Genomic DNA, 68928 nt, shown 5'->3' with positions numbered 1-68928 from the left:
CAGCGTGCTCAGTCTGCTGGTCAGTCTCCCAGCCCTGGAAATGTCCCCAGGAGGGCAGGGCCACTGCAGGAGCCCAGCTGTGTCCTAGCCTGGGCCAAGGAGACAGGCTCTCTGGTAAGGCAGCCTGAGACCCTGGCCCTCTGTTCCTCACCATTGACCCCTCCCCCTTGCTCTCTACACGGCCCAAAGGCTTGGGTGGGGGTCCTGGCAGCTGGGGTCTGGGTACTCCAGTGACCAGTTGGGGTCAAAGTCAGTAATGATCCCCTTCCTCTGTGACCCCAGGGCCAGTCGCTGGAGACAGGACAATGGCCCAACCACAAGCCTGTGTACCAGGAGGCCGCCCCGCTGAGCGGGATGGGAGGAGCCAGGAGCAGAAGTCTCCAGAGTAGAGCTGCCGGCCCCTACCCAGCCCTGCTCAGTGGGCAGAACCTCCTGTCCTTCCTCCTTCCCAGACTGCCCTGCCTGCTGGCCACTGTCCCCACAGCCCTCGGCACTCACTCAGGCTCCTAGCCACACGGCCTCCTTTTGGCCCAAGTGTCATACCCAGGGTCTCACATGTCCTATGCCCTTCCCAGGTCCTTGCCCCTCAGAATTTGCTCTGACTCTAACCCTGACCCTAACCCCTCAGACTCCCAGGTGCTGCCTCAGGAAGCCCTCCGGGATCTGCCTGCCATGTTCTCTGGTGTCCGAGGACTTCCCAGCACTGAGAACAGCTTGGTGTTCAGCTCCAATTGGGTCTTGTCGCTCCTGCCAGACTTGGCTCCATTTTTTTCCCAAGGGGAAGATATTAAATTTTTGCTAATTTCTGTATCCACAAAAACTTTTAGCACAAAACCCGTACATAGTAGGGCTCAAAGCAATCTTTGTTTGTTGACATTACGGCTGAGGGAGTGAGCTGTGATGATGGTCAGTCCCTGTACTCAGAGAGTGAGGGTGTGTGTGTGTGCGCGCGTGTGCATGCATGTGGTGCGTGCGGGATGTGTATCTGTCTGTCTGTGTGTGTGGTATGTGTAAGGTGTGTGCTGTGCGTGTGTGTGTCTGTGTGTGTCTACGTGTGGGGGACACCACTGCCTGGGTGGCCCCCAGCCTGGAGCACATTAGACTGCACACCTGCTGTGCTGGTCAGCTCCCCTGGTACTTCATGCCCTCTGGAAGCTTCCTGGAAGTACCGATTTCTCCCCAGTTCGCCCCCCCTGTGGTTGCCCTTGACAGTGGGAGTGTGGGTTGGCTTTAGGGTGTCTCCCCGACCCTGAGCTCCTGAGGGAAGAGCACAGGGTAATGTTCAGCCATAAAAAGTCATGAAGCACCAGAAGATAGCCCTGCACACCACGAGGAGGCTAAAATAAGAGTAATAATAATAAAACAGAGGGGAGAGGAGCCCCGGTGCATGCTGTGGGCGGCGGGGGAGGTGTAAACGGTGCCGTGGGCAACTGCATGGTGGTTCCTCAGAAAACTAAGCATCGTCTGTGGCCCTGCAATCCCAGTGCTGGGTGCGTCCCAGGGAACTGAGCGCAGGGCCTCCCCAGATCCCTGCACACCCACGTCCACAGAAGCTGTCACAACGGCCAGAAGATGCCCACCAATGATGAATGGACGCACCCAACGTGACCCATCTGTGCCACGCTTACCCAGCCGCCCCGGCCACTCTGGCCCCTGCTGCATCCCCTGCGGGGACCTCGGTCCCCAGGAGGGCAGTTCTGAGACCTTACTGTAGCCCCTTAGCCCCACAGCAACCCTACATTCAAATCCTTTCCCCACCACGCCCCGCCCCTGTCCCAGCCTCCACCTCCCCGCAGGGTGGGTGGTGTAGCCAAGTGCTCCCCAGACCCTGAGCACGTCCTCCTCCTCAACGCCCTGCAGAGGTCACGGCCCTCCTCCTGTCTGTCCCGCGGCCATCTCCTTTCCCAGCCACAGAGCGCCCTCTGGTGGGCGCACTGGGAGTTGTCGGGGACTCAGGAGGAACCCAGAACTGGGAGGACCCCCAAGGTCAAGGGCTAGAGGCCAGGGGCTGCCTGGGGACAAAGACCTGTCCACGTGAGTCCTGGAGAATGAGGGCAGGAAAGCAGGGGAGGGGGCCAGAGACCTCTTGTTTCTCAGGAGTGAGTGGTGTTACTGTCCCCACGCTGCAAGTGGGACTCTTAGGCCAGGGAGGTAGGTGTCACCAGGCCTCTCACCCTTGGGACCCACTTTTTCCCACTTGTCTCTGCCCCCAGGCCAGGACCATCCTTCCAGCCAGAGCTAGGTCACCTTGGGTCACACAGGCGCCAGGCCTCCCCACCTCCCCACCTCCCCCCGCCCAGCCCAGCTGCAATCACTCAACCCTGACCCCGACTCCACCCACTGGGGAGAGAAAGACCCTTCCGTGCACCACACGGAGCACCCCTGGGAGCCCAGGACTGACGGGTGGAGCTGGGGAGGTGTGATATGGAGATTTATAATAAGAAATATATGTTTGGTCTTTGTCCCGTCCGCATCTCTGGCACAGAGCTCTCAAAACATTTGGAATTTCCTAAGTGCAGAGAGTGATCAATGTGTCTTTTGTTATGTTAATGATGAGGTGACTTTTGGAAAGTACCTAAGAATAGGGGCTGGTCATCAGAAGAACCAATCAAATTTAAAGGGTTTGAATTTTCAGCCCCACCCCTGACCCCCCGACCTCCAGGAAGTAGAATCAACCGCCAATGGCTAATAATTTAATCAATCCTGCCACAGTAAGAAAGCCTCCGTAAAACCCGCAAATGGACGGGGTTCAGAGAACTTCTAGGTTGATGAACACGTGGCGGTGCTGGGAGAGGGGAGCCTGGAGCGGGCATGGGAGCTCCGCCCCCTTCCCCATACCTTCCCTGGGCTTCTCGCCCAGCTGGGTGTTCCTGAGTTTTATCCTTTTACAGTTACCTGGCAATCCAGTCAATAAAATGTTTCTCTGCGTTCTCGGAGCCGCTCTAGCAAATTAATCCAACCCAAGGAACCTCCTCCAACCTATAGCCAGGAGGTCAGAAGCGCCGGTGACAACCTGGATGTGCAACTGGCCCCTGAAAGGTGGGTCTGCCACCAACTCTGGGAAGAGCGTCAGAACTAAGCTGGATTGTAGGACACCCAGCTGGTGCCTGAGAGCTGCTCGGTGAGAGGAAGAAGCCCTCGCACCAGAACTGGGTGCAGAACGTTGCAGAGAGTAACTGGGTCACCTAGTAGCCCCACGACACCCCCCTGCCCGGTTACTTCCATGGAAAAATGGGGCTGAAGTGGGCAGCTCTTGTCCAAGGGCTGTCCCATGGAAGGGCAAATCCAGGTTCAAAACTGGACCCAGTGGGTGGAGAAGGGATTTTCCTTCTTTTCATTCTCCAAAATACCATCACCTCCACCACCATCACCAGCCTCATCACCACACTTGCCAGAAAAGCCTCCTCAGTGGTCATCACGGGGCAGCCCAGTGTCTCCCTGGTCATGTAGTCATGCTTATGTCTCTCCCACACATACCGCAGGCATCACGCTGGACTTGGGGTGCAGGGGGTTAAGGCGGAATGCAGACAAATCCTCAGTCCCAAATCTGCCCAGAGGCTTCTCCTGGAGGGACAGAGAGAGCACAGAGGGATCCATCTCAACATGGGAGGGCCAAAGGGCCGTGGGGATCAAAGGGAGCGGTTATTTAAGGCTACCTGGGACAACCAGGAGGGCTCCCTGGAGGAGGTGGCAACCCCTTCACTGGGCTGAAGAGGTATTTCAGGAGTCTTCCTGTGAAGAAGGTTTAGAGGAGGGAGATCTAGGCAATATGCTTAAAACAGAGCGTGAGGGGTCACTGAGGATGGTCTGTGTGGCCGGAGAGGGCAATGGGAGCTGGGGCTGGGGGTTCAGTGCAAGTGGGTTTGAAGAGGTAGGGTGCAGGGACTGTGCTCCTAGGAAACTCAGGGAGGTGGCTGCAGGGTCTGTTGGGGGCAGGCAGGCATTGTCACCCCATTTTATAGCTTCTGAAAGAAAGCCCCTCAGCCAGCCCTAGGCTGGAGCCAAGGCCACTGCCTCCATGTTCTGCAAGCAGGCTCGTTCTTGTACACCTCTGTGCCCTCACTCACGCTAGTCCCTTGCCAGGAAGGTTGTGTCTTGGACTGTCTCCCTGGCTCATCCTTCAGAGCTCGGTAATGGCTGCCCTCCTCCAGGAAGCCTTCCCTGAACACCCCTGCCTGTTGCAGGCTTCCTTGGGGTTCCTGAGGCCCTAGGCTCCCACGACCCTAGGTCAGTTTCTGTGGCATCTTCCCTGTAGGGCAGAACCACCTGATTTCTTTCTGGACCCCAGGGCTCTGGACAGCCTGGCCTGCCTACCAAACACAATTGGGGGTCCCCCTTCTCCTGTTGTCACCAGCCCGCGAACGAGCCTCTGTCCCAAATGAGTGAGGATGCTGTGCCCAGAGAGGCTGGAAACTTGCCCATAGTCTCCCTGCGGGGATGGAACAGTGGGCCTTCAGATCTTGCCCCCACCTCTGGTCTTCTCACACGCGTTCATCCTGGGCCACAGGTCCCAGGGACACGGAAGCTTCAGGGCCTCATAAAGTTTGAACTCATTTCTCTGGGCTCTTAAAAGTTCGACCAGAAAAGCTCATTTCCTTGGCCAGAGAAAGCTGCATCTGCTAGGCGGACCCAGTCGACCAAACCATGGCAGGAATACATTTGCTTTAATAACCCAGCAGCCATGGGGCCCCAGCTGTCCTCCGGGGGCAGGATGGAAGATCCAGTATAATTCAGTTACAAGCCCACCCAGCACCCCCTGTGAGCTTTTAGTACTTTATAATCTTTGGTCAAGTTTGATTTCCTCCCCGCCTGTCTCTGAGAGACCACATTCAGACCCCTGGCTAGGAAATCAGTTAAATTTTCCCCATTGTTGTCTCCAGTTTGGGGGAGAATGTAAAAACCCCAGCCCCCAGGAAGAAATCAGGTGATTCTGCCCTCCAGTGGAGATGCTACAAAAAACAAAAAGTGAGTGACTAGGACTCTGGGAGCTCCAAGGAGGTCTGCACCAGACAGGGGTGTTCAGGGAAGGCTTCCTGGAGGAGGGCAGCCATTGCCAAGCCCTGAAGGATGAGCCAGGAAGAAAGTCCAAGAAACAACCTTCAGGGACCAGCACAAGAGAAGGTGCGGAGGTGTGCAGAGAGGAGGAGGAAGGAGGCTGAACATGGTTCCCAGAGCCCAGCCACCTTGGCTCGTTTATGTCCACTGCCCACCAGGCAGGGAGGGTGGGGCACTTGGGGCGCTAAGGGATGGCTCAAGACGCATGGAAATTGCGTGAAGTGAGATGCAGTGGGATTCAGGAGCTGCGTTCCCCGTGGTCTCGTTGGGGAAGGGGTAGGGGTAGGGGTGAGGGTGGGGAGGTGGTTAATTCCAGCAGGACCCCCTTTCCCAGAGGCAGGGCTCTGTCCTGGGCCCTGGCCTGGATCCACCCTGTCCCTCCACTGGGATCCCAGCTGCCCACTTGGGGGAGGAGTGTATGGGCAGGTCTGCCACCCCCTGGGCCACCCAACCCCTCTCTCTGGCACAGTTCCTCGAAAGAGGAGGGGTCATGCAGCAGAATGATTTCCATGTTCCGAGCACCCTGGAAATGCCCTCATGTTTGCCATCACTGCCCTTCAAAGGCAAGACGCCTCTCAGTTGCTGGGGCATTTAGCATGTGCCAGGCTCTGCTAGGGGTGACCACTAAGGAGGCAGCTGGAGAGCGTGTGATGGGTGGGGAACTGAGGCTCAGAGTCAGAGCCTGGCGCGCAGTCTCCATCTCCAGGTCCTGCCCCTGTCCTCCCCCACCTTCCGCGTGTTCACCCTGAACCTAGGAGCCGGCCGGGAGGGGCCCCTCCCGGCACCTGCCCACCCTCACTGTGCTGGGCGCTGCACACCCTGTGTCTCCTAAAGGCTCCCTGCGACCTCCCTCTCCCAGTGCCCCTCTGAGTGAGGCGCCTTGGGGAGGAACGGCCGCCCACGTCCCACAGGAGTGCTGAAGGGGCCGAGTCCAAGCCAGCTCTGTGGCTGGGAGCTTCCAGGGTCCCTAAGGCACCCAGCTCTGAAACGGCCTGTGGTGCGTGCGTTTCCTTGGTTAACCCTGGAGCGGAGGCGAGCGGGGTGCAGGGGGACAGGCGCCGAGGAGGGAAGCAGGGTTTGGCAGACTGAGGTGGGCCCATCATCTCTTTCCTTTGTTCATTCACTCAGTCTTTCATTCATTCACCATTCTGGGGACACCACCAGTGATGAGGGGTCAGAGGGCATCAGTGCTGGCCAACCTCCCATTTCACAGCTGGGCGAACCGAGCCCCAGAGCTGCGGAGATACCAAGGCACTTTCTAGGCCAGGACTGGAGACCGCCCGACACTCTGGGTGCTGCCCTCTGGTGGCCTGTGTGCATCTCAGGCCACGATGAGGGGCCTCTGTTGAGGCTGGGTCACTGTGCCCACCTCCCAGGGGCCCTGCACGGAAGGCCGTATGGCTGGGCAGGGTACCCCAGTCCAAGGGCTGGATGCTAGATCTGCTAGCTGCAGCTGCAGGACCGGGGGCTGTGCAAGCAGCCCTGGGCAGCCCTGGGCACCCGCTGCCATGAGAGCTCAGAGGTCTGGGCCCAGGGGCAGTACACTAGGTTCCGATCCTTGCTTGGCCCCTGAGGGGCCCTAACAGTCCTTTCCCTCCCTGACTCTCAGTCTTCCCTCCTTAAAGTAAGGGGCTCCAACTGAATACTTTGATTACGAGTCAAAGTCTTTGTTGCTCGCCAGTCACATGGGGTGTGGGGGTAAGGATGCAGGTTCCCAGGCATCAGTGGGTCAGTGATTGGCCCTGTTGCCTGAGATGAAGAATAAACACCCCATGGCTTTTAGGAGATCAGCCTGGCAAATAGGATTACGGCTACAGATGCAATTACGTTTCGGACAGTTAATCCAGCTTCTTAAGGATGAGTCCCTGGCTCAGAAATGAGCCTCCCCCTCCCCTAAATGACTGGCCAGTCACTCCCTGAGAGGCTGGGAAAGCGGCGACTCAGCCCTGTTTTCTAAAGAATACACTTGGCTTAAGGGCATGAAAAATGCATGACGTTCAGCGCAGGGCAGAGTGAGATGGGGAGAAATGGAAGCGTTTGCAGGAGACAATGAGGCCTCTCCTCGCCTCCCGGCCCCATGGCAGCGGCTTTGCCCAGATCAGCCCCGAGTGGGTCTGGCTCAACACTCTTCTCATGAGCAGGGCTGGCTGGGCTGGGGCGGTGGGGGCGTCCACCTGCTCCTTTATTCCTCCAGCACAGACTGTCTGGACCAGGCTGCAGGCTGGGGCCCAGTGGAGCCCTGAGGGAGGAGGTCTGGACAATCAGGTGCCCACAAGGCTGAGTGGATCCAGGATGGGGACATGGGAGTAGATTGCGGGGCGGAGGGAAGTCAGTGATGGTGTGCTCCAGTATCCATCTCCCTGTCTGTCTCAGTGACAGGGCTCCAGTTTTACCTGGGCCTAGGGCTGCTCGGCTGAAAAATGACATCTGCTGCCTCCCTTGTAACTAGGCATGACCATGTGACCATGTTCTGGCCAAGGAGCAATAAGTGGGAGTATCCAGGAGTGGGGAGAGGCATGCCCTTCTTTGGCTCTTTTTCCACCTAGTGGCCTGGAAAGCAGATGTGATGGCAGACCTGTAGCAGCCATCTGGGAGCCTGAGGTGAAGGAACACTTGCTCAGGAAGGCAGAGCAGTGAGCTGGCAGGACCCTGAGTCCCTGATGACACACATGGCCTTTATACCAGCCTGAGTTTGCCTACATCTAGACTTCTTTTATGGGAAAAACAAATGCACGTTTGTCTTGTTTAAGCACTGTGGTTTTGAGTTTTGCTATAACAGGCAGTCAGAGCAAATCAGAGCTGGTGGAGCGGGGAGGAACTTTTGAAGAAGAGGGAACAGCATGAAGACCAGAGGAGTGATCCGCCTGAAGGGCTGCATGTGATCTGAGTGGTTCATGCAGTGGTTCATCACCAGCGGATGACTGGCTGTGCACGATCTGACTCTGGGTACAAGGTCTGTCCTAAACTAAGGAGCGAGGGCTGTACCCTCAGACCAGGAGCAGTGAAATCAAAGGCCTAGAGAGGCCCGTAGGAATGTGATGAGCAGCGTGGGAGGATGTCAGGCAGTGGGTACAGAGGGGACCGGGGTGGGGACCAGAGTCTAAAGGGAAGTGAGGGGCTGCCAGTTGTCCTCCAGAATCCACGTTCCCCCCTACCACCCCCGTCTGGGTCTGTGTGCCCACCTGTTCTGTAAAGTGGAAGCTGGTTGCAGTCAGCAGCCCAGCCCACAACCAGGGTCCCCAGCCCCTTGCAGCTGAGCGAGGCCGGAGACTGGCCAGCGTCAGTGGGATGTGGGCAGAGGGAGTGCAGGTGCTGCGTCCCCGGCTTGAAAGGACATTGCTTATTTGGACTTTGTGCTTCTGCCAAGAGGGAGGTCAGATGTGCCTGTGAGCTAGCTTGAGCCAGGCTGACTTGGCCACATCCTGGGCGTGTCCAAGCAGTAGGGTGGGCAGAACCCGCATCCTCCATGCCCAAAAGCCCACACCTTACAGCTTAGACCCCTGCTGCTCATCAGAAAGTCTGGAAACACTGGGTTGTCACAGCTTGGGGGAGCAGAGCTACAAGCTGCTAATGGGTGGGGGCCAAGGATGCTGTTGCGCATCCTATGGTGCACAGCGCAGCATCCCCCAGCCCAGGGAGTGGTCCAGCCCCAAATGTCCAAGGTGCTGCCACTGAGAAGTCCCGGCTTACTCAGGAGCGCATAGTGTTTGGTGTTTGCCTAGGATAAGGTCCAAGGTCTTGGTCCGGCTTTCAGTGCCCTTTGAGTCTTGACCCAGCCTAAGAGCTCAGGAGGTCAGTTTGGAGCCGGGCTGTAAATAGTAGTGGAAAGAAGATGGAAAGGAGTTCCAGATGGAGAGCAGCACTGAACAGCATGGAAGAGGCACAGAGACAGGACCAAATTGTGGACCACAGACAATTGCCTGGACTCCAGGCTGAGTGGCATTAGGGGCACATGTCAAGGGCCCAGAAAGTGAACGGCTGCAGAGGCTGGCCTCGGAAAAGTGAGCCAGGAGACAGAGTCCGAGTTTTCTATTTTTTTAAATTTATTTTTATTTAAAAAATTTTTAAACATTTTTTTATTGAGTTATAGTCAGTTTACAATGTTGTGTCAATTTCCAGTGTAGAGCACAATTTTTCAGTTATACGTGAACATACATATATTCATTGTCACATTCTTTTTCGCTGTGAGCTACCACAAGATCTTGTATATATTTCCCTGTGCTGTACAGTATAATCTTGTTTATCTATTCTGCATATGCCTGTCAGTGTCTACAAATTTCAAACTCCCAATCTGTCCCTTCCCCAAGTTTTCTAAGAGCTTGTTTGTTATATGTTTGTTTTTTCACATTAGGAAGGAGTCTTCAGTTTTTCTCAATGCCGTTTTGGCATCCTTGGAGGTGAGCCTATGGCCTTTCTTCTTTGACCGACAGGAACATACTATAGTAAGTTTCCAGTTGGATCACCCTCAGGTCCCTGAGCAGGGCCCTTAGCCTCTCTGTGCTTCAGTTTCCTCATCTGTACGTGGGGTGATAACAAAACCTCCTTCACAGGCTGCAATGAGGAGTAAACGAATGAATGAACAGTGGCTGTGCTGTATAAGCGTTTGTTAAACACAGAACTTCAAGTGTGCAGTGGACACTGGTTAGTTTTCCCACCCAGCATTCACTCCCTCTTCCATTTTCATGGACCCATTGCTGCCCGTCCTCAGTCTATGCAATCTGGATAGGAATGACCCCAAGCTGAGCTCCAAAATCCCATGTGACCCAGGCCAGTGCTTCCCTGCCCAGCCACAGTGACTGGCTGAAGGACAGGCATGCGGCCCAAGCCAGACCAGTCAAAGGCCATGACCGTCAATCTTGGAACTTCGTTGGAACCTGGGAAAGAGAAGCTTTCTTCTTCTGTGGTTGTCAAATGGCAAGGCAGAAGCCCGGCGCTGTGAGGGGCCGCTGCATGCAGAGGGTCTGCCTGGGAATGAGACTAACTTCCAGGTAAGCAGAATTGACAGAAGGAAAGACAGAAATCACTGGCAATTTTATCTGAGTCCTGGATCCAGCTATACCTGAAGCCATACTGCCCATGGACTCTTCAGTTATGTGAATCAGTAATTTAACTTTTTTATTGCTTACAGTTTGGCTTCTGTCATTTGCAATAGAAAAAGTCCTGACTAATACAGGGGTCAGCAAACTATGGCTAGGGGCCAAATTCCCAGGCTAAGAATGGATTTCATATTTTTAAAGAGTTGTAAAAAAAATTAATACAGCAAAGATGACTATGTGATTGAGACTGCATGTGGCCCAGCAAAGCCTAAAATATTTACTATCTGACCCTTTTCAGAAAAGTTTGCCAAATCTTGGACTAATACATTACTTATAAAAATTCTTAACCTTGGAGGAGGGCATAGCTCAGTGATAGAGTGCATGCTTAGCATGCATAAAGTTCTGGGTTCAATCCCCAGTACCTCCATTAAAAAAATAAACCTAATTACCCACCCCCAAAACAAAACAAATTCTTAATTTCAATACTTGGTTCACTTATTTTCATCTTTTCTTTTAGTGATGAAAGCAATGCATCTGCCTCTGAGTACAGCTTTGATTGCCTTCACGTTGTGGCATGAAATACAACGGAGGCTATTTTCCCCACTGTCTTCTCTCACCCAAGCCCTGATATGAGGGCTTTCCTCTTCATACTCACTGTCCATCACTGGCTCCACCCTCTGTCCTGAGGGGCTTCTGAATGTTCTGGGTCTTTGAAAAGAGGGAGGAGAAGTTTGCACAGGGAAATTTGGATGGGAAGTAAAAAGTCCTGGGTCCAGGCCGACATCCTCTCACTAGAAAATACATGGTTTATGTCCTGGCAGCTGCTGATAGAAAGTTCTTCCTCCACAGTAACAAGAAAAAAGAGCTGCTACAGCTAGGCCCACCAACCTGGCCCAGTTTGCCAGGGACTCTCTGGTTTTAGAACTGAAAGTACTCTCATGCTGGGGACCCCATCCACCTGGGCAAGTGTGTGGCGTCTTCCTGGATGGTGGTTATCCTCAGGCACCAGCTGAACTTCCACGTGATGGGTCATGTCTGTGTAACTCTCCAAGGACTGGCCCAAGGGTCCTCCCAGTGCCAACCTCTTGCCCTTTCCCACTCCCTCTTCCATCCTGGCCCCGACCCTGAAGGTCACACCCCCTTTCCTCTTCACTTCCTTCAGCCCGAGGGGCCTTCCTCCAGTGGGCAGGGCATCTCTATTCTTTCCCCAGTTCTAGGAGTTCTCAGCCCTTAGAGGCCACGTGAATTCCTCACCACGAGTTTCCCTCCATCTTCAAAGTCAGCAATGGTGCCTCCAGTTCTCCTTGTGCTTCAAATCTCTCTGTCTGCCCCTTTGGCCGAAAGCTGGAGAAAATTCTCTGCCTTTAAAGGGCTTGTATGATTAGGACAGACCCCCTGGGACAATCCTCTTTTGCTGAGCTCAAAGTCAATAGGTTAATAAACTCATCACTTCTTTTGCCATGTCATGTAATCACGGGCACCATATCTCACCCTATTCATGGTCTCTGGGATTAGAGCAGGCATCTCGAGGGGCCATCAGGGATTCTGCCTGCCACGCATCCCTTCTTTTCCAGGCCCTCATCATGAATCTCACTTTCCCTGGGATTTTCCCGGTGTCACCAGCCCCTTCCTCATGGCCTCCTTCCTCCAGCCTCTCACCACACTCAGCGTTCCCCTCCGCTGAACTGGAGCTCCCACAGCTGGTCATGGATGGCCAGCCCTGTATCCTTCACTCCATGAGCCACAGGCCCTGCCTCCCGAGATGCTGAGATGTGTAGAGCTCTGGGCCTGATGGGCCTGAGTTCGAATCCCAGCTCCACCAACCGTGTGACTTTGGTCAAGCACTTCCTTCCGTACCTCAGTTTCCTCATCTGTGCTGTGAGTCTAGTGGCATCATTTCACAAGGCTGTGCGAGGTTCAATAGATGAGCACTTGCTGCTTATCTAGACAAGGTGCAAGACACCTTCAGTGTAACCTCAGTAAGAGTTGCTGGGGCTCAGGAAACACTTAGTGAAGCCAGTCACAGGATGCAAGAAAGAGGCAGGAGAAAGGCAGCAGGAGTGGGCTGTGGTCGATGCTGGGGATGGTGGCTGAGCTCAAACTCAGGGTTCAAAGGAGTTGATGTCAGGTCTCTGCCCTCCGTGGCTTGCAACACTGCAGACACTGCAGCACTGTATCTGGCTCCTGGAAAGTCATTCATTCCATACTTGCTTATTGGGCCCCTTCTATATGCCAGGTTCTATCTTGAATCTTGGGGATAGAGTAGAAACAAACACAGATATGGAGATGGCCCCCATGGGGCTTATAGGCTGGTAGTACCCAGGAAAAAAATAATGACATATTGTTCTTAGTGTCACAAAAGGAGCAACAGTGTTATGACAGAGAATACCAGTGAGTATGTTTGGGGAGAGGAATGTGAAGGCCCCTCTGATGTGGGACATTTATGCTGAAGCCACATAGAAGCAGGGGAAGAACAATGTGCCAGAAGGGGACAGTATGTGCAAAGGCCCTGGGGCAGAACTAACTTGCTGTGTTCAAATAACAGAAGGAAAGAGAAGAGAGAGGAGAACAAAGGTGCTTGTGTGAGTGATGAGGTTGAGGGGCAGGCAGGGGCCAGAAGATACCAGGCTGAGCCTGCACTGACTGAGTGCTCCCTCCTCCATGTGCTAGACACTGTCCAAGCAAGCACCTTCACACGGATTAACTCATTCAAGGGTCAGAACCCCACGGAGTGTATGTGCTGTTGTCCCCATGTAGTAATGAGGAAACACAGGCTGCAGAGCTTGAAAGCTTTGTCTGAGGTCACACAGGGAAGAAGTGGTGGAGGCCATTGGGCCCCACTGAGCCCAAAGGTAGCTGAAGACCCCTCTGGCATCCCCAGGGCACCCTGACTCTGGAGACTTCTGCCCCTGGGCATTGGCAAGTCTCCATATTCACTGAGTACCAGAACCCCATTCCCAGCAAAAGTACCCCCTCGACTTCCTCCTACCCAGTCGTTCTCCCACCCCAGACAGATAGAAGAGCCTTAGAAGCCAGACACCGGCCACCAGCCTGCTCAGGATGACTGGAGCTGCAATCCCATTTGGGAGGAGGGGCCTAATGAGGGGGGCGGGTAGCTGTCAGCAGACCTCAGAGCCCTGGAATTAGCCCTGGGAACCCAGGCTGGGTAGGAACCTCAGGCCTGCTGCCCCAGGCAGCTGCCTGTGCACACACACAGGGGAGGGGATTCATAGAGCTCTTCCCACCCAGATTTCCCCCAGCTTGGAGCCATTCAGGGACTCTCTTGGAGATGCCGACAAAAAACCGGACCCCGTCGGGGAGAGACTCGCTGGATGTCACGCGGGTGGTGCTCACACCTGGCCCAGCAGTATCTCCTCCTGCTTGGCCAACCTTTCTCCCCGGCGCCACCTCCCTCCCGCGGCCGGCAGGGGGCAGCACGACGCCGCGCCGTTGTCCCAAAGTGTCCGGAGAGGAGCGGCTCTATATCCCGTTCTCCCGGGGAAACTGAGGCACAGAGGGGAAGCCTGAGTGAGTAAACTAACCTAGGAGTCCCATCCGCTGGTCATAACCCTCTCCACTCTCTCTCCCACCTCGCCTGTCTGGTTCCGGAGCCAATCCAACCTCGGGCCCCGGAGCGGATTGGGGGGTGGGAGGTCGGGGTCTGCGAGATCGGAGGCCTGGGGCCGTCGCCGAGGGCCTGGTGCCGGGAGGAGAGAGCCACATCTGGGATCATTATTAAGTCCCGCCACACTCTACAGCTCCCGAGGATTCGCCCCATTATTGGAGGTGGAGACTGAGGCTGGTGGCGGTGAGGGAGCGAGGTGGCCCTCAGAATCTGTGCCAGGGTGGGGCACCTGTCCGCCTCGCAGTCCCAGGCCCTGCGTGGCCCAGAGGCCCTCGACACCCTCCTACCCTGGTCTCCGCAAGCTCGCAGCCTGGCGTCCGCGGTGTCGCCGCCGGGTGGCAGCATCGGCCCGCGTGCCCCAGCTCCTCCAGCGGTTCCCACCCCTCCAGCCGGCCCCGCTCCAACCACCGGCTGCGAGGGCTTGGCCTGACCCTGCGGTTTCCAGGGCTCAGCTTCCCGTTGGCTGAAATGGGGTGACATCTGGGGCACTGGGACGCAGGGGACACTCAGGGGTGAGGCTGCTCTTGTCATTTAACTTCTTCCTATGCCTCAGTTTCCCTGCCTGTGATTATCTCTAACGTCCTTTTCACCTGGGAACTCGATCCGCCTGCTCTGCACAGCTGCACCGGCCCCGCCTCTGATCAAGGGGCCGAGGAATGGCCCGCGCTGGGGTCGTGGCAAAGGTTCAGGGGATTTGGAAGGATTAAGAGGGGATAAGGAGCAGAGGGTCGAGAGGGACTCGGGGGGTGTTGGGGGCAGGGGGATGTGGGCTCTGAGTTAAAGTCCCGCCCAGGCTGGCTAGGTGGGACCAAGGGCAGCTGGAAGCAACACCCCTCCCCACATCTCGATCACTCATAATCCCACCCCAGCAAGTCTTGGGTCCTGGGGACTAAGCGCTTCACAGTTCTGTCCGCTCGCCCAGAAGTGGCACCCTCGAAGGCGTCCAGGACTGTAAACCGTGGAGCAGGACAGGAGCCTGGCCAGGACCGCGGTTAGGCATAAGGTCACCGTCCTGCCTTCTCAGGACAGGGCTTCAGCACAGCAGTCTGCGGGCCCAGGGGCCCACTCACCTGGGACGGTGCTAAATCAGACCACTCCGGTGTGTGAGGCACTGCGGTGGTTCTGACCTCGCGCTCTGGGCACTCAAGATGAATACTGAGCCGAGTACTGCGGAGGAGAGGGCGCAGACTGAGGGGGACCAGGGTTGGTGGGAGAGAGTCGGCAGGGAACCCCTGGGGTGGAAGCCTTCCACAGAGCCAAGGAATCTCCCTCAACATCCTCCTATCTGTCTCCACCATGGTGCTTAGCCAAATGGCTTCTGTAGGAGGTCATCCAAGCCATCCCCCTGCATCTGGCCAGGACTGTCTGTCTGTCCCTGCCCTGTCCTTACTCTGAGTAAGCGCAGCGGTACTGACAGGTGGGAGTGACCGTAGGAGCTGGAGGAGGGCTCCGATCGAGGTCTGTGGGGTTGGCAGCGATGCCTGGGCTAAGAGTGTGGCCCTGGGGGACCCCATGTGAGGAGGGGAAGCATGCCCAGAACAGCGATGGGGGTGGATGGTCTCTCACTCCCTCACTAGAAACTGGAAGCCGAGTGGCTACCACAGCCTGAATCGGCCATTCCCCGGCTCCCCACCCTCGCCCTCGAGGGCGCAGAGGAGCGGCCGACCACTCCGCAGGTGTCTCTTCCGTGCCACCCCCTCCCCGGCGCCCCCTCCCACAAGAACCCAACTCCCTCCCTCCTCCCAGTCCAAGGGAGGCGAACGGAAGGGAGTTGGCCTGGGGAGGGGGGTCCCGGGGGATAGATGCGTTTGTGTGTCACGGGGGAGGGAGGAGAAAAGGGAGGGGAGAGCCCGGGAGCGAGGGAGAGAGAGCGTGCGGCGAGCGAGGAGGGCGGGCGGGAGGCGGATCCTCCTACCTGGGGCGCGCTCGCTCGCTCGCAGCTCGCTTGCCGGGGCCGCGAGTCACCTGGGGAGTCCGACAAGTGCGGACACATTGGCCGCTGCAGCGCTCGGCGAGGCGCGCACGGCCCCAGGCGGCTGCGCCCAGTGGAGGCAGTGCCCGCGCGCCCGCCGCGCTCGCGCCTCGGCCCCCGCCAGCGCTGGTGGGGCCCCGCGGTTACTCAGCCCGGCTCCGAGGTTGCGGCCCCGGGCCCAGGTCACTCCCCCAGGCGCACGCGGCGGCGGCGGCGGCGGCGGCCAGGGCTCACCATGGTGGCAGCGCGCGCCGAGTGCCCGCGCGTCGCCGGCCGCCGGAGCCGCAACGCTGGCTGAGAGCTGTCCACGGAAGCCCCCCTCTCCTGCCCGTTCCCCGCTAGGCCCACGCGTCCCTTCCGGCCGCTGCTGTCTATGGCGCAGACCCCCTCCCTGGATCATGCACAGAAACTTTCGCAAGTGGATTTTCTACGTGTTTCTCTGCTTTGGCGTTCTTTACGTGAAGCTCGGGTGAGTAGCCTCGTGGGCAGAGGCCGCTGCCCGGGATCAGAGCAGCCGGCAGGAGTCGCCTCCAGGGGACATGGGGACGGGAGGGGGACATAGGTGGATCTCTGGGATCCGGGACTGGCCTGTGTGTTGGACCCTCGTCCCGGTCCGGCAGAGACGCGGCTGAGCTCTTTGAGCCGCGGGTACTCCGCAGGGGCACGCGGCCCACGGCTGGAGGAGGGAGAGCAGGACGCGCGGGCGGTCAGGCTCGCGGGTAGCGGCGAGCGTGCCCGGCGCGTACTTTCACCTGTTTGGGCTCCAGGCCCCGGGGGTGGGACGCGCCTTCCCTCCCCCGGGCTGCGCTGGGCGCTGAGCCCGGGCCGAGCGCTCGCCGCCTGGAGGGCGCGCCGGGGCGGGGGGCGGGGGGCTTGGGGCGGCCGAGGGCCTGGGGCGGGGGCGGGGGGCGCGCACCCGGGCAGCGAACGCGCAGGCCTGGGCACTCGCCATGGCCCTTCGTCTCTATCCATCACCCGGACGTGTTGAAATTATCTTGACAACTCGTCCGGCTGGCTCGGGATGGGCCGCGCGGCCGGCCGGGCTGCTTCGGGCTCCGTCCGGGCCCCGCGCCCCCGCCCGCCCGGGGCCCTCGGCCCGGCCCCCTCTCGCCGCGCTCCCCCTTTGCGCGGCCCGGCGGGCGGGCGGGCGCCCGGCGGGCCGCGCTCGCTGCTCGCTGCTGTAGCTGCTCCGAGTCGTATTTCCACATTCCTGAACCCAGCCGAGTCCTTACCTGTTGAGCTGCGATCTCCTTTAGACGGAATCTGTCTCGGCCTCGCTCGAAGTGGGATGGGGGGGAGCAGTGTGACCGTGGGGGGGTTTGGTGCACCCCGCCCGGGGCGCCCTCGGCTCTGGGGCTCCGATGCACCCTGCGCGCCTGCTATGAACTGCCAGCGGCGGGAAGGCAGGCGGGTCCCGGCCTGGGAGCAACGCCGGCGAACAGCCCCGAGGGCTGGCCGCACCAGTGCCGCTGGAGACGGGCCTCCCAGGCTGAGAGGTAGAAGCCAACCTGAGAATAATTTCATCCATCGCCACTCCACCCATCGCCTCCTCCGCCATTTTACAGATGGAGAAACTGAGGCCCAGGGCAGTCAGGGACTGAGGCCAGTGGCCTCAGAGACAGGGCTGGAAGCTCCCTGTCCTAGCCTCAACTCTGCAGGCCTGGGCGGGCGTGTCTGTGGCTGCTGGTGGCTCTGTTTATTGTGGGTCTGTGTGTAGGCTGTGTCCCTGGGTGTTTGTTTATGGGAGGTGAGGGTGCAGTGCGTTGAGTCGGCTGGGGGGGGGTGGGGTTGGGGAAGGAGGCACTGTTTTCCAGACTCTCCAGTAGCCCCTGCGGGTACTCTGCCTGGGCTCCCTAAAGCAGTAGGCAACACCTAATGAGGTTTGCTCTCTGCTGACTGGGCCTTGCTGTCTTCTGGCAGCCCTGGAGGTAAGTGCTTTTACTCTTTCCATTTTAAGTATTAGGAAAGATGGAGCAAAGATGTGGACAAGTCAGTTGTCCACAAGAGTAAGTGGCAGAGCTGAGACTTCCACCACGGACCCCTCTTCCTGTGGGAAGTGCTCTATGAATCAGCTCCTGCCTCCCCAGCCCCAAGTAGCAGAAGGAGCTGAAGGCTGGGGCCCAGCCCGGACTCCAAAGGCTGGGACCAGGGCTCGAGGTCCAGGTGACCACAGGCAGGTTCCCCCTCTCCACCCCTTCCTGAGCCTCCCATTCTCCTCTGCAAATGTGACCGCAGCTCTGGCCACCCTAAACAGGAGGGTGGCCAGTGTCTGAGTAGAGAGGAGCCCAGTGGGTGCGACTCAGCCTGTGCCCCTGGGCACCTGTGCCAGCCTCTCTGGGAGTGTGTGAGACAGCCTGACAGTGGCCCTGGCTCTATCTCTGTCCCCACCAAGGAGCCCTGAGGGGGGAGTCCTCTCCCTGTCCTGCCTCCTAAAACACATACTCTCCCATGCCTAGGAGGAGAGAAGACGTGATCTCCAAACCCCCCTGTGGAACCACATCCCGGAAAGCCAGAGAGCCGTTCTGATCTGCTAAGAGGAGGGGAGAGGAGGGAGGGGCTCAGCCCCTGCCAGGACCACATTGCTGGTTCCCGTTTGGCAGTGAAGGGGCCTGCTTTCTTTGCAAGTCATCTTGGCTGCACAAGGTAGGGAGGAGGGGCAGAGGAGCCCAAACGTGACTCAAGAGGTTAAGTGACCTAGAAGCCCAGTGCATCAAGGACAAGTTTTGGGGGGTCCAGCCTCCCCTGGCTCCTCACTGGGTGGCCTTGGGGGAGCTCTATAACCTCCCAGCCCACCTTCCCTCATCTGGAAAATGGGGTAATTACACTTCCTTCACTGGGTACTGGGCAGGTTGTTAGTTCGGGGCCTTTGCTCTGGGGGTGGAGGCTGTCCCAGTAAAGTTAAGTCTCTCTGTTGTTAATGATATCACAGCGACTGCAGGCACCTGGGGACTCCTCCAGACAGTGTACCACGAACCCCAGGAGCTGGGATTTGGGGGACATAAAAGTTCAAAGCAAATATCTGAGATATATGTGTTGGGGGAATATTCTGTGATCACAGCCCTCCCCCCCCAGTCCACACCCACACCCCTCTGTTTATGAACATAGGGAGGTGCTCCCCCCTCCTCACCTCTGCACATGCAGCCACCACACATGCACGTGCCCCTCAGCCCGGGCGCCAGTGCAGATGTGCAGCCCAGGGGTGAGCTCCTGGGTGGGCAGGAACGGAGAACTCAGCCCTTGAAATCCTTTGGCGGATGCGGGCTTCAAGAGTGGATGCGCCTCTGATTTGGGGCAATTTCAAAACAAATGGCTGTGAGGAGTCACAGTTCCTCGCTTTGGAACTGAGCAGCCTCCAAGCCGCAGCCCTGGAGGAGGCCAAGCCAGGGCTGGGAGGAGCCATCTGGAGTCTGAGCACCCTCTGCCCAGTGGAACTGGGGTCATAAAGCCCCAGGACCAGCCTTGCTCCATGCCTGCCTCCTGCTCTTGGGGCCAGGAAAGGCAGAAGGGCCCATAGGGGCCTAAGAGGCCCCCTCCTCCTGGCCACTGGGGAGAAGTCTTCACGTCAGGTCTAGAAGCCTGGAAATCTACTCTCTCTGGGACCACTGGCCGTACTGCACAGACCTCTTTTCTTGTATCATCTACTCTATTTGTGCCTTAACTCCTGACTAAGGGTCTGTCTACACTGCACCCGAGGGACATTCATGTGCAGCCAGGCTCGGCAGACAGTAAGAGGTGGGACTCAAAATCTGTGTTTTGGGCCTAAAAAAGTCACTGGAAGGAGGCTTGTTTGGAGAAAGTGTGTTCTTGTGGATCCACTCCTCCCCACATCTATCCCAAACAATCCCTCAAAGGAGAGCAAAAGAAGTGAAGGGGAAGCCAGAGTTGGGGGCCTCTGTGCCCTTGTTGGAGGTGCCTTCCCACTGTCAGCCTCTCCGAAGAGACTCAGAGGCAGGACCCTGCAGAGACACCAGTGGTCTTGTGCACAGGTGAGCCGTACCTTGCTGGGTCTGGTTGGTTATGGCAGTGAGTGCATGTGACACACAGCCAGTCTCACCCAGGGGCGCGCGCAGAGGCGCAGAAAACACATTGCATTTGTGCGCACACACCTGACCCCTCACAGACGCGCCCACGCTCCCACAGGCACACACAGGCACATGCAGGCACGCGCATGCACACGGGAGCACACATGGGGAGCATATTCCCCAGGAGCAGTGCACGCCCCCGTGCGGTTCCTCCGCAGTGCCTCCCCCAAGGTGCACCCTCCGAAGCAGGCCAGATCGGTGTGGCTCGCTGAAGTTGGTTGGGGTGGGGGCTGTTGTCTCAGCCAAGGCAGTTTGGGCAAGCCCTGGAGGCGGCTCCCGCCGCCGCACGCTTCGGTCAGCCTCCCCTTTAAAAAACCCGCCCGCGGAGGAGGCGGATGTAGGGGTGGCCCGTCCAATGGCAGCTGCGCGCCTCAGGAGACTTGAAGACGTGAGCCAGAGTGAGCGACAGAGCCGGTTCCGACCGACCGACGGACGAGGGGCCAGACGGCGGCCGAGGCGCACCAGCTACCCACTGCCCACTCTCCCGCCCGGCACTCCAGTCCCAGCGCCCACCGCAGCCCCAGCCCCAGCCCCATCCCCAGCGAGATGCACGGCCTTGGTTGTTGGGCACGGGTGACCACCGCGCCGGAGCCCGCGCGTCCGGGTCCCTAGCGCCTCGTGCCGCCGCCCTACCTTGGGGAGGGACACGGAGACCCCAGCCTCAGCTGGCCCAGGTGCTCTGCCCAAGGGGCCTGCCCAGCCCCGCTAGGAGCGTCGGCCCACCATGCTCCTGCTGTCACCGCGCAGCGCGCTCCTCTCCATCTATTGCCCGCAGATCTTTCTCATCCTGTCCAGCGGCAGCTACCTGTGAGTGCCGCGGACCACACGCGTGGGGGGCGGGCGGTGGGGGGCACCCTCCCCGGCCTCCAGCTCTGGAACTGGGCGAGCAGGGAACGCGGGGTAGTGAGATCCCTGGGCGGGGCGCTGGGTGTCCGGCGGGCACGGGAGAGGGGGTACTTTGGGTCTCCTCGCCGGCCTAAGCGGCCACTGTTGAGGAATTAGGGGATTGGCCGAGGCAGTGAGAAGTTCTGGCTTTGAGCTCAGAAAAAGGGTGTCCCGCTAGAGGCCTGACAGTCCCCATAGACCTGGCTGTGCGCACCGAGCGCGAGGGCCCGAGGGCGCGCGGGCAGCGCGGAGATTCCCTGCGCGTTCCAGCCGAGTCCTAGACCCACGGGATCCCCCTCCCTGTATAAATAAACGCGGCCCGCATTCGAGAGAGCTAAACGCGCACGCCGGCTCTCCCGCGTACACACTGGCACACACGTGCCCGCTGCCTTCCACCAGTCAGAGCCCCAGCTGCCTTCCGAGGTTGCTGCGGCTTTGCGCGCCTTCCCGCCGAGCTGAGCGGCCTGCCTCTCGCCCCGGCAGGCTCCTCACCTGGGGCGAGGGGGGCGCACAAGCTCGCGCGGGCGGCCGGCCGAGGTGCGCCCAGGTGTCCCAGCTAAGGCAGCGCGAGGAGCGCGGGCGCGCGTGTGCGTCGGCTCGGGCCGTGCCCGGGGGGCTCGGGGAAGCTCCGGGCAGGGCCCCACCGGGCCCAGAGAGCCGAGGGGCGCGTCGGCGCAGCGGTGGCTTCGCCCGATTCCTAATGGGACTCATATGCTCTGGCCTCCGATTTAAAAAGAAGTTTGATTTATGGAACCGCCGTTTGGGGGAATTTAAGCTGGATGCTACTGATTAAACCTCAGAACCAGTTCTTCCTCCCCTTCTCTCCCCTCCCCCTCCCCTTCCTTTACACGCGGGCCACGTCCGGGGTCGCCTAACGCGGCCAGAGGGGGCAGCCGCTGCCTTCCCGCTCCCTGTGCCATCCCCTCCCCCCTGCGCGGCCGCAGTCCTAATAAATCGTCGCGCCCCCACCCCCTTTTAATAGAGACGCAGCCAATTTCTCCTCCAGCTCCTAGGAAATTACTATCCTACCAGTTTTCCTTCTATAAATAGTCGCGCATCTTGAAACAAAAGTTCGCAACCGCAGCCAGATGCTGCGAGGCCCGCGGTTTCCCGGGCTGTGGGACATAATTACAAGGTCCGGGCGCAGAGAGCGCTCCAGGCCCGGCGGGCAGCCCCGGCTGGCTGCGGAGGCATCGCCTGGGGTAGGGGCGGGGGGCAGGCCGCCGGGGCAGGGCGCGGAGCCGGGCGGGGACCGCCTGATCATTGGGGACGCAGGCTAGGAAAGTGCCAGGCCAGAGTCCTGCTTCTGGCGTCCCTCCTGGAGGGAAACGGCTCAACCCAGGAGGTCTTGAGACCTCAAACTGGTTCTCAGAGGTCGGAGGCTGAGGTCGGGAAGCCTCCCCCTCCCCAGAATCCCCAGGTTCTCAACCTGAATCTTTGCTAGAGAATCAGCAGCTCCTCTGCTTAAGAAACCACTCTGGGAGCCAGCTGGCTGAGGTTTGGCATTCATGGTGTGTGTGTGTGTGTGGGGGGGTGGTCCAAGGGTGGGAAACCAGGAGTTCTCCTGGGGTGGTTGGAGCAAGAATCACAGAGGAGGTGGGCACCGGGCTCAGGAGCCGCTGAGAGGGGATACCAGGGCAGCAGTGAGGGGCTCTGGGGCAGGTGGCGGGCAATATACCTCCAAGGGCCCCCAAGTTTTCCTTAGGGGTTGGCACCCCAAATTCAGGCCTGCAGGGACTACCATCTGAGCCCACATAAGCTCACTCCTCCAGTGTGCGCCGCCAGCTTTGTTGGCAGAAATTCTCCAAAGGCAATCGCTTTCCCAAACGTTGCTGGGCCAGTGTGGGGGTCTGGAGTGGGTGGTGGAGGGGGAAGACAGACTCTGCCCCCTGCCTTGCCTTCAGCAACCCCTGCCCCAGTGCCAGTCCAGCCTGACCTTCAGCCCCAGGGGAGGAAAGTGCTGATTCCAGCTTTTCCTGAGCAGAAACGAACTCTGATGTTCTGAGAGTGAGCAAGGGAGGCCCCCAGACTCTCTGGGGTTTCCCTGCTTGCTGGTGGGCACGGGGCTAACAAAGTGTGTAAGATGCCACGGGTGGGAGCAGGGCCCCAGCGATGCCGGTGAAAGGGAGCGTGGTAAGAAGATCCTACTGAGGCCTGAGTGCAGGTGAGGCAGCCAGTGCAGTGTGCTTTGCTCACTGTTGGGGATCCCCGGTAAGCACCCCCTAGGAAGGCAATAATGCTCCAGAGGGTGGGCCCTGTGGAATCTGAGGATGCTGGGGCAGGAGGGGCCCTGGGCGGAGGCTTCTTTCTGCTCCAGAGAACTTTCCAGAAGGCATCCATTGCTGGGATCACAAACACGGGCGGACAATTGATCCTGCCCCTTTCATCTGGGCTGCTCTCCCAGCTCCCTGTCCTGGGCTGTGGTCCGTGCACAGCGAATCCCAGATGCATGCCTGGGCCCCTGCCACTGATCGGGTCGGACGGGTGTGCTGGCCTGGAAGAGCCCTGAGCTCCTGCCGGACTCTGAGCTTGGCCCGGCAGGCCATTTGGGGCAGCTCTGGCCAGTGCTGCTCTGTTGTCAGAGCAGGAGATCTTAGGGCCAGTGGGGGTCAGCCAGGGCTGAAGGGAGGGCAGGTGGGGGACCGCAGGCCAGGAAGAGGGCCTGTGGTGTGGGGTCAGCTGGTATGGGGGCCTGGCGGAGGTCTTGTGCCAGGACAAGCCCGACCTACTGTCCTGGGCAGGTCCCTTCCGGTCCTGGCCCCCCTCTCCCAGATGTGGGGGTTGGCTGCAATGATCCCCCCAGATCTTCCGGTACGAGTTTCTCATGGTGACCGCCCGCTCTGGGGAGCTGAGTGAGTCATGGTGACGGGGCAGTTACTCACCGACCACCTGGCTGTGGTGGGTGAGGGGCGCTCACCACTGCCTTGCCAAGGCTGGGCCTCTTCCCGGCTCTGCCGCTGTGGCTTTATTGGTGGTGCCAACCGCAGTCCCAGAAGCCCTGTGGGCATGACCTTGGTGGGGGGGTGCTGAATCAGGCCCACTCCCATGGCATCACAGCCCGTGTGGGTGCAGAAGGGGGCCACTGGCTCAGGCGTGGACAGGTCACCCTTGGGAGGAGCAGTTCCCAGCCTAGGAGACTGTGACTGCCCAAGTGTGGGAGAAATTCTGCTGTGTGGTCTCGGAAAGGTCCCTGGGCCTCTCTGGGCCTCTGTCTCCTCTTTGGTCACTTGGGGATGAAGAGCCTTCCACCGCGGGCTCAGGTCAGGCCCACACACCGTTGGGATTCAAAGGCACGTGTGGCTCTGTAGAGTGGTGTGCACACGGGTGGTCAGAGCTGGGGAACCTGGCAAAATCTCAACCCCTCAAGGGACCCCTAGCTCAAGATGTACGGACAGAGCTGCGCTAATCACAGCGGCCTCCAAGGAATCGTTGCTCTGTGAGTGAGACTCGTCAACCGCTGGTTAGAGGGGGAAAGGCTGTATTTTGGATATGATTCTCTCAACCCTCTGTGTGTGGGGCAGGCGGGCTGGGGTGGGGATGGGAAGGTGGGGCCCCGCATCCTTCCTCCTAGGGTTGCAGTAGACTCTGCAGTGATATAGATATATACATTTTTTATTTTATATTTTATTGAAGTGTAGTTGCTTTACAATGTTAGTTTCAGGCCCATGGCAAAGCAGTTCGGTTATATGTGTGTGTATATATATATATGTATATATATGTGTATATATATGCACACATGTTTTCAGATTCTTTTCCATTGTAGCTTATTACAAGAAATTGAACCTCGTTCTCTGTCTGCAGCTATACACTGAGGCCCGCAGGAGGAGGACCGGTTTCCCAACCAGGTTTCCCCTCCGTCCTTGTGAGGCCAAGCGAGGGGACTGATGGTGACCCAGATCCTAGGCTCATGTCCCTGTCCTCCTTTTACTGCCTGGGTGCGTCCTGTAACCTCGGCTGTGTCCTCTGTAGGGTGGGTGCCATGGGAACATGCGCCTTCTGGGCGGCGGGGGTGTGAGAATTCAACAAGTAGGCGCTGAGGTGGGCCCAGCGGGTGCTTCACATACAGGAAGCTGCTCAGAAGGTGGGGTCACTGTCAGCTATTAGGAACAGGGAGGCTGGCCACCAGTGATGGAGGGAGGTCCTGTGGCTGTGCTTTTTCAGGAGAGAATGATGAACTCTCTAGGGTATCTTGAAGGGCTTCCTGGAGGAGGTGACACCTAAACAGGGTTTTGAAGGATGGGTAGGAGATGCCCAGACTCAACAGGGGCTTGAGAGAGAGACTCACCGAAGAAGGAACAATACTCACCATCAAACACATTCACCCAGGGAGATTCACAGCATCTTGCTGAGGCAGGCAGACAGGAATGCTGGGGTCCAGTGGAGAGGCCATCTCCTCAGGTCACCCAGAGCCCAGGGTAGCAGATCTCCTGGCTCTGGGACCACCTCCACTGCCTGTGGTGGCCTGATAGGGAGAGGCACCCCGGGGCCCTGGGGCCTCAGGGCCGGTACAGGCAGCTGCTGGAGGGGCTCTGGACAGGGGAGGTCACCACGAAGGGAGGTGAGTTTTGAGGCCCTGGCTGCACATTATTTCCTTTGGCTTCTCTGGCGGACACTGTGGATACAGGCCTAGAAGGTCACTCTCCCTGCCTCTCCCCCACCCCACTGTGTCCCCCAGAACTCTGTGCCAGCCTAGGGGGTCAGGGGGCCAGGGTTGCTCAGCCTGCGGGAAGCCCAGACCCCTGCTGGGGATCTGGACCAATGCTGTCATCCGACTACCCTGGGTAGACCCTGAGGGTAGAGGCAGGAGAGGGGATGAGGTGGGATGGAGGTCTTGACTGGGGAGACGCAGACCCTCTGTCAGCTCAGGGCTGGGGGTACCCAGAACCCGGCCCCTCTGTGCAGCCTGCGGCCAATCCTCTAACCTCTTGGGGCTTCTCTCCTCCTGGGGCAGATGGAGGGGCTTCAGCTGGCTCCTCTGAAACCTCCATTTTGTGTGGCCCGGGGTCCGGCTCAGATAGGGCTCACCCCCCTCCCCCAGCAAGGGGACAGGAGGCCGGGCGCCCTCCCTTGTCAGATGAAACCCCGGCCCAGGGCTCCCTGAGCCTGATGAAAGGGTCATTGTGTGGCTCGGGCCGCCCGCTGGCCAAGGACAAAACCACCATTTGTCCTCCTTCTCTGGCTCGGGGCTGGGGCCTCCCCTCTGGCTGGTCGGCGGGGTGGGGGTGGGCACAGGTGCGCTCCCTCATCCCTTTCTCCATCTTCCCTGTCTCCATCACAGAGCTGTTCCACTGGCCTAGGCCCCCTCCCCATCCTGCCTCCCACCCAGGGCATCCTGTCCCTCTGAGTAGGGAGCCCGAGGCCTGGGCCAGCCCTGCTGTTGGCAGGGAGGCAGTGAGCTCTCCGGCCCTGGAGGCATACAAGCAGATGCAGGGGTGAAGGCCAGAGATGATGGGGAAAAGCCTCACCTAGAAGGAAGCCAGCACTCGTGGTCCTCGGTGCAAGGCAGCCATGTGGTATGGTTGGCCTGCTCCATGGATGAGGATGCTGAGGTCCCGAGCAGGTCATCCCACAGCCTCAGCAGCTGAGCACAGAGCAGGGCTTGGAACCCTGCCCACTGATGCCTCTCCTAGCCTCAGGCTGGAGCAGGTGGCCTCTGAGGCACTGGGGATGCCAGAAGGGCTGTCTGTAAATGGAAGACACTGAAATTCTGCAGCCTCCAAGTAGTCACTCCTTCCGTAGACTCTAAAACCTGCCAGCTGCCCGGAGAGGGACCCAGGATGGAGGGGGACACCACCCTGCCTAGCAAGCAGCTCCCTGGCATCAGCTGTGGTCTGGATGAGCCCAAGTCATGAGCCCCTGGCAATCCCTTCCCAGTAACCCCTATGGGCCTCCATCGCTTTCCCGAACCAGCCGCATGGCCATCCCTGCTACCAACGCTTCTCCACGTGCCTCCCAGACCAGAGGTATTCCTTGTGCAGGAAAGTCCTGCTGCTGGGCCCAGCTGGAGCTGTGAAGCAGCCAGGCCCCTGGAGGGCAGGAGCCTCGGGAAAGGGTGGCCGGTGTCTGGGCTCACCCTCTGGGTGGCATGCGGCTTGCTGCCAGGGTGCTGAGGGGTCCGGCCCTCACTGTCCCAAGTCACAAGACAGGTGAGACCCTTTCAGATGGTAATTCTTCCAGAAAGTACCGCCTGCCCCTGGGATCCTGACTGGGGACTTTGCCTTCCGCATCTGTGGGACCAGGTCCTCCTGGAAAGGGTTTCTCTTGCGGGGTGGTTACGTGCCTACATCCGGGGTCAGCTTTGCATCTCCTTCCCCCTGGGCTGCCAGCAAAGAGGAGCTAAGCAAAGGCCACCCACCTGGGAGGTGGGGGAGCAAGAAGCATGAGGGCCAGGGCACCGGATAACTCCCCAGGGCACGCTCAAGGGGGCTGAGCCCAGACCCGGACCTGGGTCTGCCTGACTCTTCCATCCCCGCTGCCTCTCAGGCCGTCCTGCTGACGCCCATTCCTCCCTCCAGCCAACTCCAACACCCTTGAATCCGCTGCCTGTAACCTCACAGGGATGGAGAAACCAGCTAACCCAGCTGGTTAGGGTTGTGTTGACCAGGAGTCATGAGGCTCCAAGTAAGGGCTTTCTCAAACTCAGGGGCTGCCTCCACATTTAGATTTGGGGTCAGAGAGGCAAATTTCCCAGTGGGTGTGGGGCATACCAAGAGGCCCTCAGACTCCTGCCACGGGTCCCTTCCTGCCCTGGGCCCTGACCTGTCTCCTCTGAGACCAGCTTGAGCAGAGAGGAGGCGGCCCCAGCTGGGCAGACTGTGACCTCTGTCAGGTCAGCATGAGTATGGTGCCATATGCCATGGATTTGAGGCAACCTTGTGAGCAATCCTCCCCTTCTCTGGACCTCAGTTTCTCCATCTGGGTGATGGGCCTAGAGGCTCAGGGGCCCTCCTTCTCTCCCCTGCGCTGTCCGCAGCGGCCTGAGCTTGCATCCCCTGCAGCCCTTGTGCGAGGTGAACAAGGCCAGTTGTGTGCGCAGGTGTAATTGGTAAACTTTCCTTTCTCATTCTTATGCAAAGCCCTGTGGTACCTATGGCAGGAACCCTAATCCATCTGCAGTGAAGGTGGACCAGGGAAGTCCTCCCTCAGAAGATGACCTCTGACCTGGGTCCTAAAGAATGTGCTGGAGGGAAGGCATTCCTGGCAGAGGGATGACGGGGAGGATGGAGGGGGGGCTGGGGGAACTGGGAGTGGGTAGAGCTGGTTAGAGTTGGGCGGGGCGGTGGGAGGTGAGGTCGGAGTGGTGGTGGGGGCAGCTGCCCCAGGTCTGGGGAGCCCTGGGGGTGGGTTGAGCAGGGCAGGGATGAGCAGCTCCATCCAGAGCTAAGGAAAGACCCTGGGTGCAGGGAGGACAATGGGATGAGGGGAGGAGGCTGGTCCTGCCGGCCTCAGATGGAGGGGTTGCAGAGGGGAGGGGACGGACTTTCCAAGGCAGGATCTGCAAGACTGATGGGAGGCAGAGTGTGGGAGGGGAGCCCTGTCAGCACCCAAGCTCCAAGAGGCCAGGCCTGTGGTTGTGAGATTGACCGCTGCCCCCCTGCACTCCTCCAGCCCCGGCATCCAGCATAGCCCTCCGCTCTCAGCTGCTTCCCAGCAAAGCATGTCGGATGGTCAGACGGCTGCTCGTGTGTCTGGGGCCCAGTGAGGCCCACTGACTTGTCCAGGGCCCACCGCCCAGTGGTGGCAGAGGCCGCCAGGCCCCAGGTGTGTTGGTGCAGGTGGGCACAGGGGGTGGTCTCGGGGGCTGGATGACTGCCAGGCTCTCCTGGCTCCCTAGTCTTTCCAGGGTGACTGGCCGGGAGTGCTGGGAGTTTCCAGGTGCTTCTGACACGCCCCCTCCAGAAGCAACTAGATCTGTCACCCGTCTTCCCGGGCCAGTCCTGTGTCCTCCGTGCCTCAGATTGGGCCCTGCAGTGGGCTGAAGTGCTGGCTTGGCCGCCCCCATGGACCACGCCCCTGGCACTTCCCTGACAGGGCTGTCACCCTTCATGGTGGCCCTGCCCCAGGGTGGAGCATGGTGTGTAGCATGCCCAGGGTCCCAGGGTGAGCCTGCTGAGCCTCAGGTCCATGAAATAGGCTAGGATGCCAGGCGGCCGAGTGTGCATGGGGAGCCCTGGGCTGGCTGGTGCAGCCTGGTGTCGTGGTGCACTGGACAGGGAATTGGCAGCCTTGGACTCTGGTCACTCACCCTGTTCCCACTAGTTCAGAGCACACAGGGCAGGGGGAACCCCAGGGACACCGGCCTGGACGTGCTACATCAGGGCTGTGTTGGACAGTGTCTGGGGAGGGGTGCTTGGCTCAGGGCTGAGCGCTGCCCAGGGCCTCCCACCTGTTCTCTGTCTCAGACCCCGCCTGGCTGGCTGTGCGGTTAGGCAGGACCTCACTCCAGGCCGCAGCTCGGGGGACTATGTAGGGGCTGGTCACCTGCCTCCCCAAGCCAGCCCAGCTCCTTTATTTCCTGCAGCAAGGCAGGCTATGAGTCTGATGACGCCATTGCTTGGGGAAGTCCCCCTCGATGTCTAGCTTCCATCCCGAGAAGTGGGCTGTGGAGGGGAGGCTCTAGCTGGCCCCCGGGCCACCGCAGGTTGCTTTCCCAGCCCATCCCAGAGACCAAGGGATTGCAGTCAAGTCTGAGTGTGAGCCTAGAGCTGCCCCTGGCCTGCCTTCTGTGGTGGAGACTCCTGCAGGGAGGAAGAGGGGGAGGTGGGAGGACGGCAGTGGGCAGTGGAAGAGTGAGGAAACTGACCAGCCTGGGGCAGAGCCGGAAGTGGGAGAAAGGCCTCAGAGCCCGGGCCTGCTCTTGGCTCTGGCAGCGCGTCCCTGCCAGGTGGCTGTCTGGCTGTGGACAAGGCACTGCTCCTGTCTAACGGGGCGGGCTGGCCTCGGAAAGCAAGGATGGTGCTCAGGCCTGGGCCACCTTGGGCAAGCCCTGGGGACCCCTGCGCCCAGGGGGGTATTCTGAAGATACTGGCCCCAGGAAGCACTCACCTTGGATGGGTCATCACAGCCAGGCTAACGGGGCTGGGTGGGGTGGGGTGGGGGGATGGAGTGGGTTGCTCCCGGGGAGAGTGAACACCCTGTCCTGCAAGGCATCCAAGCTGAGGCAGTTGGTTTGGGAAGCCGTGGTGGCCCAGGAATTCTTGGAGGGAGCAGCCCAGAGCAATGGGACGCTTAAAAAGGAGGTGGGTGGTGAGGGCACTGCGCCCAGGGGATCTGGCCCAGGGGGGTCCCCCGCTTCGGTGAGAGCAGAGGGTGGGGCCGCAGAACTGGGGAGAGCCTGCGTGGGGCTGGGCTCTGCTCCAGCTCACACTTCGCTCTGAGGTGCTGAGTGGCGGAGGCAGGCCCCTGTCCTCGTCTGTTCCTGAAGAGGGACCCTCCAGCATGTACGCCTGAGGCTCAGTGCTGGGGCCAGGAGCTTGGCCCTGCAGTCTCCACAGAGCTGGTGGCTCAGTGTCCACTGTCCACAGGGGCTTGGCCCCATGCCTCACACATGTCCAGAGTGGCCAGGAAGGCCGAGGCACTGGCAAAGCCACTAGGCGCCCGGACTCCCAGCCTGGCCACGGGCCAGCAGGGCCTGCCAGCTTCCTCCCACCTGCTCCGCCCGCCTGTCTGTCCATCCGTCTGTCCTGAGGTTTCAGACTGGCATCCTGGTCATCCAAGCCTGTAAGATGCCCCCATATTCCAACAGATCTGGGGCTTTGGGGTGGAGGCCAAGGCCGGGGCTGGGGGTCTGCTCCTTGCTTGGACCTCAGCTCACCACGTGGCTGTAGGTGCCATGGCCCCTCTGGGCATTGGTGTCCCCACCTGTACTGTGGGGAGTGAGGAGAAAACTCAGGGGTGAGGTCTAGGGAAGGTCAGGGTGCAGCAGAAGATGCAAAAGTGTGGTCGTGGCCTGGCCAGACAGGTGTTGCTCAGTCTCAGCCCCTAAAAGCCGCCTCAGAAGCCCGGCATAGACGTGACCATGCTGAGTGGGAGGAGGGGAAAAAAGAGGAGAGACCTGGGTGGGCTTCTTGGAGGAGGAGACACCAAGCTGGGCCTTGAATCTTGCCTGGCTCCTGGGGGTGGGGCAGTGCGCCCCTGGAGGGGGAATTGCTGGTCCAGTGTGGCCAGAACCCAGGAGTAAGATGATGGACCCTAAATGCCCAGCAGAGGTCTGGAAGTTTCTGAGGGTCAGAGGTCAATGTCCTGAGGTTTGAGGGTCACAATGACTGGGTGAGTTTCCAATTTCACAGATTTGGCAGAGGTGGGGGCTGGATGGATCCCCCGGCCCCCTGTGCTCCCTCAGCCATGAGCTCCCTGCACCAGTGCTCATCCACCTTGCGTGGCCTCAGCCCTGCCCAAACCCCCTGCCCACCACCTGCTTTCTCCCAGGCTGCCCGGTTTCTCTTCAGGGTGGGGTCCTGGGATGCCAGGCCAGGAATGCCAGCTATGTGGGGAGGGCGGGCGGGCGGGTGGACAGCCGCCCGCCCCGGGCCCAGGGAGCAGGCTGACTCTCCGCTCTCTTCCTGGGAACACTGCGGGGCCAGCAGAGCAGAGCAGTGGCCTGGAAAGATTGCAGCGGGCGGGACCACAGTGCGGGGAGCCAGCCCGCAGGAGCCGCCACCCCAGCAGGGCGCACCTGATAGATGGGCAAACTGAGGCTCCTGAAGCCAGTGGGAGTCAACGGCTGAGCAGAACCCGAACACAGGACCCCAAACCCAGAGACCCTCTTTAGGATACAGCTCCAGGTACCTAGATTGTCTCCTCCGCCCCTCGCTGTGGAGGTGGGAACCTGAGGCCCTGGCGGGGCAGGAGGGCCTGCGAGGTGGCCTCATTTCCCAGCTGGGCCCCTTCCTGCCTCCAGGCCTTTCTCCAGGCCACTTGGGACACCCTCCTCCCTGCCTACTGCCATGAAGCTCCCTTCTGGATCTCTGCTCAAGGCCTCAGTTTCCTCATCTGTAAAGGGGGCTGGAAAGGCCCATCCTGAAGAGGCCCCGTGGAGATGAGGTGGGACAGGGTCGGGGATGCGGCTAGGAAGGGTGGTCTTTTTGGCTTGTTGTCCCCCTCAAGTGCGGGCCCTGTGACTGGGCAGGGGAGGGACAGTTCAGACGGCCAGGGCAGTCTGCGATCAGGCTTGCCCTCTGCACACTCTCCCCACCCCGTTGTCCCATGAGGTTCAGGTACCTCCTGGCCATTTGCCAACCAAGGGCTGATTGTGTCCTATTTTCAGATGAGAAAACTGAGTCTCAGAACAGCCTTGGAGTGGCCTTCCTGAGTCTGGGGATGTCCCCAAGCTGCACACTCCCCGCCCCCAGGCTGGCCTGGAACCCCAGCAGGGGAAGAAGATGAGCAGATTCAAGAAAGCAGAGCAGGGACAGGTGGCCTGTGTGCCAGGAGGCCCTACGTCGGCTGCATCAGCCCTTCTGTTCCATTCTGTCCTGATCTGTCTGACAGGAGGGGGCTGTGGGGACCCAAGCCCTGGCACTGCGATCGCCCCAGGGGTCTGCAGTGGCCCCAGACCTGGAGGACGTTCTTAGCCCCATCTGACAAGCAGGAGCACTGGGGCCGCCATTAACCCCTGCCCCTACCCTGCCCCACGGGACCCTGCGGGGCTTCAGAGCCGAAGAGCCTCCTCTGGCCCGTCTGTGGCTGGAAAGTTCTGGGCCAACTCCTGCCCACCAGAGGGAGAGGCTGGCAGGGACAGAGCCTTGGGTGGGCGTAGGGGCCAGGTGCTGCCTCCCAGGTATTTGTCGAGTTACTTCCTGGACAAGTGGACCCAGGCTTGCCTCCCTGGCTGATCACAGATAATTAGAACATTCTTCAAATATTTTGCCCGAGGATGCCCGAGAAGGAAGAACTGCGAAGTGCCCGGGGCCAGGAGCGTGGGCTGGAGGAGCTCTGGGCAGCTGGGCAGCCGGGGCCAAGCCAGGGATGGCGGCCTGGAGGGAGGCTGGAGATCTGGCCCAGTTCAGCCACCTGTCCCCACCTCCCAGGGAGCTGGGGCTGGGGTGGGAGGCTATGTCCAAGGTTGGCTCAGGGCCCTCTGGCTACTGGGCAATGTTGGGGACCCCGACTCTGGGGAGCCTACGGCTGGTGGTGGTAGACAGACCCGGACCCAGATGGCATCAGGAAAAGCCTGAGGGGGCCAAGCACAGAGTCCCGGCTCCCTGGGGGGCCAGTGGGTGGGAAGGCCTCCCTGAGGAGGGTCTCTGCCCTGGGGAGGGAGACCAGCAGGCCTGGGAGGAGGACCTGGAGAGAACACAGAGTGAGTGATGTAGGGAGTGTCAGAGTGAGTAATAAGGGGCGTGCCTGGGGCCAGCCTCATGACTGACACCAACCCAGGACCAATGAGGAGCAGCCTGGCAGGCCTGACTCAGGCGGCGAGGCCACACCCTGCTGGTGTTGGGGCGGGGCCAAGGGGCAGGCTGGGGGTGGGGGTGGCCCCAGAGGCAGGGGTCGGGGTGGGCTGCCTCTGGGGAAGTCCTCTCTCATCACTGCTCACCTTCCCAAGAGTGGTGCAAGCTTCTGCCCCAGGAGGAAGGCAGGGGTCAGATGTCCCCCAGTGACCCTCTCCTGGCTCCTGCGGCTCTGGGAGGGGTCTGGGGTGTTGAGGCCCAGCAGGCTGGGTCACAAGGCCTGGGTTCCGGAAAGTACTTGGATCCTAGTCTCCCCCATGGAGTGCTGCCCTGGTCCTAGCCTCGGGAACGTTTCCAGGATTCTGCGGTTGGTTAGGGGCAGGGGCTGCTCCAGCCCAGCACTGGGAGTGGGGTGGGCTGCATGAGAGCTGGTGCTCGGTCCAGTGAGAGGGAGCTCTGGGCCAGGCTGGGGAGCAAGGCTGTGGTCCCTGCCAGGGTGGGCCGTTCGCCCTCTGCTGGGCATCTCTGTCCCCGGCTGTGGTTTGTGGGGTGGATTGCTGGGGAATTCGTAGGAGAGAGGACATGCTGAGGTGGAGGTGCTGGCTCCCGCGGCCGCATCCGTGGCTATACTTGAAGGCTCCGTGGACAGATCAGATGGCCCGAGGCTTCCTCCGGGTCTAAGAGGCTGTTCCGCCACGTGGACCTGGGCTGGCAATGACGCCATTTCTCTCTGGCGTTCTAAGCAGAAAGACACAGTTTGTCTTGTCACTGGTGGTGCCTGTGGATCAAAACCCTCTCGAGGGTACTTTGGGTGGCTACACCCCCATAATCCCAGCCCCTTGCCTGCCTCCTGGGACCTGAAGTGCTAGGCTCTCGTAAGAAGCTGGCATTTTCTCAGCAATATTACAGTGTGAATGAAAGCTGATTTTTATTGACCTGTACCAGTCTAAGAGCAAATGGGGTGCACGTGTGGCCCCAGCCCCACAGAGGATGTCCTGCATGAGCTGGGGTCACCGCCCCTGGGAGGCCCCAGCAGTTGTGTCGAAGCCATGTCTCCATGCGTCCCACTGGCTCACCTGTCCATCTGTCACTTGTCTGGCTGTTCCATGGTGACCACTGAGGGTCAGCCGGGCCAGGCCAGGGCACTGACCAGTCTGGGTCCAGGAGGTGCGGGTCCTGGTCTCTGCTCCCTCCCTCCATGAGCTGCTTGGCAGGTAGCTGGACCTTTTGGACCTTTTCAGTTCTTATTCTAAGGAATAACAACAATAAGAATAATTATTGTTGTAACATCTGCCTTCCCACTGACGGGACCCCTGAGCCCAGGATCTAGCATACAGTAGGTGCTCACTCCGCCTTGAGTTTAACAGCATGAGGGATTTAGGTTAGATTCCTAGCTGTAGGGGCAGGTTTTGGCGGGGGGTTAGCTCCTGAACAAAGCAGGGTGTCCCACGCAGAGACAGAGGAGGACAGGATGGCTCTAATCCTGAGCATAGTTCCTCCAACTGACTGTCTCAGGTCCTCAGGGTCCCTGACTCTCGGGTGCCCCAAAAGTTCCCCACGGGTGCTGGGAGGGGGAGGCTGCCCCAGGAGCCCCCAGCCTGGGTCTCAGTAGGAGTGGGGCTTGGCCTAGACAGGAGTCCAAGCTAGAGTGGCCACAGGCCAGAGCTCTGACCCCTCCCAGGCTCAGGCCCAACTGGGAGGAGGCCACCTGATGGGGCCTGGCCCCACCGGGGGGCCCAGCTCTTCTGGACAGAGGACAGCGAGCAGGTGGGCAGTTTTGCCCACTGGCTCAAGTGCTGGGCTGGGGGCAGGCTAAGACCAGGATGGCACTGCCTGGCACAGTGCCACCCATGAAGGGCTCCCTCCACCCCCACAGTCCTCAGGGTCTCCTGTGCGCACCCCCCTCACTGCCTGGGAGCTGCCGAGGCAGCCTGTCTCTGCCATATGGCATTCCCAGAGGACCAAGGTGTGGTCCTCTGGCTGGGCTGCCAACATCTGTGGACAGAGTCCAGCTAGGGCTGGAGGGCGGCAGACAGGCAGGGGACAGCTCTCAGCAGATCCAGGCTGTGCTCTGGCCCAGCCCAGTTCTGCCTGCAGGGGGCGCCCCCCTTCCCCCGCCTTCCGCAGCCACAGCGGACCCCACCCACCCATGCTGCAGAAGGGGTCAGCACCCCTCGAGGCCGGGCACACAAAGCACACAGGAGTGATTTTTAGTGTTCACGTTGCATTTCTTCAGTGTGCTTTCTTTATTTTACTTTTTGTACGGAAGCTTGGAGTTTTCGTTCTTGCCTTGTCCTGCCAGCCCTGTAAAGTTCTGTATTGAAACAGTTTACATTTTGTCGAGGAATAACTTGCATCACGCGCAGGAATCTCAAGTGGGCCCTGACGCATGTTTACATACGTGGGCACCCATGTCACGACTACCCAGCTAGGGAGAGGGAACATTCTGGCACCCAGCAGGCTCCCTGGTGCCCTCTCTCCATCAGTGCCTCCCACCCAAGGGTAACTCCATTCTGGTTTTTATCTAGCTGAGTTCTGCTTGATCTGGAGCTTCTTCTACGTGGTAACATCCATGTTTTCCTGTCTTTTGCTCAACACAGGGTCTGGGAGAGTCATGTGTGTAAGCGGTTTGCGTCCCGCTGTGGGAATGTACCACAGTTTTTCTGTCATTCTCCCGGTGATGGAACCGAGGTTCTTGTTTTCGGGTTGAGCTGGAGACACGCATGCATGTCCTTTGGCAAATGTAAGCGCTTGCTTCTGCTGGATGTATAGACCCCAGAGTGAAATTGCTGGCTCGGAGGGAAGAAAGAGCTGGCCCAGGGATGAAGCCCCTGGTGGTGATGGGGACCCCCACTGGCTTCAGAACTGCCTGTTGAAGCGCTCGTGCCCCAGATAGACATAGCTGGTCCCCGATCCCCACAAGGAGGCTGGATCCCAGGGGCTCAGTGAATGAGAGTCAGTGATGGGTCTCCAGTCTCAGGCCATGAGGGTTACCAGTGGCCACCATCGATGAGCTCTCCCCACAGGCCAGCTACGAAGTGCCCTGTACTTGGAATCATGCATTCCTCCTGGCAGCTCTGTGATGCATCATGGTTATTATTTTTTTCTTTTTTTTGTGGGGCCAGGGGGTAGGTAATTTGGTGTATGTGTGTATGTATGCATGTTACTTATTTTAATGGAGGTACTGGGGATTGAACCCAGGACCTCATGCATGCTAAGCACTCACTCTACCACTGAACTATAACCTCCCCCATCATGGCTATTATTACTCCCACTTTATAGATGCGGAAACTGAGGCACAGAGAGGTTAAGAAACTTGCCTGAGGTCTCAGAGCCAGGAAAAGGCAGAGCCGGGGTCCCAGCTCAGCCGGCCCGCACCGACACTCCGGTTCCTAACCCCCCCGCAGGGCTGCCAGTGGGGGCTTGTACCCGGCTGATGCTGCAGCAAAGGCCCCGATCCCTTGGCCACGTCTCTGCCCATCTGTTGCCTGGCAGTGGTCACCTGCCCCTTACCCTCACTGGAACCCCCTTGTCCTGGAGGCAGCCTCATCCACTGGACCCCTCTGGCAGGTGGAAAGATCTTCCCATTGCTCAGAGGCACCTGCCTCCTCGCACCATGCCGGCTCAGACCCGGTGCGTGCAACATGGCCGTGAAGCGCTCCTTGCTGGGCCTCTGGTCTGAGACGGGAGGGTCCGGTCCTCAGCCCTGCGGGTGGGGACGAGGCAGCAGCTTGTCTGCAGCACCTGAAACCCTCGTCCTCCAAGCTCCCTTTGTGGGACTGGCCCAGGCCAGCGGTGAGGAAAGTTCCAGACTTTCAGCTTTGCCCACACCTCCTGGCATCTTGCCTGTGTCCTGAGGCCCCTGAATAGCGCGGGGGGATGAGCCGCAGCAGAATTTTCCATGGAGAAAGTCAGTGACAGAAACACGAGCTCCCCGCTTGGCTTCCCTGTGCTTGGGGACATGCAGGGCCTCGCTGCCGGCCTCTCCTGGGGCACCTGGGGTGAGAGCTGGGCCCACCGCGTGAGACAGCTCGCGGAGAGCACCCCTAGCATGTCCTCACCCCCAAACTGCCGGTTACCCCGGAACACCGCCTGGTCCGCCCTCCTCTGCCCTCCAGAGCAGCAGTGATGTAGTCATACTGTGTTACCCCTTTCCTACACTGATGTTCCCTAATGCCGGCCAGCCGCGGGCCCTGGCATCTGCAGCCCCCTCTCCTCCAGACAGGAGGAACAGCGTGGGCAGGTCCCAGGCGGTGGCAGGGCCAGGCCCGCACAGGGAGGGCAGAGGGCAGACTAGCCGGGCATGTGTGGGGCTGTCAGGGGGGATGGACACGGCGCCAAGATTGGTTGTCAGACCTCAGAAGCCAGCACTGGAAGCTGTCCATAAACCTGGACGAAGGAGCAAGTGATCTGGAGGATTCTGATCAAGGGAACCATGTCAGCTTGTGTTTTGAGCTGTGTTTTGTGCTGTGCCCTGAGCCACGGGGCTGCTTCCACCGGGGTTCTGGAAGCAGGGACCTGGCTGTGTGGCCTGGGGCAGGTCCACTAGCCTTTCTGAGCTCCAGTCTGCGCACTTGCAACATGGAAATGGCCAGGCTCATCTTGCCTGGAGAGGCCTGAGACACAGCAGAGGAGCGTGTCGTCCAAGACCGGTGCTCAGAAGGGGAGTATCTGGTACCTTTAGGGGGAAAATCCTCAGGTTCTAAGGGAGACAAGTTTGAAGTCATTTCTGAATTATCAACCATACCTGCTTGTTTATGCTCCTGACTGTCTTCTCTGAAGCCTTTGCTTCACCTCTAATCCATGTGCTAGCATGCTGGAGCCGGGCTGGGGGCTCCAGGCCCCTACTCCATCGGCACCCTCGCCCTGGGGAAGCATTAAGTGAGTAAAAGCAGGGTGTCTGTGGGCAAGGCCCCTCTTGTCCCCTTCCACCCATCCCACCTATGCCTGAGAGTATGGAAGTCCTGTATATAGACAGAATTTTTAAAATCTGTGTTTCAAATTCATTTAACACAAAATTCGCCACTTTAACCACGTTCAAGGATATAATTTTGTGGTGTTAAGTACATTCACAATGTTGTGTGACCATCACCTCTCCCTGATTCTGTAGCTTTTCCGTCACACCAGTTGGAAATTCCACACCTATTAAGCAGTGACTCCCCACTCCCCCTCCCCCAACCCCTGGCAACCACTAGTCTGTCCCTGTCTCTGCAGATTCACCTTTGCTGGGCATTTCATATATGAGGAATCAGACAAGATGTGGCCTTTTGTGTCTGGCTTCTTTCACTGAACATAATGTTTCTGGGGTTCATCCATGTAGCATATCTTTGGACTTCATTCCTTTTTATGACCAAGTAATATTCCATTATCTGGGTAGACCACATTCTGTTTAGCCACTCATCCGTTGAGGGACATCTGGGTTATTTCCTCTTTTGGGCTATTGTGATTAGTGCTGCTATGAACATTTGTGTACAGGTTTTTGTTTGAACACCTGCCTTCGTTCTTTCGGATATACACCTAGAAATGGGATTCCTGGGTCCTATGGTCATTCTGTGTTTACCTTTTTGAGTTGGACTTTTCCAACTCTTGCCCACAGCGGCTGGACCATTTTACAATTCCACCAGCAATGCACAAGGGTTCCAGTTTCCCCACATCCTTGACAACGTGTGCTATTTTCTGTTGTTTTGATCACAGCCGTCCTAGTGGCTCTGCGGTGGCACCTCTCTGTGTTTCTGATTTGTGTTTCCCTAATGAGTGATGTTTAGAATCTTTTCCGTGATCACTGGCCATTTGTCCCTTTGAAGAAATATCTAAGGCCTTCACCTATTTTTAAATTGGACTGTCTTCTTGTGACTGAGTTGCAGAAGCTCTTTTAGACATAATCCCTGAGTGTTTACTCATTCGTTCATTCATCCATCCTGTCCACACACACTCATAGTTGGCTGCACGAGGCAGCCCGAGGCCCCAGGGTCAGCTCAGAGCTGGCACTGCCCTTGAGGTTTCTGTGGGCTGGTGGGGGAGCTGGGTGTGGAACAATGACAGTGAGACCAGGGGTGACAAGTGTCCACTGTGCATGTCCTCAGTGCCTGGAGGCTTGAACTTGGCCCTGGAAGGGAAGGAGAGTTTGTCAGACAGAAAAAGGGAGGGAGGGAGGCCTCCCAGGCAGAGGGACAAGCATAAGCAGAGGCGCGGCTTGTCAGGCCAGTCCCAAGAGGCCTCCAGGTTGAGGAAAGGAGCTGGGGGGGCTACGGGCGGGCTCTGAGCGGGATGGGAGGGGGCCTGCCTGGAGGAGGGAGACCAGAGCTGCAATAATCTGTTTCTGCCCCTAGGTCCGTCCCAAATCCCACTGGGGCTCCCCCATGGCCCAGTTTGTCTGAACTCTTGCCCCCAGGAGCAGGGGCTCTTACGCTGGCACCAGGGCTTTGCAGCCTAGAGCCTGCTGGAAGAATCTGGGAACGTGCTTTTAGCCTCGGGGCTCCCGCCCGAGGCCTGGAGGCTGGTGCCCGGCAGGGTTCCCATCCATCTCATTTCCCCGGGTTGGTTTTCTGAGCATCTACAATTACTTGGGGCTGAATTCCCCAGATTCCAGCCCGCTCCCAGCCCCACCCGGCCAGATGCTCTTCCTCCACGCCAGCCTTGGGCATTTCTGCCCATTGTGCCCGCGGGAGACCCAGGGGGGTCTTGGCCAGATTAGTGGGCGGGGCGGGCGGGCCACGGGGATTGAGTGTCACCGCGGCGTTCTGGTCGCAGCACGTGCTGTGGGCTCATGCCACACGGGGACTTTCCCATCTGGCTGTGGGTGCTCGGCTGCCCTGGAAAAACACTGACTCGTTTCTCTCAAGAAAAGGGTTGGCAGGCCGTGGGCAGAAGGAGGGAGCTCACTGAGCCAGGAGGCTGGGGCCTGGGCATCAGCTTTGGGGAGCCCCTCGTGGCCTCCCCACTCCCACCTTTTGCCCCCTGGTCTGTTGTTTGAAGCCAGACGCTATCTTGAAACCCACCTCATACCCGTAGCTCTTCAGGAACCAGCACCCCCCACCTCTTAGCTTACTGCCCCATCTCCTCTGGTGCTTAAAACCAATTGGTGCAGCTTCTGTGGGAAACCGTCTGGCAGTTCCTCAAAAAGCACAACCACCATGGGACCCAGCAATTCCACTCCTAGATACCTGCCCCGAAGAACTTAAAACAGGGGCTCAAAAACTTGTGTGCATGTGTTCAGGGCAACATCATTCACAAAAGCCAAAAGGTGGAACCAACCCAAATGTCCATCAGTGATGAATGGACACAGAGAATGTGGTCTCTCCAGACAATGGAATATTACTTGGCCATAAAAAAGAAGGAAGTGTTGATTCATGAAACAACATGGGTGAACCTTGAGCGCACCATACTAAGTGAAAAGAGCCAGGCACAAAAGGTCACATGTTGTATGATTCCATTTATAAAAAATGTCCAGAACAGGCAAACCCACAGGCACAGAAGGCAGATTAGTGGTCGCCAGGGGCTGGGGGAGGAGGAGAGGGAAGTGACTGCTAAGGGGTATGGGGTTTCCTCCTGGGGAAGTGACAGCGCCTCGGAACTTGGCAGAAGTGGTGTTTGAACAACACTGTGAATGTACCCGGTGCTGTAGAACTTCACAGTGGTTACCATTCTGCTATGTGGATTTCACCTCCTTAAACAAACAAAGAACCACGCCGATAACACCCAGGTAAAGAGGGAGTGAGCCCAGCCTGTGCCCTCCTGCCTGGGGCCTCAGCTCCCGGAGGTTACCAGGAGGTTAATCACAGGGCACCCTCAGGGGACCGCATGAGGATGTGATGTTGCAATAAAGCATCCTGCTGAGTCCAGCACACAGTAGGTGCTCAGTTTGCGTCAGCCCTGCTTCCTCCCCTGAGGGCACCCAGTCATCCAGAAACTAGTGAGTATTAAGAGTCATCCGCACGCGTATCGCTTTCTCCCTGCGGCTCTCTGGTCTGAGACTGTGCGGCGATGGTGGTGGGAACCAGTGTTTGTACCCCACGTCACAGGTGTGAAAACTGAGGCTCAGAGAGGCAGAGTGTCTTCCCAAGGTCACACATGGGCTGTGGCTGGAGTCAGGACCTGGTGGGCATGGCTCCCAGTCTGGCCCAGGCAGCCCTGGGGAGCGGAGACCCAGGGGTTGCCAAGTGATGGAAAAGCCTCAGTTGTCTGGGAGTTGGGATGTGCTACTTGGGGGGGGGCAGCTGTGGACAGTTCCAGGTTAATGGTTGTCAAATCCCGGAAGGGTCTGTGTATCTGATTCCGAAGCGTGGAGAGCCATGGTTCTTGCATTCCATGGGACTGTTTGTTGATTCATGGTTCTTGCAATCGTGTTCTTGTGATTTTGAGGCTGAGAGAGGGCAGGTGTGTGTGCCTTTTCAAGCCAGAATCATGCATGTGGGTCAGTGGAACGTGGCCCCTGGAGGGCAGGGATCTGCGCTGTGTTCCCTGGAGGGCAGAGCTTGGCACGTGGTGGGCTCCTGGAACACGTTTGCAGACGGAGACCAACTAGGGGAGGAGGGGTCCTGCCCAGCCGTCTCACCTCCTCCGTGCCCTCCTCCCTGCAGAGCGCTGTCGTCCGTCGTGGCCTTGGGAGCCAACATCATCTGCAACAAGATCCCCGGCTTGGCCCCACGGCAGCGCGCCATCTGCCAGAGCCGGCCCGATGCCATCATCGTGATCGGGGAGGGGGCCCAGATGGGCATCAACGAGTGCCAGTACCAGTTCCGCTTCGGACGCTGGAACTGCTCTGCCCTCGGCGAGAAGACCGTCTTTGGGCAAGAGCTCCGAGTAGGTAAGGGAGCCTCTGGGCTCGCGGGGACCCTGCCGTCGGGGCTCTGGGTGCTGGGGGCCGGGCCACCCATCTGCCCACGGAGGGCCAGGCCAGGCTGCCCACACTCCCTTTTCTGCAACCGCTGGATGATGTCTTTGCTGTCGTAGCACTTCTCTGGGCCTGGCCTGCTGGACTCCCAGGACCCCAGGGAAACCCCGACCTGGCCTGGCCCTCTGGGACCCCGTCACGTCTGGGACAAGGGAGGTGTCGACAGGAGCCAGTCTGTGTGAATGGACAAGGGCCCTTGCTCTGGACTGTCGGGCTGGGGGACACCGTCCCGGTGTGGACGTGAGCGGGCAGGGTAGCAGTGGGCAGGGCGGGGCGGCGTTAGAGCACCTCGGCGTCAGGCTTTGTCTCTCTGTGTCTCTGTGTCTGTGTCTGGAAATGGGGTAAGAGTAACAGCTCCTGCAGGGTGACTGGTGCCCGGTCCCCAGGGAGTGCTGCATAAGTGTGGCTGCGGCTCCGAAAGTGGAAAGGATTCTGGGCAGAGGGAACGGTGTGAGCAAAGGCACGAGCGACGCTGTGGTGGGACGCCTCGGGGCAGCGAGGAGTCTGGCTGGCTGCGGGCGGGGTGGGTGGGGTGCACAGAGGGAGTCGGGACCAGGGAAGTGGGTGGGCCTCCATTTCCATGGGCAGAGGCAGCCACCAGAACACATCAACAGGGCGGCAAGATTTCTGCTGGCTGTGCCCCGCTGGGCTTTGCACAGCGCCTGGGCCACACGCCCCATTCCCTGTCCTCACGGCCCTGGGGAAGGCTTCATAGCGCCCATTTTCCAGGGAAGGAGACTGAGGACTTAGAGGGAAATTGGGACTTACTGAGTCTGACCTGCGTGGAAGCCACTGTGTGGCCTTCAGGGCCTCAGTTTCCTCATTTGTAACAGGAGTTCTGCTCCAGCAGGCCTCCATCTGGGTCCCCAGGGCCTGTATGCAGTAGGTGCCTAGTCAACGGCTGTTGCGAGAGTGAGAGCGGGGCGGGTGAAAGATCCTGCCCCTCCAGGCCGCTGTGAGGGTCAGAGGGTGGAGAGTGGTGACAGGGCCCAGCACCGGGCGTGCAGGGGGTGCCCTGTTACCCCGACACCAACCTGCGGGCACAGGTGGGCCTCCAAACGTGTGGGTACAATGTGTCCTTCCGTTCCCAGAGGGCCAGGGAGCCTGCCTGCCGAGCAGAGCCACAGCTGCCGGGACGCAGGCCAGGGCTGAGCTCCTCAGGGCTTGGAACGCCTGCGTGGGGCTGGGGGAGGCACAGGGGGAAGCCCCCAGGGGCCCCTTTGCGGTGAGCAGCCTGTGGGTGGCACCTGGCACAGCCAGGACAGTGGCACCGCCCCCTCCCTGGGGCCCCACCACCCAAGTGCAGCTTCCTCCCTCCAGGTGCCAGCGGGAGAGGGTGGGGCTGCCTGCCCCCTCCACCGCAGTTGGGAGGGTGTCGGCACCTGTGCCCGCTCCATGCCAGGTGCCCACTTGCCTGCATGGTGCCCACCCCCCCTGCAAGACTCCGGGGCTCCGAGGCAGCTGTGAGCATCCCCACTGCGCGGCTGTGGACGCTGAGGCCAGGGAAGTTGTGTGGTTGCCCGTGGCCCCACGGTGGAGCTGGGTTCATATCCAGTCTCCTCCCCGTTTTGGGTAGCCCTCACTGCCTCACTGTGCAAAGGAGGGCGGGCAGGGGAAACGGTCCCGTGGCCTGAAGAGAGGTGTGAGATCGCCCTTCATGCAGGACCTTGAGACCTAGGCGGTGAGGGAGACCTGGCTGCTCTGAGCCTCTCCTCAGGGTCAGGCCCCAGGCAGGGAGGTTCACCAACAGCGCCTCAGTAAATGCCAGGCTCCTATGAACCCTCCAAAAACCAGAGGAGCAGCGTTGGCCCTACTGCCAGCGACCGGCCCCCCGATAGCGAACACAGGTCACTTTTTCTGAGCATCCCTTGGTGCTATAAGGATCTCGGCTCCCGTCTCACCGCTGTTCCTTCTTGGAGACCAGCCCTCTGCCCACAGGGTTGCGGAGGTATAAAGCCCCCTTGTGCAGGAAGGCGGGGCTGCACTGTGATGCTCCTCGCGGGCTCCCCGCGGGGTCGGGCATCTCAGGCTCTGCTTCACCCAAGACACCCCCTCTCACTTGCATGAGCATTTCAGGGGCAAACTTTTCCACAGAGATGGCCACACCCACTGTCCCCGTCCTTCATTTTCTTCCTCCCACCACCCTCGTTCAGGCTGTTCGTGACCTTCGTGTGGCCCACTAAGCCCTCCTCCTTGGCTGGGCCCCAGCCGGCCTGGGCCTCCTCTCTGGTTGCTCCTCCCAGCCCCGCCCCAGTCAGCTCTCCCCTGGGGCCGAGGCCAGCGCGGCCACCCCCTGTGGACCACTTGTCAAGCTCACCCATGGGAGCCTCTGGCTTGACATGCTCAGCATCTTACTGCTTAAATCTCCATCCTCAGCCTTCCCCACTGGCCTGACCACCCAGTCGTCTCAGCAGAAACCTGATGTTGCTCCTCCTGTCCATCCTTCCACTCTCTCTCCTGGCCACCGCAGGGCCTGCCTCACTGGCCCTCCTCTGGCAGCTATCAATTCCTTCCTCCGACTCCTTCCCAGTCCCGACCATGCTGTGTCACTCCCTTCCTCCAAAACCTGCAGTAGCTCCCTATTGCCCAGGATAAAGTTTTTAGCTTGAAGTCTGAGTAGCTCCTGCCATACCTCACCCCTGCCTCCCGCCATCCCTTTCAAAGCTAGAGCTTCAGTCACAGCCAACCTTCCCCTTCCCTGAGCTTGCCGGCTCATTCCCTCCTGGGGACTTTGCTCCTGTTGCTTCTCACCCCGGGAGGCCCTTCCCCTCTGCTCTGCTTATTCACATCTGAGTTCCCCTCTGGGCAGGCAGGGGAATGCCTTTTTCAGCCCTCCTGGCTTTTTCTTGTCCACAACCAGGCTGAAGTCACATCCTGGTGCCTCATCCTCCCGGGGTCTCTCAGCCCCACACCAGCTCTGCACCTGCCAAAGGCCCCCCCTGCGCTCTGCCCCCCGGGGTCTCCCGACCGGCATGAAGCCCTCCCTGGCTCCTCACTACCATCTGAGGAGGGCCCCGCTCTCCGCTAGGAGGGCCCTGGCTGCAGGCTGAGCTGGGCTGGGTCCTGTAGGCAGCAGGAGTCCCGCTGGGTGCTGTGATGGTGGTCTGAGCGTGCACCTTGCCCTCCCTGGGCTCAGCTGCTGGGAGTCACAAGCAGGAAGTGGGGCCGAGCTGTGAGGCCGGCCCACGTCAGAGGCATGCGGGTGCCCCGGGCACGGGATAGGAGCTGGGCCATGAGCTGGCAGGCAGCCGGGGGCACTCGTGGGAGCAGCCACTCGAGCGGTGCCAATTAATGATTGGCCCTGAGAGGGGGGATGGCCTGGGTGTGTGGGACAGGCCCCCTTCAGGCCTTGCCTGTGACCTTGGACCATGCCTAAATCTTGAGAGCTGAAGGGAAATGCTATAAAGGCTCAAATCAGTCCCTGTGCGTGGTTCCAGCTCCTTTTCCTGCACCTGTGCTGTTGCTTGCATGCCTCCAGGGATGGGGAGCTTACTACTCCATGTAAGACAGACCTTTCTCGTGACGACCCTGCGCTAGCTTTGCTCTGGCGCTGGTGCTCTGTTTCTTTCGGGGAGTTGAGGCCCACCCTAGGTCCCCTCTCCACCATCATTGTCCCCCCTCACGCTTGGCAGCCTCCACCCTCTGGCCACCCGAGCCCACCCCAGGCCTATTTCCTCATCTACAGAGCAAGGCTGGGCCACCCGGGCCCCTCCTACCTGTCTCTTCTGTAACCTGGAACTGAGCTTGTGGGGAGGGGGTGCATGGATGTGTCCCTGACTCAGCTGTCTTCTTCCATGGGGTGGGGGAGGAGGCAGGGGAGACAGGAGAGTCGGGGGTGAACCTCATATTCCAAGGACAACTCAGGGCCCCCGGGGACCCCGAGCAAGGCAGGACTTTCTAACAGTCACCGTAACAGAGTCAGGACTCTTGTCGAGGGTTTCGTGATGGTGTGATGTGTAAGCTGAGACCCTAGGGAGGATCAGAGTAACCCAGACCAGGCTGAGAGCAAGGAAGGGGGCTCCAGGTGGAGGGAACAGCATGTGCCAAAGCCCAGAGGCCAGAAAACGGACGGGATTTTCCAGGAACGGGAGGGGAGTGTCCAGAGCAAACCATAGGGAGGGGAGACATGAAGCTGGAGAATGGGTCAGGGCTGGAAGGCTGTGAGCGCTGAGAAGGCCTGGAAGGCACAGATGGCTCTGAGCAGGAGAGGGGCTTCCTTCCGCTTGCTGCCCCACCCCCGCCCGAGCCCAGCTCCCAGGCACCGGGCATGGGGACCACGGCCGTGTGCGCTTGGGCCCCTGCCCCCAACCCGAGCTGACATGGAACGCTGAGTCCTGCCCATCATGTGCCACTTGGACATGACCAGGCATAGGGGCCGCGCCTAATCCAGCCTCACATGGCTGCCTGGGCTGGCGGCGGCACCACTGTCTCTGCTCCCATCTGCTTTGGGGGTGAGATTTGCATTGGGAGCGATCCCTGAGCAGCAGGAGCTCCGCAGAGGGCACCAGTTTCTGGACAATCTGAGGGAGCAGTCTGAGAGGGGAGGGTCTGGAGGCTTCCAGACCGGCCACTGGTGGGTTCTTGGAGGAGAAAAGGCAGCTCCCGGGCCCTGTGCACCTGCTGTGTGCCCAGCCCCTGCCCAGCTTTGCAGACCAGGCACAGGGAGGTGCAGCATTACTCCCCAGGAGGGACAAGGGCTCTGTCCCCTTTGGAAACACAGCTGGGGGCACTTAAAATATGGTGCGTGTAGGCTGAGAGGAGCCATGAGTGTAAGACACACAACAGTTTTCGGCAACTTGGAAGGAAAAAAGCAAGTCAAAGATCTCTTTAATGATTTTTACACTGAGATGCTGAAATGGTAATATTTGGGTATCTTGGCTAAAGAAAATGTTACCAAAATTATCACCCATCTTTATGTGGCTACTAGAAAATTTGAAATGACCTATGTGACTCGTGTAAGACGTCCATTGGTGGCACTGTTCTCAAAGGGGTCAGGAGCTGCCCGGAGTCACCTTGCTCAGAGGCTGAGTGGATGTTGGAACCCAGATCCAACTGTCTCCTCCCAGGACACTGTCCTCTGGCTCAGCTGAGGGCAGAGGGTCACTGGCGAAGTCAGTGCGGAGTGTGAGGGTGGCTCCCTTTGGCGGACCCTGTTACTGTTCACCAGGCTGTATGGGCAGGCCTGGTGCGGCGGGTGGGGAGAAGGCCACCAAACCCTGCTCTTGGAGCCTTGTCCCCAGGATGTCCTGGGTGAGCTGACGGCACTGGCCTGGGAGGCCGGGCTGAGCCCTGGCTTTGGGGGCTGCTGTCTGTCTTGGTCACTCCCGACCCCCACCCCAGCCCCGAGGCCCAGCCTGAGGCAGCAGGACAACATTTCCAGGCTCGAAGCTTGGTGTCCAGGCAGCTAGGACATGAGGGACAGGGGCCTCGAATGTCAGGGTGGGAAGGACTTTCCTGAGCAGGGCCACCCAAGCCCACCCCTGGTTTGGGTGCGACGAGGCCCTGGTCACCCCAGGTGGGCACTGGCCCCTGCACCAGAAGGCCAGCTTGCTCCCGGAGCGCCCGTTCAGGAGGGGATCAGGCTCTGGCCCTCCCGGGGGGCCCGCTAGGGGCTTGGGCTGGGCGGTTGATTCTTCCACACGGCCCCTTGGAGGCTGCCTGGAACTCGTCCAGGATGGGAATTTTCCACCCTCCCGGGCAGGGCCGGGACAGACAGGACAGACTGTGGGGTGGGGACGGGGCCTGGGAGGGGCGAGGGCACTGCTGGGGGAGCAGACCCCACTGGGCCAGCTGCCTGAGGCCCCCGGTGTGACCTTGGGCGCAGCCGCACATTCTAGCAGGGCTGAGGCTGGGCCGGGCTCCACCGGGACTTGGGGTCTGTCCTCAGAATAGCAGTAGGAAGGCCCTCTGCTTCCTCAGCCCTCGCACTGGGGTTCTGCCCTGGGCTCCATGGACAAGGGGTCCAGGACTCTGGGCTCTGGTCCATGGAAAGGACACAGATCACACGGTGGGCGGGCTCCACCTTCACCTCCAAGGGCAAAGCCTGGCTGGGACCTGAGCCTGTTTCCATGGGGAACCCCTCCTGCGACCAATTTTGGGAGCACCGTTTCTCCCAAGGCTGCTGTGGCCAGGCCTGTCACAAACATCCTTATTCCAGGTCCCAGTGTCCACCCATCATTTATGGGGAGACTGAGGCTCACAGAAGGCTGACTGGCCCAAGGTCACACATGAGTAAGGACTAGAGATTCAAACCCGCAGTTCAGCCCTGTGCGCTGGCAGGGGTCCAGGTGCCAGGTAGGGGCAGCCACTGGGGGGGCGGGGCTCTGGGTCCACTGTGTCCCTCCTCACAGACAGTTGTTGGTTTTGCCACCAGCCCTGACGAGGGAGGGAGCGTTCCGAGGGCCGGCTGCTTGGGGCTGCCCTCCCTCATGAGAGGCTGCTGGAAGCCAGGGCCGAAGGAGAGGCCTTCCCAGCCTCCCCAGAGCCACAGGGCAGTGCTGGAAGCTTCTAGAAGGACAGTCCAGCTTGGGACGCAGACCCCTGGGCTCCGGCCATGCTGCCCCTTGATGCGTGGACCTCGGCTAGGCTCTGCCCACTCCAGACCAGGGCCCCCGAGCCCAGCAGGACCACGACCCACTGGAGGGCTGCTGGGCAGCGTGTGAGGGCCCCGCTGGGTCAGAACAAAGGCTGCGGGTGCGGGTGTGCCGGCGTGTTTGGACCTGGCGTGACTGTTTCCGATGCTCTGTTTATGACAACGGCAGGGAAGAGCTTAGCATGGAGACACTGACTCAGCCGGGGCCCAGCTGGGGTAGGGGCTGGGGTGGGGTGGGAGAGAGCCAGCGGGACAGAGAGGGACAGAGGGACGCAGAGAGGCAGGAACTGAGAGGGAAGGACAGAGACATGCAGAAAGAGGGGTGGAGGGAGCGCAGCACACACACATGCACATGGCACACGGCACACACACACACGTGCGCGCGCACACACACACACACACACACACACACACACACACACACACGGCGCACACACAGGCCTCCGCCCACCACTGGCCCGCCCAGCCCAGGGTCCGGGCCTCTCTGGGATGGGTAATAAAAGCAGCGCCCGTGCACTGAGTGTTTCCTGCGTGCCAGCCCCTCTGAGCCTCCCCCTCGCCGCCCTGGCCCCGGCCAGGTGGGCCATGTGCTTACCTCCCTTCGGCAGGTACACAAACAGGCACAGGGGTGCAAGGTAGCCTGTCCAGCCGTCACTCAGCAGAGCCTGGATGGGACCCAGGTGGTCCAGGCCAGGCCCCCACCCAGAGCCCTGGGTCAGGCTGGCAGGGGGTGAGGCGGGGCGGGGCCTCTGGGCTTCCGATCTTTCCAGTGCACAGACAGGGATCTGATGCATCTCTGGGCTTGCTGGCTTCCCCTGCTCCTGCCTACCCCCTCACCCAGGGCTCCCCAGCCTGAGCCCCGTGTGTGCTGGGAGGCAGCTCAGGCAGAGGGTACTTGCCCAGGCCCTGTTGCAGAGCCACGGGTGGGGCGTGGGCAGCTCCAAGGAGGACATGGGCACTGTACCCACTCCACTGAGTGACACCAGGGGCCCCTGGTGTGGCCTGGGGTGTCTCTTGGCCTTCCTGGCCTCCATCTCTCCACCTATAAGTGGTTGAGGGGTGCGCAGCACTCTCCCACCCCCTTCTAAGCTGTGGGGGCCTGAGGGCCGGGTGGGGTGGGGGTGGGGGGCTCAAGGAGCCCACTAGCCGGCAGCGTCCCACTGGCTGGGCCTCAGGCCTGTCTCATGTCCCTACCCCACTTCAGCCCCAGCAGTCCCATTCTGATCTGCTCCTTGGGGAGAGCCTTCTGGCAAAAGCTCCCATTAAAAAGGTTTGGAACCCACTACGCTGGGCTCACTCCCATGTTATGTGGGGAAACCGAGACTTGGGAGAGTGAAGGATGGGGCCCAGTCCCCCTGGAGCCCCAGCTCCATCTGCCCCTGCTGTCCCTGCCTCCCTTCTGTTGCCCCCTGGGCACCCCAAACTACCATGGCCAAGGGAGTTCCTGGGTCCCCCCAACCTGACCCTCTCCCTCCTCTCTTGGTGACACCCCCACCAGCTGCCCAGGCCCCACTTAAGGCATACTTTTGGGCTTGTCTTTCCCTAAACCTCCTCACCCAGTCCACCTGCTAGTCTCATTGGTTCCACCCTCAGACTGTGTCCCAAGCCTGGCCACTCACCTCCTCCCCTGGGAGGCCATCAGCATTTCTCACCCAGCCTCTTCAACAGCCTCCCTGTGGGTCCCCCTGCTTCCACCACCCCCTACTGTCAGCCAGAGGGTCCTTTCCAATGTCAGCCAAAGCAGCACCCTCCAGGGGCTCTTCATCTTTGTAGAATAAAATCTAAAATCCTCCCCATAGGCTCCCAAAGACAACCCAGTGTGACTCTCCTGCATCAAACCACACATGGCCAGCTCATTCCCTCCTCAGGGCCTTAGCATTGCTGTTCCCTCTGCCTGAACACTGTTCCCTGCACCCTTACATGGCTCACTTTTGTCATTCAGGACCTGCCTTCAGCATCCTTCTTATGAAGGGCCTGCACTGGTCTCCCTCCACCCAAGTCCCTCCCTACAGCCTCCCTGTCCTGCTGACCCCTCCATGGTTCTGACTGAGGCCCTCTGCCTGCACTCCCTGTGAGCCTCCTCCCAGTCCATTAGTCCCCTGGGCTGTGATATGTCAGTCTTGCCCTGCTGTGTGCTTGGCCTTGGGCTTGAGGATGGATAGGTGCCAGGGCCTCACCCCTGGGACTCTGGGGTTGGCCAGGAGGGCTATGCATGGTGCTATGCATGGTGCTGGGGAGACGTGGATGGTAACAGGGGAGTGAGGGAAGGAAGAGGAGGTGAGCAGGTTGCCTGGGTCCCAGGCCTGGTCAGTGAGGTGGGACACAGACCATGCAGTTTCCCTGTTCTGGTGGGTGGGTGGGTGGCCCAAGCATAGGCTCTGGGGTCCTGGGTCAGACCCCAGCTCTGTGGTTAGCCTGCCATGTGACCTCAGGCCAGTCACTTGCTTCCTCTGAGCCAAGCGTTCTCACTGTGCTGTGGGGCCCCATGAGGGTCTAAATAGAGTAGGACAAGTTGTATGGAATTCCCTAAAACCATGAGATGCTGTGTTTTTATAACTGCTTTTATTGAGAGATAGTTCACATACCATACAACTGATCCATTTAAGTGCACAGTTCAGAGATTGTTAGTGTAGTCACAGGTTGTGCGACCATCCCCGTAGTCAGTTTCACAATATTCTCATCACCCCCCAAAGTCCTCTGCCCCGTGGCTATCTTCCTCCAGTCCCCCTTGTCCTTGGCAATACTCATTTGTTTTCTGTCTCTGTGGATTTATCTATTCTGGACATTTCACATCAGTGGAATCATACAATACGTAGCCTTTTGTGTTTAGCATCTTTCACTGAGCACATTTTCAAGGTTCGTCCGTGTCGTACGTAGCCAGTGTCAGGACTCCGTTCCTTTGCATGGCTGAATAGTGTTTCATTGTGTAGAGACACCATGATGTCTTTATCCATTCATTCACCCGCTGATGGGCATTTGGGTTGTTTCCACCTTGTGGCTCTTGTGACTGATGATGCTGTGAGTATTCACGTACAGGTTGCTGTGTGGGCACGTGTTCACGTCTGTTGGGTATATACCTAGAAGGGGGATTGCCGGCTTAAATAGTAACTCTGTATTTAATGTTTTGAGGAACTGCCAAACTGTTTCCGTAGTGGCTGCATGACTGACATCCCACCAGCAGTGTGTGAGGGTTCTGGTGCTCCATGTCCTTGTCAACACTTGCTACTGTCCCTCTTTTCAGTTTAGCCACCGTTTTAGTGGGAATGAGGTGCTAGCTCATCGTGGTTTTGATCTGCATTTCCTCGGGGGTCAACAATGTTGAGCATCTTTTGGTGGGCTCAGGGGCCATTTTTATACCTTCTTTGGAGAAACGTCTATTCAGATCCTCCACCCATTTTTAGTTTGGTTATTTGCCTTTTTACTGGTGAATTGTAGAAAAGTCTGCTTTTTTTTTAAAAGAGGGACAAGTCCACGTTGGCAGAGAGGCAGGTTTGACAGCATGAGCTGTGTTGGCCACAAGCCCGGGCACACACACAGGTGCACACACACAGGGGCGCACACACAGGTGCACACACACAGGTGCACACACACAGGTGCACACCACAGACAGGGGCACACACAGGTGCACACACACAGGGGCACACACACAGGTGCACGCACACAGGGGCACACACACAGTTGCACACACACAGGGGCACACACACAGGTGCACGCACACAGGGGCACGCACACAGGTGCACGCACACAGGGGCGCACACACAGGTGCACACACACAGGTGCACACACACAGGTGCACACCACACACAGGGGCACACACAGGTGCACACACACAGGGGCACACACACAGGTGCACGCACACAGGGGCACACACACAGGTGCACGCACACAGGGGCACACACACAGGTGCACGCACACAGGTGCACGCACACAGGGGCACGCACACAGGTGCACGCACACAGGGGCACACACACAGGTGCACACACACAGGTGCACGCACACAGGGGCACACACTTGCTCAACTCATGGGAGCTGCATTTCTACGCAAGTCCAGGTACATGCCCAGGGACACATGCATAGCGACGCATGGATGACCAAACCTGTGTACACCCGCAAAGAGCCCATGTGTGGTGTGTGTCACATGTGTGGACATGAAGCTCAGTTCAGCAACCCTGTGTGCTGGGGCCAGGCCTGCCTCCCAGGACCGCGGCCGTATCGGAGCAATTATCCTCACTTTGCAAAGTGGGGACGTTGAGACACGGAAAGTCTCCTTAGCTGGTCCAAGGTCACCCTACCCCACTCCACTCCACCCCACCCCACCCCACCCCAATTTTAGGGACTGGACTTGAACTTGAGGTCTCAGTCTCTGAGCCCCATCTCTGGGACTGTGTGTAGCGCCGAGACCTATGATCTCACCTCAATCATTTCAGAATGTCAGGCCTGGGCTCCCCCACTTCCTGGGCTGCTGTGTGATCTTAGGCAGCATGCTGTCCCTCTCTGGACCTCAGACTCCTTGTAGGGTAGCACAGGATGGTCCCTGAGACCCTCTCCAGCACTGAGATTCCAGATTCCCAGTTCTCCTACTCAGAGGGAACCAAGTGCCTTTCTCACCTTGCCTCCCCAGGTCTGCAGTTAATCAGGTCGCTATGAGCACAATTAGGTCTTTTTGTGGCTTTCTAAAAATAGTGCGCCAGCTGCTGTGGATGCTAGGAAGTGGTAAGTAGCTTTGAGTGGACAGTGGGGGTTGGTGCCTGGGGCCTGGGAAGGGTGGGCACAGCCCCCTGCTCTTCCCTGGGAGGGTGAGGGGAGCCCTGTTCTGCTCAGGCCCCTGTGTTGATCGGGGGCCACATTTGTCCCCTCTAAGAACTGCTCACAAAGATCTGCCTGGTCCCCAGCATCCCCTCGAGGTCAGAGTGAGGGGATGGCAGGGTGGGCTAGACCCTGCTGTCCCAGGCAGGACCCCTGTCCCTGGGTCTCGGGTCAGGTGGGCACAGAGCAGGGCAGGGGGCTGTCCTCAGTGGGGGCTTAAGTTTGAATACGTAATAGAAAAGAGATCAGAGCTAGATGGTCACTGAGTGGCCAGTGCCTCGGTTTACCCATGGGGCAGTGGTCTTGGAGGGCTCTGCTGCTCCAGATTTGTCCAGAATATGCATGACGGGGTGCAGCTGGACAGGCTGCCTGGGAGGACGCTTCGGATGGCACGGAGAGATGCCCGGGCCTGTCCTAAGAGCCCTGCATGGTGCCCGGTCATCCCTGGCCAGCCAGGCCCACTTGACATTTGGTGACAGTGAGGGTGATGCCTGTTTGTCCTGTTTGCTCTTAGAGTTGCTCCTGGGGCCATGGGGCAAATGGGGACACAGGCTCAGAGAGGGTCTGTAACTTGCTTGGGGCCACACAGCAGCTGTGAGACTACAAGTCCGGGGCCTTCCCAAAACCTCAGGGCCAGGGGGCCTCTGTGGCTAATGGAGCCCATCTTGACCTGCCGGGCGCCAGACACAGACTGCCCTAGAAGCAGCGGGGCCTCAGTCAGGGCCAGTGCACCCAGGGACCCGCTCAGGGCTTAGGAGGGCCGTGGACTGGGGAGGCCATTGTGTGGCCTGCCCGTCTGTCTGTGACATTTTCCAGGGACACGCGGGGCACTGCTGCTGGGTCTGCTGTCTGAGGGTGCACGTCCCTGCTGGGAGGGGCTCTGGTTCCCAGAGGGGCCCCTAGGCCTCCCAGACCAACGTGTGCCCCCAGAGCGCTGCTGGCCCCGCACAGACCATCCCTGCTGCCTTCACCCAACTCCCCAGCCCCATCACCAGACACATCTGGAGCAGTGCCGAGCTCAAGTGGCCGTTACCGCCTGGAGCAAACCACTTCCTGCCTCTGAGGCTCTGTGTTCCCACCTGTGAGATGGGTCTCATTTAGAGGAACTATTCCATGGAGTGCTCAGGGAGATAAGAGAAGGTGATGCATGTAGTGTAGTCCAGCCCCAGCCCTGCTCTTGTGTGGGCTCAAGGAATGATGCTGCGGGGCAGGGGTACACAAAGAATCAGACATGGAGCCTACCCACCACCCCTGCAGCCCACCGGGCACCTGGCAAGAGCCCAGAGGAGGGCGCTTCACCTCAGTGGGGCTTCTGGGAGCAGGGAGCTTCCCTGCTGCATTCAGAGCCTCGGTGAGCTGCAGACACGTGGGAATGCAGGCAGGCGGTCCAGGCAGAGAGCGGGCCAGCGCCCATCAGGGCAGGCGGTGGGAACCAGGCTGCCCTCTATTCCAGAAGAGCGGTGTGTGCAGGAGGTGGCGGCACCTGCCTACAGGCAGACCAGCTACTGGACCTGGCAGAGCCAGGCTCAGGGAGTGAGTGGCGGGTGGGATGGGTGGGGTCAGGCCTCTGGGGCTGGAGGGCATCTCGGAGGCCCGGGGAGCCATCGACGTTTGCTGGGCAAGGCCCACGGGTTCAAGGGGCTTCTTTCTAAATCTAAACACTCACTCATTCTCGCTCCGGAGGACATGTAGGTGACTTGTGGGGGCTGCAAGACAGCCCCAGTGGTGATTTTGGCAGGGGACCGTCTCCTCCCTCCATGCCCGGGCGCACTGTGACCCGGCGAAGTGGGGAAGCCCTCTGAGCCAGCATTCAGTTCTATGAAACGGGGCCCCGGGAACCCCTGGATCCAGGACCCAACGCTGTCCTCACTGATTCTCCCCAAACTACGACTCTCACTGCTCGCCTCCTCCTCGTCTCCATGGTGAGACGAGAGGGTGTGGCTTATTAAAGCCAAATAAAAAGGGAATTAGCGGGAGTGGCAGCCCAGTGAGTGACTCATGAGTAACTGGGTCTGAGCTGGGCATGGGCAGAAACCCTGTGGGAGCAGAAAGGATGGGAGGGAGGGCTTTGTGAAGTGCCCTCCAAACTCCCGGCCTGACCCTGTGCCTGCTGGCCTGCCTGCGGGGCTGGAGGATGAAGGGCGTGGGAGTCCCCCATCTGGCTGCCGCTGGGGAGGACGGGCATTCGGGGGAGAAGAGGGTCGCAGGTGGTGGTGGGTCCCGGGCCTCTGAGGGCACACCCCCATCGCCCTGGCTGAGGCAGGGCTTGGTTTGGGACTTTTAGCTCCATCCGCCTGGCCCCTTGGTGTGAATTCACAACTGGTGGAGATTTCTAACCCCTTCTGGGGGCCTAGCTTGTGACATGCCCACTCGGAGGCTAGCTCCGCCTCTCCAGGGCTCCCAACCAGCCTTCACCTGCCGGTTAGCGCCCCGCCACTGCACACCTCAGGTCCATGGATGGTCCAAATGCAGCATCTCCTTCCCGAGGGGGCCGTGCACACCTCTTCTCCTGTCTCCTCCTGCCCAAGGTCACTTAGCTGCAAAGGGGCCAAACCGGGGGTCAGGGAGGCCTCCGATGACCTGCACCCCAGGCCCCAAGCCCCTCCCTCTGCCTCGCTGGGCTTTGATTCCACTGCCTGGGTTCAAATCCTGCTTCAGCCACTAACACCTAGTTTCATACTTTCTGTGTGCCTCAGTGTCCTCATCTGAAAGAGGGGACTGAGAATGAAACTTGTATTGCATGATTGTCGGGACAGTTCAGTGAGAACAGGTGTTAAGGGTCAGAGAGCTGCTGGCACTGTGAGAGCAGGGGGCTGGCAGCGGTGATGACACTATAGGCATGGCTTTGCCGGTCTGCTTTCTAGATAGTCCCAGGGTCCCCATCCCTCATGCAGCCAGACTTAGGTCCAAATCCCATAGCCTCTTGCCCCAGCACCCACACAGAAAGTGCCATCTGCTTCACAGGACATCTCTGGCCACCCACAATCTGGCGCCCTTGGACTTCAGCCACCTCTTTTCCTATCCCGTGATCTCATACTTCCAGCACCAGCAACACCAAACTGTTTCACACCTCTGCACCATTGCTCCTGCCTCATGTGCCCCAGGAGCAAGCACCACCACACACATACCATATACATATACGTATACACGCACTGTACACACTCACATGCTAAGTCACACACTCACAGGGAGTTAACTCACACTTCTCATTAAGACTTACTTGAAGAAAAAAAAAAGACTTACTTGAAGGTGTCACCTCCTACAGGAAGCCTTCCTTGACTCTACCCCCCCAGAGAGGGAGGTCCAGGCATCCTTTGAGGTTCCATGGTTCTCCGTGCCCCTTCTTGCAGAGCTCTGTGGTCACCTCCTTTCCTCGACACCACCGCCTCCCTGCTCATGCATGCCCGTGTGTAAGCTTGTCGGCTGGCCCTGCTGGGCTTGGAGTTCAATAACCCACTTCCCACCATACTCTCCCTGTCCCTGTGTCTGGCTGGTGCTCCCAGCTGGTGGCCTCAACAGCCCAGGGACCAGGACTCCTCTGTGCTCCTCCAAGAGCCACCCACTGCACTAAGAGACGGCTTCTTACCGGGTGGTGCCCGCGGAGTGGGTCCCATGCTGTGGGCAGGTCCCCAGGCCGGGAGGCGGGAGTGTGGGCTGAAGGGCCCATCGGGGAGGGGAGACTGGACGTGCAGCCAGGCCCTGAGAAGGCAGTGCCGCCCTGTGCCCTTTGCAGACCCTGGTCTTTCTGGGGAGGAAGGAATGCCCAACACCAACCCCCCCCCCCAGCTCTTTCCAGAGGATGGAAGTTTCCAGGAAACCACAGCCCCCTCTGTGACAGCAGAGGCCAGCCAAAGCGTCCTCTGCCCTGGGCCCCAGAGACCAGTGGGTCTCACCCTAAATGGGAGAGACATCGAGAACAGGGACCCCAGATAAATGACCCCCCAGGGAACAAGGACCCCACTGAGGGTGAGGCTCCCCCCCTGGGGAATAAGGACCTCCCTGAGGGTGAGCCCCCAACCCTGGGGAATGGGGACTCCATCAAGGTGAGCCCCCTTCAGCCAATTGGTGGGTGAGGAGGGGGACCTTAGGACACAGTCAGAGCCCAGCACCGGGCTGGGCATGCAGTTGGTGCTCAGTGGATATTTGTGGAATGACCCTCAACCATCTCTCAATCTGGGGGAATCACGCTGGTCCCCAATAACAGGGAACAACAGCCAAGCACACAGAAGGGCCTGTTGGCATTTGTGGGGCACAAGCACAGAGCTTGTGCAAGGCTAGGGTCTTGGGTTTCCAACGGCCCCTCCCGAGACCGACTGGGCCATGTCCCGCTATTGCTGAGGGCGGTGGGATTCCCTCAGCAGAGCTTGGCTTTGGTCCAGCTGCCATCTCTGAGCTCCGTACCCACAGTGGCAGGTGCTGGGAACCACACAGACCTGGCCATGGTCTGCAGGAAGCCTCTGTGCTCGTGGGCAAGGCAAGAGGGGCCCGAGAGACAGGGGCCAGGATGGCAGGATGCGTAGGCTGGGGGCTGTGGAAAATAAAGAATGAGAGCTGGACCCGTCCGTCCAAGGGGCCCCTGGCCCACGTGGAGCCAGGAAGTACCAGGGGAAGGGCTTAGCAGGCGCACAGCGTCAAGAGCAGTGGGAGAGCTAGGTCTGCCACGGAGGCAGGCCAGGTAGCCCGTCTTTCATCTGGCTGGTGGGCGGGGAAGGCTGCCTGGAGGAGGAGGCATTGGCATTGGCCTTGGAAGGCTGTTCAAATTTGGGCATGGAGGGGAAGAAAATTCCACCAAAAAGATCAGGAAGCTTCCAGGAACATGCGAGCAGCACTGGAATTTGAGTTGTTTTGGGTGGAGGATGGGGAGAGAGGGCTGGGGGTTCCAGCCAGGCATGGACTTCAGGCTTGGACTGCAGACTTTCCCTTTCCACCTCAGGCGGAGGAGAGCGAGGGAAAGTTGGGGGGAGGGGGCTGGCCAGGGATTAGAACTGCAGTCTGAAGCCACCTGGATGGTGGCTGGGGGGTGAGGGAGGCAGGGAAGAATGGCTCCTAAGCCTGGCAGTTCAGAGGCCCCTGAAGCAGGCAGGGGTGTGGGAGAAGGGAGATTCAGGAGGCCCAGCCGGGTGATGGAGTGATTGGTTAGAAAGAGAGAGACAGCTACAAAGAGCCCGTGGTTTGCTCTGAGTGGCGGGGATCCTGCCTGGCTCCTGGCTAGTGGGTGCGGAGCCCCCAAAGGGGTCAGCACAAGTGGCTGGTGCGTGAAGAGCAGCACTGGGAGGCTGGCAGAGGTGCGGGCACCAAACATCCCCTCCCAGGGCCCCCCGCTGCTGTCTCCCAGGAGGAAACTGGGCCCCTCCAGCCCAGGCTCCTGGGACAGGAAGAGAAGTGTCTTATGTGCCGGTGGCAGGGCCGTGGCATTCATTGAGTGCCCACTGTACACTGTCCTCACCACAGCCCTGCAAGGTGGGTTCCATTAGCCTCATTTTGCTGAGTCAGAAGCTCAGAGAGGGCACGTGCTGAGCCCAGGGTCACACAGCCGGCCGGCAGCAGGACCAGGGCCCAGCACTGGGTCCTCTGAGCCCACCGGGTAGAGACTGCGGGGCTTCACCGTCTGCACCGTCCCCTCCCCACAGGGAGCCGTGAGGCGGCCTTCACGTACGCCATCACCGCAGCCGGCGTGGCCCACGCCGTCACCGCCGCCTGCAGCCAGGGCAACCTGAGCAACTGCGGGTGCGATCGCGAGAAGCAGGGCTACTACAACCAGGCCGAGGGCTGGAAGTGGGGCGGCTGCTCCGCCGACGTGCGCTACGGCATCGACTTCTCCCGCCGCTTCGTGGACGCCCGCGAGATCAAGAAAAACGCCAGGCGCCTGATGAACCTGCACAACAACGAGGCCGGCAGGAAGGTAGGGCAGGCGCTGGGCGTGGCGTGGAGGTGCTGGGCGGGGCGGGGCGGGGCATGGCGGGCGCTGGGCGGGGCGTGGAGGTGCTGGGCGGGGCGTGGCAATGCTGGGCGGGGCGGGGCGGGGCGGGACTCGGAGGGGCAGGCCTGTGTCAGGTGTGACTGCAGCATCACCCAGGGAGGGTCTTGACCTCTCTGAGATTTGGGCACCTCTCCTAGCAGAGGGAATTGGTGAACTGAACCCAGAAGGTGCGGAATGGGTGATGCTGAGCACAGTCCTTCACCTCTGTCTGTCCCAGCAGCTCTAAGAGGGGGGCCTTACTGTTCCCATTACAAAGATTCGAAAACGAAGGCTGGGAGTGATGAAATAGTATGCCTGCGGCCCCCAGCTGGTGGGCAGCAGAGATGAGATAGGGACCCTATTTACACACAGAATGGGAGCAGGACCTGGCCGGGGACAAAGAGTTGGGGGAGGCCCCTGGACCACAGTCCATGTCTCTGCTTTGGTTCTAGAGGTGCCGTGACAATACACCGGGAAGGGCTTCCCGGAGGAGGCGGCCTTTGGCTCGAATTGCCATGAGACTGGAAGAAGGGGTGTTCCCAGGAAACAGGAGCAGCCTGAGGAATGGTGGAAACTGAATGGGGGTCTTAGGGAGCATCCGGCTTCATGCATGAGGTGGGATGCAGTGTGGTGCCATGATAATGGAGGACATTCAAGCCGAGACACACTGGGGAAGAAGTCGGGGCGAGCCCAGCTCCGCCTCAGGGAGATGAGAGCCCCAGATACTGGGCTGGGAGGAGAGGCCGCCAAGGCGGCAAGATGGCCAGAGATAGGGCAGCCAGCTGAGCGGAACGCCTCTGGGTCTGATTTTCCAGCCTGAGGGGCTGCACCGGGGCTCCAGGGCCTGAGGGGCCCTGCAGGCACGGGGCAGACTTGCCTTTCTGAGCAAAGAGGAGATGAAGGTGCCCTCTGTCCCCAGGCCCACAGCTGAGCTCATTTACTCAGCCAACGCTCCCTACTCTTTCTGCGTGCCAGGCGTTATGCTGGGCACCGGGGACAGGGAGGAGTAAGACATAGCCCTGGCCGTGGGAGCTCTCCAGCACCGACTGGGTCCACATGAGGGGAGCAGGGCCATACCCAGGGACGGCAAGAGCCCAGGGACCTGAGGGAGGGGTAACAGCAGCTTCCTGGAGGCAGTGAATGTCCAGGTGAAGGACATACCAGAGCTGTGAAGGGCAGAGGCAGAGAGAGCTGACACTTGCGAGGTGGGGGGTGGGGGGGGCACGAGGGGTGGGTGTGACAAGGTTTGAGAAGCAAGCAGGGGCCGGTCCAGAATGGGCCTTGAACACCAGGCCAAGGATTTGGCTTCATCTTATAGATATGGAGTTTGCCTTGCAGCAGGTGGTTATTAAATTATTGTCAAATGAAGAAATGGGTGACCGTCTTTGCTTGCAAGGAGCTCACAGACAGCATGTAGGCCTCCTTCTCTAGACACAGGCGAATAGTCATCTGTGTCTGAGAGGGCAGAGGAAGGAGAGATTCACTTACACAGAGGCGCCAGGAGGGCTCCCTGGAGGAGGAGGAGGAGGTGCGTCTAAACTCTCAGCTCAACCGTGGAGCTTTGAGTCTGTGCAGTGGCTTAGGTCCTGAGCAGGGGCTTTCCCACAGCCCCGGGAGGATGGTCTCTCGGACCCCATTTTACATGTGGGGACTCGGTCGGGGGGAGTGTCTGGCAGTTGACAGGTGGTAAAAAGGCACAGGGAAATGGAGACAAGCAGGGTAGGGCCCTGGGGAGACAGGAGGCATGAGAACAAGGCAGCTGGTGCTGGGGCCCGGGCCTGTTCAGGGGGACGAGGATGGAGGAGCGTCAACGCGTTGGGGGTTTTGGACTGGGGCGAAGCCATGAGCTGAGGAGAAGCAGACTGTCGGGGGGCAGTGGGGGAGCCGCTGGGCAGTGCGAGGGCCTGCAGGGACAGGGCAGCCACAGGAAAGGCCTATAAAGTGGACAGCAGCCAGTGCTGTCCCCGACTGTCCGTGGGGGGCCCTGGCTGGCCCTGTCCTTCTCCTGAGTCAGTCTCCTCACCTGCACAGCGGCTGTAATGCCCCTTCTCCCAGTGTCCCTCCGACAGCCCCAAACCCATGGAGCTGCGGAGCACACGTGTGGTCTGAGTTTTTGGAAAATGCCAATGGTGGTGGCCACACAGTGACCCTGGGGGCCAGGGTCCTCCCAGAATCACGGTGCTTATTTTGTCACGGCGGTGGACATGGGGTGGGTGTGACTTTTGAGGTTTCCTAGAGAAGTGAGTACCAGGGCACCCTGGCCCCGTGACAGCGCGGCCAGGCCTGCCCCCGCCCCCACCACATCCTCAGGGCCACGGAGTTTACCAAGTCAGGTGGAGAGGAAGCCGATGTTGCCACGATGAAGTCCCACAAACCAGGTGGCTTAAAGCAGGAAAAATTCATTCTTTTTTTTTTTAACATTTTTTATTGATTTATAATCATTTTACAATGTTGTGTCAAATTCCAGTGCTCAGCACAATTTTTCAGTCATTCATGGACATGTACACACTCATTGTCACATTTTTTTCTCCGTGAGTTATCATAACATTTTGTGTATATTTCCCTGTGCTATACAGTGTAATCTTGTTTATCTATTCTACAATTTTGAAATCCCAGTCTATCCCTTCCCACCCTCCACCCCCCTGGCAACCACAAGTCTGTATTCTCTGTCTGTGAGTCTATTTCTGTCCTGTATTTACTCTTTGTTTTTGTTTGTTTGTTTGTTTTTGTTTTTGTTTTTTTTTTTAGATTCCACATATGAGCGATCTCATATGGTATTTTCTTTCTCTTTCTGGCTTACTTCACTTAGAATGACATTCTCCAGGAGCATCCATGTTGCTGCAAATGGCGTTATGTTGTCGGTTTTTATGGCTGAGTAGTATTCCATTGTATAAATATACCACATCTTCTTTATCCAGTCACCTGTTGATGGACACTTAGGCTGTTTCCATGTTTTGGCTATTGTAAATAGTGCTGCTATGAACATTGGTGTGCAGGTGTCATCCTGAAGTAGACTTCCTTCTGGATACAAGCCCAGGAGTGGGATTCCTGGGTCATATGGTAAGTCTATTCCTAGGGGGAACCCTCCTACACTGCTGGTGGGAATGCAGTTTGGTGCAGCCACTATGGAAAACAGTGTGGAGATTCCTCAAAAGACTAGGAATAGATTCATTCTTTCCTAGAGCCGGAAGTCCTAAGTTAAGGTGTCAGCAGGGCTGAGCTCCCTCCGAAGGCTTCAGCGGGAGGATCTTTCCTTGTCCCTTCCAGCTCCTGGGGACAGCAGGCACTCCTTGGCTTGTGGCTGCATCATCTCTGTCTTCATGTGGCCTCCTCCTCTGTGTCTGTGTTCCCTCCTCTTCTGTCTCTTATAAGGACATGTGTCCTTGGATATGGGACCCACCCTGACCCAAGGGGATCTCATCTCGAGTCTTACCTTAATCACATCTGCAAAGTCCCTACTTCCCAATAAGGTCACGTTCTGAGCTTCTGAGTGGACAGGAGTTTTCAGGGGAATGCTCTTCAGCCCACCCCAGACTGGCACACGGCCTACCTGGTGGGCCAGGGGCAGACAGTCTGAGCGTGGAGAGCTGCTCAGCTCTGGGCTCCCGTGGGACTGTGGTCCAGCAACCTGGTGACTCCCCCTAACTTGGTCATAACTGAACACTGTTCCCAGAGTGGGGGCATTTCTTATCCTGGAAAGAACCCCAGTCGGCCCTTTCTAGGGCTCCCCCACCTACCCCTCCACCACTTCCTAGGGCGATGGGGCAGGGGCGAGGCCCAGGGGAGGGCCCTGCTCAGGCACCAGTTCCTCTGGGCAGGGTGGGTCACTCTGCACCCGCCCAGGTGGTCTCCTGGAGCAGCAGGACTGGCGCCACCGGCGCTGTTGCTCTGATCATGAGGGGGCCGGAGATGGAAACAGTGCATTCTTGAATCGTGTGATCACTTCCCAGGAGAGGCTCAGACCTGGGGGACCCAGCCAAGCGAGGATTCAGTCCCTTGCTCTGCAAATGGCTGCCCAGTTGGCTTCATCTGCTGACTGTCACTGGCCTGGCCACACAGATCTGACTGTGCAGGGAAGGGGTGGAGGAAAGGGGTTCAGGGCAGGAGCAGAGCGGGGTGGGGGCAGCTGTTCAGGGTGGCCCAAGTGCGCACACCAATGTCAGTTAAGCCTGGACCACGTGGCCTGCACAGACGCCAGCCTGAACACAACACTCCTGCCAGGTCTCTGGCCATCACCGCCCATCTGAGGAGGAACCTTCTAAGCCAGCGGTATGGGTGGGGTGAACTGCTCCCCAGGCTAGGGGCTTGGAGAGGGTTATCCATCTAGCCAGCTCCTGGCCAGGAACATCCATGACAGGTGATGTGGCCAGAACAGAGGAAGCTTCCAAGCCTTGAAGGGCAGATTCAGGGAGGGAGGGGCTTTCGGGGGAGAGGATGGTCCTAGCAAAGATGAATATGGGACAGGGTTGAGGGAGAAGAGCGACATCTAACTGGGATGAACAGGAATGGGGACGGGGGCAGGAGGCAGAGAAGGGGCCCAGATATGCTTTTCTAGGGTGGGAGGTCCTACCCTTCACCCTGACCCACAGACCAGGCTCTTGGCCAGGGCCCTCGACCCAAATACCCTGCAGCACAGTCACCAAGCCCTGAATATTCCCCAAACCTGGCCCCCTTTCCCTCCTCCGGACATTGGGGCCCACCACACCTTGGCTCTCCACTGGTGAAGCCTCAGCCTTTCCTCTCCTCTGTCCTCCCTCCTCCCCAGCTTCTCCAGACTCCACCCCAGGACATCATCCAGGTGCAGAGAACCTCCCCCCCAGAACTCCAGGCTGCCAGCCTCAGGGCCCGCCCAGCACCCACATCACTCTCATTTGAGCCAAATCTTCCCTTCGTGATGATGGTGACAGCTCTCTGGACCTTGCTCATGCTGTACCCCTTCTGGCACACCCCCCCTCTTTCTCTAATGAGCTCCTACTCCTCCATCAACACGTAGTGCAGGCACCACCTTCTCCAGGCAGCCTCCCCCTGGGCAGGATCAGGCTCTCCCGGGTTCCCACAACCCCTGCACTTTGGGCAGTTTCCTTCTCTGTTTCCCACTTGGACTGTGAGCTCCAGACATCCTCTCCTTGGTCCAGGGGCCCATGCAGTCAGGGCTGGGAAATTGATTGGGGGAGTAGTTGACCCCCTGGGATGTTTCTCTCTCTTTTTCTTTCATTCGTTCATTCATTCATTCATTCATTCACCGAGGGTTAGGGCTGGGGTTCTGGGCACAGGGGCAGAGGGTGTCCAAGCCCCTGTAGAGCTGGCTGTCAAAGTGAGGCCAGCGGGAGCCTCGACAGCTGACAAATGGCCCTTGTGCAGCCGTGGGGCAGCAGCTAATGATTCCCCATCTTTAATCAGCCCTGGCTGGCAGGGCCTTTTCGATCCGGGTAAATGAGTGCCTGGGGTCAGGGCTGGCTCTGGGAATTGGCCTTCCGGGGCCAAGGAGGGAGGCCCAAGGAAAACACACGGCTGCACCCATCCCTGGCCCTTGGGGAGCCGGGGAGAAAGAACAACACTGGTCGGAGGGCGGCTTCCCGGCAGACGGCACGCCCGGGCCTCACTGACCCATGCCCTCACCTCCCGCCCGCCCCCTCTCTGTCCTTCAGCAAAGGTGCACAGAGCTCCATGTGCATGCTGGACTTCCGCTGAACGGCCACTTATTAAGTGCCGACTGCGTGCCAGGGCCTACACCAGGCATGAGGGTGGGGAGTGGGAGAGACGGGGGTGGGGGATGTGCACGTATTAAGCGCCTGCTGTTGCTGGGCTGGGTACCACGGAGAGGTGCCTCCCTGAGCCAGGATGGGTGCACACACTGACTTCGCCACCTGCTGCTCTGTGAGCTGCAGCAAGTCCCACTGCCCTCTGAGCCTCAGTTTCCTCATTAGGCCATCGACCCGCAGCTCCCTGAAGGGTGATGGGAATGTAGCGAAACACATTTGAGAAATGTACACCATGCTCTGCCAAGTACTGGCTTCTCACTGACCCTCACGAAGCCCTCTGTGTAGGGACCTATGGTCAGCAGCCCCATTGAACGGGTAAGGATACAGGCTCAGGGGGGAGGAAACACTGATGCCTAGTCACACAGTGGGAAGAGGGGAGTGGGCTCCAGGTCAGGTGGAGATGGGGGCGGGAGGGAGCTGGGAGGCCCCAGGCCCCCCACCCAGACTGAGCCTGCCCTGCGGCCCGCAGGTCCTGGAGGAGCGCATGAAGCTGGAGTGTAAGTGCCACGGTGTGTCGGGCTCCTGCACCACCAAGACCTGCTGGACCACGCTGCCCAAGTTCCGCGAGGTGGGCCACCTGCTGAAGGAGAAGTACAACGTGGCGGTGCAGGTGGAGGTGGTGCGGGCCAGCCGCCTGCGGCAGCCCACCTTCCTGCGCATCAAACAGCTGCGCAGCTACCAGAAGCCCATGGAGACGGACCTGGTGTACATCGAGAAGTCGCCCAACTACTGCGAGGAGGACGCGGCCACCGGCAGCGTGGGCACGCAGGGCCGCCTCTGCAACCGCACCTCCCCCGGCGCCGACGGCTGCGACACCATGTGCTGCGGCCGCGGCTACAACACCCACCAGTACACCAAGGTCTGGCAGTGCAACTGCAAGTTCCACTGGTGCTGCTTCGTCAAGTGCAACACGTGCAGCGAGCGCACCGAGGTCTTCACCTGCAAGTGAGCGCCTCCGCCCCGCCCCGCCCCGCGGCCCCGCCCACTCCCCCCGCGGCCCCGCCCCGCGGCGCTTTGCACATCTGCTCCCGGCCACTGGGCTGTGGGCAGAGGTGGGTGGAGAAGGTGGGAGCCCCCGGCGCTGGAGGGCTCCCACGGGCCGATCACCCTCTCTCTGCCCTCTAGGGCCTCCCTCCTGCCATTCCTGTCCCTTGCCATGGCGGAACAGTGCCCTATCACCTGGCCAAGAGGGGGCATGGGTGTCCCGGGACCCGCCCAGTGAATTTTTTTCTTTTCTCGGGGAAAGTGAACCTCAAGGACACACACATACCCCGGAAAGCAAAGCGACAAGACTCTGAGTGTTCTCCTCCCCCACCTGGTGGTATGGACACAGAAAAACTGCTTCCCAGGCTGCATCAGTCGCTGGGCTCTGGGGTGGTCTGGGCAGATGTTGACAAAAATTATTTATGTTTTCTTAGTATCAGAAGAGGATTTTAGCATTAAGGCGTAGCCGGTCCTAATTCCGTACTCTGTTGGCTCATCCCCTGGCCACCCTCTGCTTCCTGTTCTGGCCTCTGGGTACCCGTGGAAGCATCTCTGTGTATGACTCTGTCCCAGGGGGAGGTGGCAGTGCATGTGGTCCCCAGGTGAGCTGGGCAGGGGCTTGGTGGCCGACATGACCCAAGACAGCCTCTGAGGAGCACCATGGACAGGGATCTCTGGCCCTCTCTTCCCTTCTTTTTGAAATTCATATCTAACAAATCAAAATGTCACCCACGTCAGGTTTCAGGGGTCCTGCATCCCCTCCCTAATGCTGTTGCCCTTCCAAACCCCTCACTGGCCTGGCACCCCCTAGTTTACGAGCCCCCTCCCACCCTGGAGCCAGTCGGACCCCCAGGACAGTGCTGTGCCGAGGCAAGCTGGTGTAATGGGGGATAGTTCAGGGTGTTTGCCTTATTTGACAAATGCAGACAGTGAGGCCCAGAATGGCTCAAGCACGAGCCAGAGATCCCCAAGGCCGTGAGTGGAGGCTCCTGCCTTGGCTCAGGCTTACTGACCCCTATCCCAGGGCTCCTGATCTTGAAGGATGTGCTCTGGGGATGCCCAGGTGAGAGGCAGCCCCCAGGCCTTGAAAGATCTGGCCACGCCCCCTCTGCTGCCAGCCTCACTGGGGTCCACGCCCCCTCGAGGTGCCTTTGAGGGTTTCTCTGGTGGTCTCCTTACCCAGTCCTGGTCCTCTCGTCCTGATCCAGATGCTGAGGAGACTCAGATCCAGGGTGTCTGCTCTGCCGGGGTCCCACTTGCTGTCCCAGCAGATACCTGCCCTCCAGACTTCCCCACCACCACAGCCCGCATACCATGCAGACCCTCCCTTGGAGTCTGAATCACCCCACAACCTGGGGGACAGGCATGGAAAGAGGTCCTGCTTGGTTCTAGACCGTGTGTGGGTTGGGAGAGCTTGGGAGCCTGGAAACTCCGGGCTGGACGTCTCTGCCAATGCTCCCACTCTCCTTGCGGTGACTGAGGCGCAGAGAGAGTGACATGTCCAGGGCCAGAAACGATGGTGTGCAGCCGGCTTATGGTGCACCCTGCACTGCCCACACACTCGTCCCCGCCCTGAATTTAGAGGTATTTTCTCACAGAAGCCCATGGAAATGTGTCCTCAAGCTAGTGATCAGTCAAGTGGGCTGGACGTTAGCCTGGGTGACTGACACTGGGCCCTGGACCTGGCGTCCATCCTGCCTGCATTGATGATGCCAGGACACTCCACAAGCTGCTGTCCTGGGAGCTTCCAGGCCACTGTGAATGCCCCCCGGTCCCCTTTCCCCCAACCTTGGGTCCTAGGACACCCCTGCCTAGCATCCTCTGCCAAGGAAACTGGTTAACTTATATTGTTATATAGCGTCGAAATGTCTATAGTGTCTTTTAAATTATTGTGACCTACACTGGGTACTGGGGGCGGGGGGGAATGGCCGAGCTGTTCCCGAGCCAGGTCCCTCCTTCTGCTTGAAACAGACCCTTGGACCCTTGGTGGCCCCTGATACCACCAAGTCATCCCACTGTCCCTCGGCCACCAGGTGCCCCTGCCAATACCCCACCCTCCCTGCAGAGTGTGCCAGCAGCAGCCCTTCCTTTGGGTGGGGGTGAGGGTGGCACTGTGGCCCAGGTGGGATGGTGGTGGCCGAGGCGCTGCGTGTCCCTGCAGTGTCCCTGCAGTGTCCCACTCCAGGAGACCTGGCAGGTTTCTGACGGGCTGTGTCTGGCCTCCCCGGGAGGGGAGCGCTCAGCTCCAATAAAGCTGGAACCAGAGGAGTGAGTGTGTGTGGAGCCCCCGCGATTTCCCTGCAGCGCTTGCCCCTGGGAGGGGGGACACAGGAGCTACCCCTCCAGGACAGCCCCCCACCCTCCTCAGCCCTCATGTGGCTCCCACCCTTCCGACTTCCTCTCCCCTCTCTGTGGGCTGGGCCGGGCCGTGCTGATGGTCCCTTCTACCCCGCCCCCCCCCCTTTCCCAGGTCCCATGGGTGGGGGGGAGGGGGCACAGGGGAATCTTGTCCCACCTGCCCCCAGCTACTCGTGGGGGCTGGGTCCAGATTCTGAGGCCTCCTTAGACAGCCTGTGTCAAGATGCAGGGACAGGAGGGCCTTGGCCTGGTGCCATGGGGCTGAGTGGGGGCTGCTCTCAGGAGAAGGGGGAGCCCAGGGGTAGGCGAACCGCAGCCTGGAGGCCCCAGCCCCAGCTGTCTCCCTCTGTGCCTCCCTTCCCCTTCTGACCCCAGCTGGGCTCTGGCCTCAGGGTCCCTGTGGGTCTGTCCCAGTGTGGCTGGTGGGTTTTGACTCAAGTGCCCCCCCGGGGCGCTCCTTGCCCTCTCCAGGTATGGGAAGGCAGCCTGAGGCTCCTGGGAGCTCAGAGGCCCCTGACTGGCCACCA

General features: G+C 59.5%; 1 protein-coding gene across 4 annotated transcripts; it reads left to right on the top strand.

Moving 5' to 3' along the window:
• The first annotated feature begins 16032 nt into the window (after positions 1–16032).
• Positions 16033–68308, top strand: WNT7B (Wnt family member 7B). Of its 4 annotated transcripts, none has more exons than XM_032492445.1 (4): positions 16033–16157; positions 41627–41849; positions 58969–59240; positions 65529–68308. In XM_032492445.1, the coding sequence occupies exons 1-4, from the start codon at positions 16062–16064 to the stop codon at positions 66006–66008; spliced, it is 1071 nt and encodes a 356-aa protein (XP_032348336.1). In that variant the 5' UTR covers positions 16033–16061; the 3' UTR covers positions 66009–68308. The 4 variants fall into 4 exon arrangements, with proteins under 4 accessions (XP_032348336.1, XP_032348338.1, XP_032348337.1 ...); XM_032492447.1 differs by having other exon boundaries at positions 41627–41853; XM_032492446.1 differs by lacking the exon at positions 16033–16157 and adding an exon at positions 20212–20577 and having other exon boundaries at positions 41627–41853.
• The last annotated feature ends 620 nt before the right edge of the window (positions 68309–68928 follow it).

The sequence above is a fragment of the Camelus ferus genome, chromosome 12, assembly GCF_009834535.1.
Source record: "Camelus ferus isolate YT-003-E chromosome 12, BCGSAC_Cfer_1.0, whole genome shotgun sequence".
NCBI lineage: Eukaryota > Metazoa > Chordata > Mammalia > Artiodactyla > Camelidae > Camelus > Camelus ferus.
This window is presented reverse-complemented; position numbering and strand designations above follow the sequence as displayed.

Coding starts and splice junctions, on each gene's coding strand:
- WNT7B (XM_032492445.1), top strand. CDS start 16,062: ATGGCGCAGACCCCCTCCCTGGATCATGCACAGAAACTTTCGCAAGTG. Junction 41,850..58,968: donor TCTTTGGGCAAGAGCTCCGA/GTAGGTAAGGGA, acceptor CCCTCCCCACAG/GGAGCCGTGAGGCGGCCTTC. Junction 59,241..65,528: donor ACAACGAGGCCGGCAGGAAG/GTAGGGCAGGCG, acceptor TGCGGCCCGCAG/GTCCTGGAGGAGCGCATGAA.